Here is a 72,089-nt window from a genome sequence, read left to right as displayed (position 1 = left end):
CCCTTGATGCGTGCCCTTCGTAATCCCGCAACTTCCAAAGGTAGCCGGATCTCGAGACCGTCAAGCGAACGGTCCTCTAGCGGTATCCACACGAACAAGGAGTGGTCTCCTACCACTCAAAGATGGAGAGGAGAACCCATAAGTGTGCTAGCACTTTCTAGGGCTCTCGGATTGGATCTAAAAGGTGAGAAAAGAGAGAAGGGAAAAGGAACTCATACACTCCTCTAGGTACTCTCCTTTTGTGACCTTCACACCACCTAGTTGCTTGGAATCAACTCTCACTTCTTCTCCACCATGAAGCCACGACCAAAAGCAGCCAAGAGAGAGGGAGAAGCACCCAAGGAAAAAGAAGCATTGAACACCATTCAATTACCACCAAATGAAACATTCTCCTCACTTAGGGTGGCCGGCCACACTAGTGTAACTCCCACATTAATGTGGCCGGCCACATTAATGCATTTGGTGTGTAGCCTCCATGAGGTGGCACACCATTAAATGAGGAGATGATGTGGCTAATGATGTGGCTAGATTGGTCATACCAAGTAGGATGAGTCAACCTTCATGATGATGTGGCAAGACATCAAGTCAAACTTGATGTTTCAACTTCCATTTGGTCAAGTCAAACATGACCAATTTTCTTCCTTGTTGAGTTAAATCCAACCTTTGATTCAAGTCAATTTTAATTTAATGAATCTCAATTCATTAATATAAATTGACTCATGAATCAAATTTAAATTAGACTCATTCAACAATTGAATCTAATTGAGTCTAACTCAATAAGTCTAATTTGAATCCAATCTTTGATTCATCATATGAATCTAATCCTATTGTTTCATCATATGAACCTAATCTCCATGCACATGTTCTTTGTGTGTGACCCAATAGGTTCTTGTAACGTTGGCAATGTTATAAACTCCTTTAAAAACATAAGCAATGAGCGGCATCTAGCAATACATCATTGCTACCCAAGTTACAAGAAATGTTGAGATCCAACATCACCTTGTGACTCCTCACAATATGTGACAAGTGTCCTTCTATCCTAGACATCTAGATTGATCAATGTGAGGCATAGACCGTGTCATCCTCTGACCAATCTAAATCTTGAACTCCGAGTAGACTCACTCAATCAAATGAGCTCAATATCTCATATTGACTCATTTGGGTATGGCCATACACTTCGTGGTCTCACTCTATCAAGAATATCGATGTCTCTCCCGTCATATAGGAGGGATAGATCCCATCTACATCACTCACATCCCTCTGCATAATTTGTTATATACCCAGTAATCGCCTTTATAGTCCACCCGGGTGACGTTTGACGAAACTAAAGTACATAACTCCTTATGTAGGGATCCATGGTGACTTCAGGTCTAAGGACTAATAGTCATACTAATAGCCACATGAGAAAGTATATGACACTCATATAACGATCCATGATACTTTCTCATGGCGGGTCATTCAGTATACATTCTCTAATGCATACCCATGTGTCAGCTTGATATCTCTATATCCATGACTTGTGAGATCAAGTCATCGAGCTGACCTACATGCTAGTCTTATTGTATTAACATTGTCCCTGAATGTTAATACTCGACTAGGAATGATTTAGAGTAGTGTTCCCTATATCATCTCACTATCGATTCAACTAATCGATTGATATAGGTATGAACGTTCTACTCAAGGACGTTACTATACTTATTTTATCTGACACTAATACAAATAAGCATAATAACCAAAAACCAATGCCTCTATATATATACAAGAATATGATATACATGAGTCCATACAATCATCAAATGATTGGCTTTAGGGCTCTAACTAACAATCTCCCACTAGCACTAGTATCAATCAGTATAGGCTCTAAGGCCTAATGACCTAGTGTGACCATCATGCTTCCTCTGTGCCAAAGCCTTGGTCAAGGGATCTGCGATGTTAGCCTCTGTAGGTACTCTGCAAATCTTCACATCTCCTCTATCGATAATCTCTCGAATGAGATGGAAGCGCCGTAGTATGTGCTTGGTCCATTGGTGTGAGCGCTTCGCTTGTGTATAGCTCCATTGTTGTCACAATAGAGCTCAACTGGGTCAGATGTTAGGAACCACCCCAAGTTCGCGATGAACTTGCGGATCCAAATCGCCTCCTTTGCTGCCTAATATACTCGCCTCTGTTGTAGAATCAGCTTCGTGTCCTGCTTGAACTCTTCCACTCACGGCACCACCATTTAAGCAAAACACGAACCCCGATCTCTATAGTCATCCTGGTCGATGCGGAAGCTAGCATCACTGTAACCCTTTACAGCTAGCTCATCATTGCCTCCATATATCAAGAAATATTCTTTAGTCCTTCTTAAGTACTTAAGAATATTCTTGACCGCTATCCAGTGACTTTCACCTGGATCTGACTGGTATCTGCTCGTCATGCTCAAAGCATACGAGACATCAGGTCTAGTACATAGCATGGCGTACATGATCGATCCTATGGCTGAGGCATAAGGGATCTGATCCATGCGGTCTCTCTCCTCTCTAGAAGAGGGACTTTGAGTCTTCGAAAGACTCACGCCATGTGACATCGGAAGAAATCCCTTCTTGGAGTTCTGCATGGCAAACCGAAGGAGTACCTTGTCAATGTATGTACTCTGACTTAGGCCAAGCAATCTCTTAGATCTATCTCTATAGATCTGAATCCCTAAAATGCGGGATGCCTCACCTAAGTCCTTCATTGAGAAGCAACTCCCTAGCCAGGTCTTGACAGACTGAAGCATAGGAATGTCCTTCCCAATGAGTAGTATGTCATCCACATACAATATGAGGAAGACAACTATGTCCCCTACAACCTTCTTGTAGACACAAGGCTCGTCTTCGTTCTTGATGAAACCAAACTGTTTGATCGCATCATCGAATCGAAGATTCCAGCTCCGAGAAGCTTGCTTTAGTCCATAAATGGACCTATGCAGCTTGCATACTCTACTAGTATGCTGTGGATCTACAAAACCCTCAGGTTGTGTCATGTACACATCCTCGAGTAGGTTTCCATTCAGAAACGTGGTTTTGACATCCATCTACCATATCTCATAGTCATGGTAGGCTGCAATAGCAAGCATGATCCGAATGGACTTAAACATCGCTACTGGAGAAAAGGTTTCATCATAGTCAATACCATGAATCTGCTTGAAACCTTTAGCTACCAAGCGACCCTTATAGATAAGTCCATCCATGTCAGTCTTTCTCTTAAAGACCCACTTACACCCAATGGGTTTTACCCCTTCAGGTGGATCAACCAAAGTCCATACTTGGTTGGTGTACATGGATTCCATCACGGATCTCATGGCTTCTAGCCATTTCTCGGAATCTGGTCTCATCACAGCTTCCTGATAGGTGGTAGGCTCATCCTCTATGAGCATAACGTCATCATGGTCAGACAAGAGAAATGAGTATCTCTCAGGCTGACGACGTACCCTATCAGACCTGCGAAGAGGTATGTCTACTTGAACTGGTTGTTGTTCCTCAACTCTTTGTGGAACAACATCATCCACAACACTTTGTGGTTCCAGTTCAACTTCCATCGAGGCATCAGTGCTATTGTTCGCATCTTGAACTTCTTCAAGATTGAACGCGCTCCCACTAGTCTTTCTAGAAACAAAGTCCCTTTCTAGAAAGACCCCAGTCTTTGCCACAACTACCTTGTGCTGACTGGGAATGTAGAAGTAATATCCCTTATCCTTCGGATATCCGAAAAATTGCATAAAAATTTTCTAATATTCTAGACAAAACGTAGAATAATCCTAAAATCCTCATGAGAAACACCGGGCATCTCCACCATATCCTATATGGTGTCTTTATCACGGCCTTGGATGGAACTCGGTTGAGAATGAAAGGCTGTGTCTAGAGCATATCCCCATAGATATGTCGGAAGATCTGTGACTCATCATAGATCGTACCATATCTAATAAGGTACGATTCCTCCTTTCGGATACACCATTCCACTGTGGTGTTCCGGAGGAGTGAGTTGAGATAAAATCCCACACTCGCTATGTAGTCACGAAACTCATGGCTTAAGTATTCACCACCGCGATCCAAGTATCTTAATACTCTTGCCAAGTCGGTTTTCACTTCATTCTTGAATTCTTTGAACTTTTCAAAGGATTCAGATTTATGTGTCATCAAATACACATAACCATATCTACTGAAGTCATCAGTAAATGTGATGAAGTACCTATAACCGCCTCTAGCAGCGACATTGAAAGGGCCACATACATCACTATGTATGAGTCCTAACAAATCAGTCGCTCTTTCACTGTGCCCACTAAAAGGAGTCTTGGTCATCTTGCCTCGTAGGCATGACTCGCATATCTCATATGATTCAAAATCAAATGAGTCCAGCAAACCATCCTTATGGAGCTGGGATAAGCGCTTGTCATTTATATGACCTAAGCGACAGTGCCAGAGATAGGTGTAGTTCATATCGTTCGATTTGAACCTCTTGGTACTAACGTTATAGATAGGGCTCTCTAGATCTAGAATATAGAGTCCGTTTATCAGAGGTGCACTACAATAGAACATATCGTTTAAATAGATAGAACAACATTTGTTCTTTATTATAAACGAAAATCCTTTCTTGTCCAAACAAGAAACTGATATAATGTTCTTAGTCAATGCAGGCACATAACAACAATCGTCTAACTCTAGTATAAGCCCAGAGGCAGAGATAGAAAATAAGTCCCTCAAGGACTAGAAGAACCCGTGCTCCATTGCCTACTCGTAGGTCTATCTCGCCCTTTGTCAATGCTCTGCTATTTCTCAGTGCTTGTACACTAGTACAAATGTGCGAAGCACATCCGGTATCTAATACCCACGACGAAGAAATAGAGAGGTTGACTTCTATAACATTTATACCTGAAGTAGAAATCTTATTTCTCTTCTTGTTAAGATCTTCCAGGTATCCTGTGAAGTTCCTCTTCCAGTGCCCTGCTTGTCCTTGATATAGTTGACAAAGATGTGCAACCATATCGTAAGCACCCATTAACTCATGTTGCTTCTGAAGCTCAGAGTTCATGGTCGCGAGCATTAGACATGACACATCTAATGCGTCATCTTGATGCTTCTTGTAAGCATCTTTGTCAGCTCGCGGGGCATTGGCAGGAGGAGCCTCCGGAATGGGCTGCTCCAGAACGTACAGTTTACGTTCCTGAGTGAGAACTATTCTCAGATTCCTGTACCAGTCCAGGAAATTTGCTCCGTTGAGCTTGTCCTTCTTAAGGACAGATCGCAGGGAGAAAATGTTCGTATTCGACGTCATGGCAATTCTACAACAGAAATAAATGCAGAAATAAGTATCATATTCTTTAAAATCATTTAATTAGGTCTTTAATTAAATGATGCTCCCACTGAATTCTATAATTCTTGTGGGACAAGATCCACATCATACAAACACTTGAGTTAGCTTTGGCTAATACGCCCAAGGCTTAGTATGATCGGTAGGTAACGATTACCAATTACATCTCTATGCAACTCTTGTTTATAGAATCAATATCCGCATTTATATTAGAACTCGAGTTAGCTTTGGCTAATACGCCCAAGAGTTAATATAGATGTGATATTGACCTATCTTTCCAACTATTGGAAGAATGCCTATAGTTGACTCGACCCAACCGAGTAACTATGAATACTCAATCTAATTGAGTTTGTATTCACCCATGCGTTGATAGAAAGGACCAAGATTGTCCCTCCGTACCCTACCAAGATAATATGTATTGCTCTGCTTTGGCAGATTCAACAATACATGTGATCGAGGTAGTGATAGGTATCACGGCACGGTTAGGCATTTTGAGTTGGTTCGATCGAGATCTAATCTAATCGAAAAGGATGCATCTTGTGCACGACTTAGATCTAATCTAATCGCAAGGGTGCATCATGTGCACGACTTAGATCTAATCTAATCGTAAGGCACTAATTAATTAATTACTTATTAAACATGCATCATATACATAAGCAATTAACTAATTAAGCTATTTGTGATTTAGTCATGGCCCTACTACGATCTTCTCAAGCCAATGAGAAGATCGAATGGTCAACCTAGGGTCAACAGCTTCTCCAAGCTCCTCCCTTTGACCACCTTGTGTTGCTCGTGCCCGCCTCGGAACTCCGTCTCGTGTGGACCCTCCACCGCTCCAATTTGTACATTACAATTTAAAACTCGAGTTACATTCGAGTCTAAATCTAATTTACAACAAGAATATAAGAGAAGGCACGACGCGCAGGTCGCGAATACAATACAACACTCGCAAACACATAACGACACGCAGGCCGTATTATGAATTACAACACAACCAATCATATTGGGTTTTTGGGCCATGACTATCACAAAATTAATATATAATTCAAAATTATATATTTTCATAATTTTCTATAATTTTAAATTAATTTTTACAATTTTTACGAGTAAAATTTCCCGGCGGTCCCGTTTAGCGGTTTCGGGCGCAATCGCGGAACGGATCCCCTTGCGGGGCCAGGGGCAGCGCCCCTACCCGCGATCTAACCATCGCGAGGGTCCCATTGCGATCCAACAGTGCCTAAACCCGCTGTCCCAAAACGATTTGGGCCGAGACATTGCCGTTTCGGAAAAATCTTCCCGGCGGGTTCGTTTTAAGCGATTTCGGGTGCGATCGCGAAGCAAATCCCCTTGCGGGGTTAGGGGAAGCGCCCCCACCCACGATATAACCATCGTGAGTTGCTCCGTTGCAATCTAAAGGCACCCGAGTCCGCTGTCCCAAAAGATTTTGGGTCGAAACGAAGCCGTTTGGGAAAATTCTTCCCGATAGCCGAAGCCTACAAGTGCCGAGACACTTGTGCTTCGCCTATAAGGAAAAATTACCCATAAAAACATAAAAATTGAATTTTTACAGAAAATCACAGAAGCTTTTTGTTTTCCAAAAACCAAAAACTAACTCGTACAAGTCTTTGCACGTGGCTCTGATACCACTGTTGGGTTCTTCGGGCCGCGAAAACCGCTTTTTCGCGTCGCGGAAACCCCGAAGGACCCAAAGCCGTAGATCCGTGCAAAGATTCGTATACAAAATTCGAAAAACTATTTCTTGTACGAGTTCAAAAACCGATATACTACTTAGATCTACGAGGGAAAAACATTTACCCTTGATGCGTGCCCTTCGTAATCCCGCAACGTCCAAAGGTAGCCGGATCTCGAGACCGTCAAGCGAACGGTCCTCTAGCGGTATCCACACTAACAAGGAGTGGTCTCCTACCACTCGAAGATGGAGAGGAGAACCCACAAGTGTGCTAGCACTTTCTAGGGCTCTCGGATTGGATCTAAAAGGTGAGAAAAGAGAGAAGGGAAAAGGAACTCATACACTCCTCTAGGTACTCTCCTTTTGTGACCTTCACACCACCTAGTTGCTTGGAATCAACTCTCACTTCTTCTCCACCATGAAGCCACGACCAAAAGCAGCCAAGGGAGAGGGAGAAGCACCCAAAGAATAAGAAGCATTGAACACCATTCAATTACCACCAAATGAAACATTCTCCTCACTTAGGGTGGCCGGCCACACTAGTGTAACTCCCACATTAATGTGGCCGGCCACATTAATGCATTTGGTGTGTAGCCTCCATGAGGTGGCACACCATTAAATGAGGAGATGATGTGGCTAATGATGTGGCTAGATTGGTCATACCAAGTAGGATGAGTCAACCTTCATGATGATGTGGCAAGACATCAAGTCAAACTTGATGTTTCAACTTCCATTTGGTCAAGTCAAACATGACCAATTTTCTTCCTTGTTGAGTTAAATCCAACCTTTGATTCAAGTCAATTTTAATTTAATGAATCTCAATTCATTAATATAAATTGACTCATGAATCAAATTTAAATTAGACTCATTCAACAATTGAATCTAATTGAGTCTAACTCAATAAGTCTAATTTGAATCCAATCTTTGATTCATCATATGAATCTAATCCTATTGGTTCATCATATGAACCTAATCTCCATGCACATGTTCTTTGTGTGTGACCCAATAGGTTCTTGTAACGTTGGCAATGTTATAAACTCCTTTAAAAACATAAGCAATGAGCGGCATCTAGCAATACATCATTGCTACCCAAGTTACAAGAAATGTTGAGATCCAACATCACCTTGTGACTACTAATTGTGACTCCTCACAATATGTGACAAGTGTCCTTCTATCCTAGACATTTAGATTGATCAATGTGAGGCATAGACCGTGTCATCCTCTGACCAATCTAAATCTTGAACTCCGAGTAGACTCACTCAATCAAATGAGCTCAATATCTCATATTGACTCATTTGGGTATGGCCATACACTTCGTGGTCTCACTCTATCAAGAATATCGATGTATCTCCCGTCATATAGGAGGGATAGATCCCATCTACATCACTCACATCCCTCTGCATAATTTGTTATATACCCAGTAATCGCCTTTATAGTCCACCCAGTTACGGGTGACGTTTGACGAAACTAAAGTACATAACTCCTTATGTAGGGATCCATGGTGACTTCAGGTCTAAGGACTAATAGTCATACTAATAGCCACATGAGAAAGTATATGACACTCATATAACGATCCATGATACTTTCTCATGGCGGGTCATTCAGTATACATTCTCTAATGCATACCCATGTGTCAGCTTGATATCTCTATATCCATGACTTGTGAGATCAAGTCATCGAGCTGACCTACATGCTAGTCTTATTGTATTAACATTGTCCCTGAATGTTAATACTCGACTAGGAATGATTTAGAGTAGTGTTCCCTATATCATCTCACTATCGATTCAACTAATCGATTGATATAGGTATGAACGTTCTACTCAAGGACGTTACTATACTTATTTTATCTGACACTAATACAAATAAGCATAATAACCAAAAACCAATGCCTCTATATATATACAAGAATATGATATACATGAGTCCATACAATCATCAAATGATTGGCTCTAGGGCTCTAACTAACATTATTTACCTTCCTAACCTTAGGTGTGGCAAATCTAGCATGAGGAGGAATATATTTATCCTTAAGGTTATCCTTCCTCCTATTCTCATGATAAATAACATTAAGATGATAAGAGTTATTTCTAGCATGCTTTTTATCATGTGTCAACGGAATGGATTCATTAAATGATACCTTGGTTTTTACCTTGGAAGCTCCCTTCTTCTCCCACTTCTTCAAGTACGCCAATTTCATGAGCTCTCCTTTCCTTGGGCACTTTGTGTGGTAGTGACCCCACTCACCACATGTAAAGCACCTAATGTGCTTCTTCTCCTTCTTCTTCTTCCTACAACTCACATTAGTTTCTAAATTAACTTTAGTGAGTTTAGGGTTTACCTCCTTTACCTTCTTGAGTGAAGGACACCTACTCTTGTAGTGCCACATCTTACCACACTCAAAACATTTGATGCGATCCTTTGTGCTCTTCTTGGTAGTTGAGGTGGAGGTTTGAGCTTCCAAGATCTCCTCTTCCTCGGATTTCTCTTCTTCCTCTTCACTTGAAGATGTGGATGATTCCACTTCTTCCTCCCTTGAAGATGTGAATGATACCTCCTCTTCCACCTCTTCCTTCTCTTTCTCTTCCTCCTCTTCCTTTTCCTCCTCGAATGTTGACCTCTTGTCAACATCGGATTGGTCCTTCTCTTCTTGGACCAATGAGCCCTTCTCCTTGGGCTCTTCCACTCCTTGGATTTTTGTAGGGCCTTCATGATAGGCAATGATCTTTTTCCAAAGATCACTTGCATTTGTGGTTTCACCTACACTCAACAAAATATTAGAAGGTAGTAAATTATGCAAAATTGTCGTTACCTCCTTGTCCGCCTCCGATTGCTCTTCGGTCCAATGCACCCTTCTTGTCCGTAGGAGCTTAAAATGGGTCACTCAAGACAACCCATTGGTTCCAATCCATTTGGAACCATGTCTCCAACCGCTTCCTCCAATAATTAAAGTCTTCTTTGTCGTACGGAGGTGGAATTCGGATATCCCATCCGAGTGGTCCTTCGGACTCCATCTTCTTCTTCCTCTAGCTTCTTGCTCTCTTGGCGGTTAGTCCGTAGAAGAGCGACCTCGCTCTGATACCACTTGTTGGGACCTTGACGTTCGCTAGAGGGGGGGGGGTGAATAGCGTCTCACCCAAATCGTCACTTCCTATGCTTGTTAGTGCACAGCGGAAACAAAAATACTAACAAACAAAAGCAAAGCTAACCCTAGAAAACAATAAACAAGAAGCAAACCCAATGACACGTTGTTTAACGTAGTTCGGAGATGAAGCTCCTACTCCACGGCTGTCCGTAAGGTGGACGATCCTGATCCGTCGGTGGATGACTCCCCAGAAAACCTCCGGCTAGCTCGTGTAGCTCCTTGTGGGTGGAGAAATCTCACCACAAACTCTCACCAAGGACTCTTGAGAAGCTAGGGCACTTGTAGACTACTAATAGGGGTTAACCACCTCTATTTCGTCAACCTCAACTAAGCTCCCAAGGCTTGGTTATATAGGCCACGGGTTGGAAAACCCCGCCTACCAGTCGACTGCCCTCTGTGGAAATTCGATCGTTACATCCCAACGGCTCGATTCCACACTATCCGAGCACAGGAGTCTGATCGTTGCCAGTCGACTGCTAAAACATGCAGTCGACTGCTACAGTACTGCTACAGTACTGCTACAGTAAACCCTAATTCTAGGATTTTACCCCGAGTACATTCACTCAGCACTCATTCTCGCCCGGCCAACCTAGATCTAGCCTTCTAGCCTCCTTCATCAGCCTTGCGTCCCTCGGATGCCTCTCCATCCTTCACGTCTTGCCTTCTGGAGCTTCCATCGGCCTTGTCATTATTGTCGGGTCTTCCTTTGCCAAGAGGTCGCGCCTCCGGGACTTCATCCATTGCCAAGTCACACTTGGACTTACGTTGCTAAGACTACATGCTTGGACTTACACCGCCAAGACTCATCCTTGGACTTTCCTCCTTTGCCAAGATCACACTTGGACTCTCCTTGTTGTACCTGTATCCTGCACACTCACAATGCATATCAAATACAACAATAAACCTAACTTAAACCTTTGCCCAAACATCAAAACTTAGGGTACCTAGATTGCTCCAACACCTTTTTCATCCCATGCCAAAGCATAAATGAGGATTTTCTAAATTGAACCCTATATTTTTCTCCCCCTTTGACAGACATTAAAAATCTTCTCTTCAAGATTCATCCTTTTATCATTCAAACTTTAAAATGAAGGTCCCATACCCTTCCATTATCTCCAATGCTTAACCTTGAGCATATATCATCCATCAAAAATATCTCCTTTCTTAATTCAAACCATGTCTTTAAGGTGGTCCACCCCCAAAACATGCTACATCCTCTATCATTGCACCAACAATGATTTAGAGTTTCTAAACCATTAGGAAATCTCAAAATTCAAAGTCATGAGTTTAGAAATTCAAACTTGAATCTAAACCTCCTCCTTAACTCTAATTTAATCCCTTTTTAACCATTCCTTTCTTATTTTATTACGAAAATTACCTTTAAATGCTTACCTAAGCACTTTAGAGAGTTAGAGATAGTTAAATTGACTAAACGTGGCTTAATGGACTGAAATCATACCATTTCAACCAAAACACAATCATACTAATCGATTGATTTTAGCTATCAATCAATTATAGCTCGTGTGAATTGATTAGCACTCACTGCCAATCGACTATAGCACATCCCAATTGTTTGGAAATAGTACATAATCGATTGAGATTTTTTATTTTCGAAATAAATTTTAGACCAAATTTTAGAAACTCATAAATAATTTTATAATTTTTTAAAAATTATGAAACTTTATGTAGACATTACTTATGTTATATACTATTATAAAAAATAGTTTTTATGAAAATAAGTTCCATTTTCAAAGAATGATACAAAATTTAAAACTATTAAAAACTTTAATATTTCACTCTAACTTTGTATTTAACTAATCAATGATGATTTCTGTCAACAAGTAAATTTCATTAAAAATTTTTAAAATAATTTTTAAATGATTTTTAAAAATAATTTCTAACCATAATATTTGGGTTATATGCACATGACTTGCATCTCAGCTTTTTCCATGATTGGATGCACTAAATCAACATCTTGACTCTTATTCATTCTCTTAATATCTCACATGTATCTAATGTATCTCAATACACATACAAATTAACTCTATAGTCTCTGTGAGATGCAAAATATGATTTCCCTAAATTCAGGGATCATGTATGCCTATCTAGGCATTTTGAGTTTGATCATCCTACCTAGAATGTTAATTTATGTCATTGTCCTTAATTTTGAGAAATTAGAAATTTAAAATAATGTATGATAATGATTATGACATACATTAAATGAATATTTTTCAAAAGAAAAATTATCATAGATAAATAATATATGTATGACATGACATATAGCATTTTATAAAAATATGAATGTAATATATGATGTCATAGCATATGATAGGACACACAAAATATAGTAATTATAACACTAAGAATATACCTATATTTTCATCTAAGTTCTATCCTTTAACCTTTATGTCAAGAGAAGCATAAATCTCCCTACTTCAAAAAGTCAAAAATCTCAAACTCAAACACTAAGAATATACCTATATTTCCATCTTCCTACAAAAAATCAAAAGTCTCAACTTCGTATTCCTTTGAATTCTTTCCAATTTGTGTTAATTTAATTAAACTCAATACATCAAAAATTTTAATTGATATACTTTTACTTTTCAAGATGTTACAATATCTTGAAAATGTCTTAAAGTGTCAACTTCACTAAGGTTAGGTTAATTACCTTTTCAATTATATTTGACACTCTAAACTCATTTAGTGTGAAGATATCACACTCTTAGGAATCCAATACCTATTGGTGCTTCTTGGGTTTACTAGGTGCTCACTAAGATAACTTCCCTTGGTACCTTCCTAATGACTTTCTTAGACTTCTTAGAAGCTGTAACGACCCAATTTTCCTCATTAGGAGTTCTAAAAGTTTTTAAAAATATTTAGGAATACCTTTAAAATATTCTAGAGATTTTTAGGAATTTATAGAGTATTTTTATATAATTTTTGGAGTTCGTTTGGTATTTTTACCAAGAGGAAGAAGTTAAAAAAAAAAAAAAGGAGCCGAGGACGGCTCAAACCCAAGACCTTGGGGAACTTATCTTTCCAGCGGACCAAGCGGGCCAGCTGGTATTTCGTAAACAAATTCATAACGAATTGGTCTTAAGCTGTAGTTATAAAAGGACAAGTTAAAGAGAGGGTTAAGTTATATTCTTTTCTCTCCCGTGACCTAATTCCTGCGACCTTCCCTCTCTCGCGCGACAAGGGCAGCCCGGGCGGAAACAAGCCGCAGCTAGGGCATCCCTCCGGCAGCCGGCGAGGGGCGAACTCCGGGAGTTCTTCGTCGATCCGAGGTCGCTCGTCAAGAAGGAAGCCGTGAGCGAGGAAGAGGCCCCGATTTCAAGTTCACCCGAACCCTAGAAGCACTAGAAGGTTCCTCCTTCGGCTGTGAATCAAGGAAACGAAGGTAAGTTGCTTACTCACCTGTGGTAAGAGGGATTTTCGCATTCTCGAATTCATTCTTTGATTTCAATAGAAGTTGTGGCTTTAAAATATGCTACCGTGAATTGAGGTTTCGGGTTCTTGTTTTTCCGAGGCTTATTGAAAATCCTAGAGTGGATTCTGAGATTTGATTGCTCTTTTGCTTCCGAAATTCAGAATTTTCTAGAATGAAATTTGCTAGGTTTCTTTAGTATCTCTGTTCCAAGGTTTATTCAAAGGATTTTGAGGTGTTACATGGTGATTTTCTGGATCGTTGTGTGCTTTTGAGTTCTTTAAAGGTATTGATACGGATTCATGTAGGTTGCTTTGTTGCTAGAAGAATAGGCAAGTATGGACTATAGGTGTTATGAACTGATTATCTTCGACAGCAGATATATATTGTGTGCTCAATGCTAGGAACAGAACTAGAGTAACATGGAGGATAGTATGCATTGCCTGTGGAAAAAAAATGCTAAATGCTATGAACTGAGCTAGAGTTGATTATGATGCCTTAGTGGCTGTTCAAATCAATTCTGTAATTGTCCTGTTCGGGATTATCGAATTGGAGTTATTTAGTTATGTGGTAGTAGATGTTTTCATTATTTCCTTGGAGGAGTAGGTCTAGTTATGCATGCTTTAGTATACCATGTGTTATGAACAATTAGTCTCAGTCTTTAGGTTCTTAAAGTATGAAACAGTTTTAGTTTTTTTTGGTTGCTTGTGACCTTAACTAGCTTTTGTTTTTGTGATGAATTACTAAGTGTGAACAGTCCTTTGGAGCTACTATACACTTTAGCTCACTGTTTAATTGCCGAGGCAATCTTAGAGCTTGTAGAGCAGAATTTTATTAGCTTAGCGTGCAGAATTTTAAGTGCAGATTCCTTTCATTAAGTGCAGATTTTATTAAAATACAGATTGTATGTGCAGATTTCTTTTTGTATTCTATGCATGATTATGTGTTACATAGTTAGTTTCATTCATAGATGCATAAGAAAGATAAAGAAAAGTATAAGAAAGACAAAGAAAAGAAAGAAAAGGCCGAGGCCTTAAGTAGATCCCAAAGTCGAGACTTTAGGGATTTTTGGCACACGAGGTGTCTATTAAAATGCCAAGGCATTTAAAGAAGAAGTAATTAAGATTATAAGTATTTTACTTTTAAGAAGAGGCTAGTACCTGACTTCCGAGGTTGTCGTTAAACAAATCCAGGTGTCCAATTCCGAGGTCTTGGCCCTGGTAGACCGAGGTCTGCTCTTTTAGGATTGGTGGCTCGCTACCCCAACCTATTAGGGAACGCGCATAAGATGGTATTATGCCTGGGCCCAAGAAGAAGTTGATTATTATTTTGAAGTATTATAAGTATAAGTTTTGAGCAAGTAAAATGAGTTTTACATAAACATAAAGTATTAAAGATTAAGTTAGAACAAATGAAATAAGTTTCATATAGTTCTAAAAATCAGTAAGTTTAGTTCTTTATTCTACCATGTTTATCTAGTGGATGAGTAGTTTTCATGTTTACCTATTAGATGAGTAGCATGATTAGCTATTAGAATTACATAAGTAGATTTCTTAGCTTTTCGTTGCTATTAGTTTGACATGAGCAGTTATGTTTATGCTTTATTTCTTCTTAGAGCATATAGTTTCTAGTTCTTTTCGTATACATGCACATTCGTGATTTTGTGAGTTAGATAGCGCTTACTAAGCAAATTTTGCTTATAGATTGCACTTCCTCTTACTGCAGATATAGAAAAGGAAAAGATATAGCAAGGAAGGCGACAAGGTGGCGCGGATGGTGTGTGATGTTTGGACTATGGAGTAGACTAAGAGATTGAACTAGAATTTATTTAGAATGTTTCGGTTTAAGTGTTTAACGTATTTAGAACTTGTGCATGTTATTATTTGGTTTGTCTTGTCGTGTATTTGTTAGAGTTGATTTTTCCTTGGCATTGTGCTTCTTTTTGATATATAAACTGCGTGGTTGATTGATATGTGTTCCAGCCGCTTGTGGCTGTGTATATTATGTCATGTATTAATGATTATGGTCACCGGTACAGGGGAGACTCTGCCGAAATTTTTCGGTAGGGTTTCTTCGAGGATTTTAATTATACCGGTTAAGTAGAGTTAGTAGATAAGTAACGGTCATCCTTAGAGAGTAGTAGTAGTAGTAAGAAGGGTGGTCGTTACAGTTGGTATCAGAGCAGTTCCCATTCTCCAGCATCACACATCAGCACCAACCTTGCCGTCTTCAAGTAAGAAAGTATTTAAGTTTTCTTTTGTACTTTTCTTATTATTTGCAGTATAGAGTATTTGCTGAGAAATGTTTAAGTAAGATAGAAGTTCTTGATTTCTTTTGTTTACATATGTATATATGTCTAGAAAGCGTAGGGACGATTTTAAGTTTCTCTACATAACTAGATGTCAAAAAGAGGACGTCCCCGTACCGTTCATACTGAGGACCGAGCACAGGAGAACGAAGAGCCCAGAGTAGCTGAACCAAATCTCTCTGAAGTTGTTGCTCAACTCCAGAGACAAGTGGCGGAGCAGCAACAAGTAATCGTCAATCTGATGGCGAATCAGCAGCCAGTCCCTCCCACTCCTCCAACTATTAATGTGGAAACTCCAGGGGTAACTGAGGTTCCACCAGCCACCTTGGAAGTCCCCACAGCACCTAGAAGACAAGAAGCCTACCTGATACAGTGGTTGAAGCTGAAGCCAGAAAGTTTTTCAAGCACGACTGAGCCCTGGGATGCTCAGGCTTGGTTCAAGACACTGGAGAGCACCATGGAGCTTCTTGACTGGCCAGAAGTCGAGAAGGTCAAGTGTGCTTCTTTCTGCTTATCTGGAGATGCCCGTATGTGGTGGGAAAGAGTGAAGAACAAGAGAATAGTCAATCAGATGAACTGGGCTGACTTCGAGACGGAGTTTTACAAAGAATTCTTTCGTCAACGAATCACCAACAAGCATTATGAGGAGTTTATAGAATTCAGACAAGGTGATCTGTCAGTGGAAGAAGCAGTCAAGAGGTTCAACAGGTTGGCTCGCATCTGCCCAGAGTTAGTAAGTACGGAGAAGGAACGAGTCAGACTGATGCTTAGGATGCTGAGACCAGTGATACCACTTAATGTGAGTAGTGGAACACACCAGCCTCAGACTGGCGAAGAGCTGGTCAGCAGAGCATTAGTCGCTGAGCATTATTTGAACAACATCAAGGCACAATGAGAGCAACACAAGCCAGACAAGATAAAAAACAAGACAGTGGAGAATCAGGGACCCCAGTCAAGTGATCAGAATTGGAAGGGCAAGGGTAACAAAAGGAAACAATGGAATTTTGGAGGTAGCCAAGAGGAAGGCCCAGCAAACAAGCAGACCAAGTTTTCTCCCTGTCCTAAGTGTGGAAGAGTACATCCAGGAACCTGTCTTTTGGGTACAACTGGATGTTATTCATGTGGTCAAGAAGGACATCTAGCTAGAGCATGTCCTAACAAGTTTAAAGCACCTCAGCAACAGTTAGTGCAATATAGAGACGAGCCTGCACAGTTACACCACATGACGACATCGCTAGAAGGACCCTGTCTCAGTTAGGGACGGTTGGAAGCTCCACCCGATCCAACCAATGTCAGAGTATTTTCTCTTACTAGGGAAGAAGTTGTCGGTGCCTCATAATAGTCACAGAATTATTCTAAGTTCGAGGACGAACTTTTTATAAGGTATGAGGGATTGTAACGACCCAATTTTCGTCATTAGGAGTTCTAAAAGTTTTTAAAAATATTTAGGAATACCTTTAAAATATTCTAGAGATTTTTAGGAATTTATAGAGTATTTTTATGCAATTTTTGGAGTTCGTTTGGTATTTTTACCAAGAGGAAGAAGTTAAAAAAAAAAAAAGGAGCCGAGGAGGCTCGAACCCAAGACCTTGGGGAACTTATCTTTCCAGCGGACCAAGTGGGCCAGCTGGTATTTCGTAAACAAATTCATAACGAATTGGTCTTAAGCTGTAGTTATAAAAGGACAAGTTAAAGAGAGGGTTAAGTTATATTCTTTTCTCTCCCGTGACCTAATTCCTGCGACCTTCCCTCTCTCGCGCGACAAGGGCAGCCCGGGCGGAAACAAGCCGCAGCTAGGGCATCCCTCCGGCGGCCGGCGAGGGGCGAACTCCGGGAGTTCTTCGTCGATCCGAGGTTGCTCGTCAAGAAGGAAGCCGTGAGCGAGGAAGAGGCCCCGATTTCAAGTTCACCCGAACCCTAGAAGCACTAGAAGGTTCCTCCTTCGGCTGTGAATCAAGGAAACGAAGGTAAGTTGCTTACTCACCTATGGTAAGAGGGATTTTCGCATTCTCGAATTCATTCTTTGATTTCAATAGAAGTTGTGGCTTTAAAATATGCTGCCGTGAATTGAGGTTTCGGGTTCTTGTTTTTCCGGGGCTTATTGAAAACCCTAGAGTGGATTCCGAGATTTGATTGCTCTTTTGCTTCCGAAATTCAGAATTTTCTAGAATGAAATTTGCTAGGTTTCTTTAGTATCTCTGTTCCAAGGTTTATTCAAAGGATTTTGAGGTGTTACATGGTGATTTTCTGGATCGTTGTGTGCTTTTGAGTTCTTTAAAGGTATTGATACGGATTCATGTAGGTTGCTTGGTTGCTAGAAGAATAGGTAAGTATGGACTATAGGTGTTATGAACTGATTATCTTCGACAGCAGATATATATTGTGTCATTATTGAACCTCGCCTCTATTTATATCCATGCTAAGCTCTTCAAAACAACTTCAAGAGAACAAGGTTCATTTTCGGAAGGTACTAGCTACGAGTGAAGAAGAAGGATTAAGAAGAGGAAGAAGAAGTAAAAGGAATATCTTCTTCCTTTGGATGGCTCACGACAACAAGAGGAGAACCTCTTGTTGTGGTCAGCGGCAAGAGAGAGGGGGAGAGAGAGAGAGAGAGGTATTGGGTTTATGCTTCTAAAATCTAATCAAGCCAATAATGAATTGTGCATTAATTATCTCTTAACCATATCAATATATAGTCAATTTTAATAAGATGGATTAGAAAGTCCAAATCCAACCTATTATGCCTTAACCAAAAATTACCCCATCAACCCCTTTGTTTGGTTTAGAACTAAATCAAGTTGGTTCATGGCTAAACCAAATTGGTTCATGACTAAATCAAATAGGGTCTAACTCTTTCATATGAGATATGGCACATCTGTGCTTTCGTTTCGATAAATATTTCCATATTTATCTTATATAGTCTAACTAAATATTTATCTATTGATTTGAGAATCATATTCTCTAACTTGTTTTATGTCTTTTAAAGACTTATAATGCATGTAACCCAATAGATTCTCAGTTTATCTTGGTTGTCAATAATTAACTACTTAATTATGAAATGATTATGAGTGTCACTTAGTAGTACATCATGATCCCCAATTAATTGAAAAATCACAGTTAATCTCAGAACTAATTATGAACCCTTCAATAGCTACAGTGAGTCATACCTTGTTCCTTTCACTCTTCTTATATCCACTTGGTTCAGAACATGACCTATGTGCCTACCCCCACTAAGCTGACTATGTCACACCTACCCCAAGTAATACTTTCTCATTTTGCAAATTCAAATTACTCGTATATGTGTACAAGAGTCCCATATACTTAACATGTGATGCTTTATCCAAAGACTTTGAGTAATAATCTTAATGAGTGGTCATAGGATATACGTCTTCTCATAAGAAATGGTGAATCCTCTGTGGGCTATTCAAACACCTTCGAGCACTTCAACTTATACCCAATCATCTCAGGTCCACACATTCAAGAGATGTTTGCTTAAGATGTCAAAGTATAAGTCTCCATGACCAAGATGACTTATATACCTCAAGTCGAAGGAAACTTAGACTTGAGCTATAATAAGAACTTTACAGACATATCTATATATGTAGAGAATCATATAAAGTTTACAACAAGTCACTCCAATAAACTAGTTATTGGTGCAATTTTCCTACGTCAAGGTTGACCAGTTTGACTAAGTTTGAGTTGACTCAAGCTTGAGTCTTGATGTTTGAGTTTTGATGTTTAACAATATATCGAGATTGTAGGTGTAATTGTTTATTTGGGGAGATTGTTAGTGCAATTCCCCTCTGGTTAAGGTTTGACAAGTTTGATGAGAAGAATAGTCAAGTAGGTCAAGGTTGATCGGATACTTGACTGGAAAGTCCTAACTGGAGGTCAGGCAATTGGAAAGTCCTAGTAAGTGAAGCTAGGTAAAAGGAAAATCCTAGTGAGTGAAGCTAGGTGAAAATCCTAGTGAGTGAATCTAGGTGAAAGTCCTATTGAGTGAAGCCAGACAGTTGAAAGTCCTGGCGAGTGAAGCCAAACAGTTGGAAATCTTGGTGAGTGAAGATAGGTGAAATTCCTGGTGAGTAAAGCCAGGTAGTTGAAAATCCTAGTGAGTGAAGCTAGGTAAAAGTCCTGGTGAGTGAAGTCAGGCAGTTAAAAATTTTAGTGAGTGAAGCCAGGTAGTTGGAAATCTTGGTGAGTGAAACCAGGTAAAAATCCTAGTGAGTGAAGCTAGGTGAAAGTCCTGGTGAGTGAAGTCAGACAGTTGAAAATTCTAATGAGTGAAGCTAGGTGAAAGTCCTAGTGAGTGAAGCTAGGCAGTTAGAAATCCTGATAAGTGAAGTCAGGTGAAAGTCTTGGTGAGTGAACCCAATCATGTGGAAATCCAAGTGTGTCAAGGTTAACTGGACACCTAGTGATTCGAAGTCAAAGTAGGTCAAGGGATTGATCGGATACTTGGCACAAGGAGAAAAGTCCAAGTGAGTCAAAGGATTGACTAGACACTTGGTGAAGAAGTCCTAGCAAGTTGAGGTTGACTAGATGCTAGGGAAAGAGAAGTTCTAATAGGTCAAAGTTGACTGAATATTGGGTAAAGGAATCCTAGACTTTGGTTGGAAAGTTAGGGTTTGGTAATTGACTAGGTTAGTCAATTACCATAGCTTAATTGATTAAGGTAATCATTAAGCTTGGAATCACAAGAGAGACTCTCTAATTGATTGGTGCAATCGATTAGGACACTGTAAGCGATTAGGGTAATCGCTTATGGTGCCTTTTTTACATCGAACAGTCAGTTCTGTTTGAAGCTTAAGCGATCAAGGTGATCGCTTAAGCTGGATTTAGCAAAAGGCACAGAGAGTTCGGTAAGCGATTAAGCAGGAAGGCTTAATCACTTATGGGCTTTCTCGTGATTGAACAAAGGGTTACTGAATTGATCTGGCAAATCGATTCAGTAATACCTAATTGACTAAGGTATTTGATTAAAGTTAAAAATATAGCTATTTATGCAGGTTGTTGACGTGGTAATCGATTAAGGGGATTCTTAATTGATTAAGGCACCAACGATAACCCTAGCAAATATTTTTTCTGAGCACTGTTCTCAGTAGCACTTACACAATTCTTCTCCATACATTTTGCTAGATCTTGAGCTTTGGAAGACAAGTATTGTAGCACTTTTCAACTAGTCCAGAGGTATCCACATGCAACAAGAGATCAAGCAGGAAGAGGTTTTGAGTTGTATTTTTACATTTACTTATTGTTTAGAGTTGTATTCTTATTCTTGTGTTGTACGAGGTTTCTTCGCCTCCGGTTGTTTCGAGAAGGAGTTATTTTTATAGTGGAGAGTGCGTCGTGTGTGGATCCTTAGATTAGTTACCTCTTCTTGAGGTGGATATCAAGTAAATCTACTTGTTAGCATTAGAGAGCTTGACTTCGATTCTATCCGCTGCAAATCAACATCTATAAAGCAAGCGAACAAGCAAAATGAGCTATTCACCCCCCTCTAGCTCCGAAGTATCCCAACAAGTGGTATCAGAGCGAGGTTGCTCTTTACCAGACTCATCGTCAGAAGGGCAATGAGCTAGAGGAAGAAGAAGTTGAAGTCCCAAATTTCAACGAGTTAAAGATTTCAAAAGCTCAACTGCAAGATGGAATTCCAAGATGGACTCGAATTCGACACGAGGGTGCCTCCACCATTCACAATGACAAGCTTCGATTCTTAGAAATCAAGAATCAAAAACTTATTCATGATAGAAATAGAGCAATGGTTTGCTCTAATGGAGGGTTTTCAAGCTCCAAGAGATTCAAAAGGCAAACTCATCAAGAGGAGCAATTGGAGCGAGGAGCAAATTCAAAGAAGTGAGGCAAATGACAAAGTGACCAAATTATTAGTCAATTTACTGTCAAGCAATATTTTGAGGCAAATTGGAGACTATGAAGATGCCAAGAAGATTTGGAACAAATTGGCAAAGATTCATGAAGATCCCTCTATTGTACCAAATCAAGATGAATCCAAAGAGGAAGATTCATTGGATCAAAAGGAAGAAGAAGAGGACTCCGAGGTTGAGAGGTGCTCAACATCGGAAGAAAGTGAAGAAGAGCCATCCTCAAGAGAGAATGAAGACAAAGGTAAAGGAGTGTACTCCTTGTTTCATGTGCATGAGGATAAAGATGAAGAGGCCTCCACCTCTATGATTGAAGGGGAGCATCATTCATTGACATGGGAGCAAGAAGAGGCTTCCACCTCCGGATTAAATGAAGAAGAAGATGGTGCCACCTCCAAAAATAAAAAAAATTAAATGGAGGATCAAATTTCATCCCTACAAGCAAAGGTATAACAAGTTCATTTGTTAATAATAAAGGTCATATCATTTGTTTTGAGTGTAGAGAAAAAGGGTACTATAAGAGTAAGTGTCCTAAATTGGTCAAGAAGAAGGGCCAAGTGCACCAAAGGGTAAGGAGAAGCCCAAGGAGATTGATGTTAGGTTTTTCGGGCCACGAAAACCGCTTTTCGCGTCGCGGAAACCCCGAAACACCCTAACCAAGGATCTCGTGCAAAGAAAAATCCGATTCGAAAAATTCCACGTATTTATATCATGCTTAATACCCGAATATGTTAGATCTACTCCTAGATCTATAGTTTAAAGAAAAACTACCTTTGATGCGTGCCCTTCGCTTATCCCGCTCGACTAAGGTTGAAGTTGGATCTAGAGGGCACAAAGTAGAGCCCCTCTATATGTGTCCACACAAGCAATTAGGTGGAGAAGATGACCGAAACAAGGTGTGCTAGCACCTATGTGGTTTTCGGCCAAGAAGAGGAGGAAGAGAGGGAGAAGTTGCCGAGAGCACCAAGGAAGAAGAAGAATAAAAAATTTAATTCAAAAATTCAATCAATCCACCATATCATGTGGCCGGCCACATAAATGTCATTAAGTGGGCAATTAATGCTCTTAATTGCCCCCTTAATGTGGCCGGCCACTCATGGGTAACCTCCCATGAGGTGGCAAGCATGAGGTGGCATGGTGATGTGTAGCATCCCCATTGGTTCTCCCATGCCACCTCATCAAATGTGGTGGCATCCAAGTCAAGTCAATATTGACTTTCAACCTTCCTAATTTGGCCAAAGTCAAACATGACCAAATTAACTCCCTTAATTGATTTATCCAACATTTGGATCATACTTGAGTCTAACTCATAGTCAAGTCAAACTTGTGGATTTAGGTCAAGTCAAACTTGCCTTTTATAGACTTTCCATATTTAGCCAAGTCAAACTTGACTTCATCTTTCCTCTTGGTTCATCATATGAACTAGTCTCCATCTATTGCTCTATGTGTGTGACCCTATAGGTTCTTGTCAACGTTGGCAATGTTCCTAAATCCAATTAGGGACATAAGCAATGAGAGGTATCTAGCAACACATCATTGCTACCCAAGTTACAAGAATGTTGAGATCCAACATCACCAATATGACTAATAATTGTGACTCTCACAATATGTGACATTGTCCTTCTATCCTTGATATCTAGATTGATCTTATATGAGGCATAGACCGTGTCATCCTCCAATTAATCTAAGTGTCTTGAACTCCAAGTAGACTCACTATAATCAAATAAGCACAATATCACATATTGCCTTATTTGGGCATGGCCATGCACTTAGTGATCTCACTCTATCAAGACTATGATATCACTCCTGTAATATAGGAGGGATAGATCCCATCTACATCACTCACATCCCTCCGCATAATTTGTTACATACCCAGTAATCACCTTTATAGTCCACCCAGTTACGGGTGACGTTTGACGAAACCAAAGTACATAACTCCTTATGTAGGGAACCATGGTGACTTCAGGTCTAAGGACTAAAGTCATACTAATAGTCACTTGAGAAAGTATATGACACTCATATAACGATCCATGATACTTTCTCATGGCGGGTCATTCAAGTATACATTCTCCAATGTATACCCATGTGTCAACTTGATATCTCATATCCATGACTTGTGAGATCAAGTCATCATGTTGACCTACATGCTAGTCTCAATGCATTAACATTGTCCTTCTATGTTAATACTTGACTAGGAATAATTAAGTGTAGTGTTCTCTATATCATCTCACTATCGATTTAACTAATCGATTGATATAGATATGAACCTACTACCCTAGGACATTATTATACTTATTTATATAGCACAAATACACACAAGTATAATAATCACAATGCCTTTATTTATATATCAGAAATATATGTACAAGAATATGATACAAAGAGTCCAAAAAGTAACCATCACATGATTGGCTCTAGGGCTCTCACTAACAATCTCCCACTAGCACTAGTGCCAATCGCTGTAGTATCTAATACCCAATGACCTAGTGTGACCATCATGCTTAGTCTGTGCCAAAGCCTTGGTCAAGGGATCTGCGACGTTAGCCTCTGTGGGTACTCTGCAAATCTTCACATCTCCTCGATCGATAATCTCTCGAATGAGATGGAAGCGCCGTAGTATATGCTTTGTCCGCTGGTGTGAGCGAGGTTCCTTAGCCTGCGCAATAGCTCCATTGTTGTCGCAGTAGAGCTCTACGGGATCAGATATGCTAGGAACCACCCCAAGCTCAGAAATGAACTTGCGGATCCAAACTGCCTCCTTTGCTGCCTCTGATGCAGCAATATACTCAGCCTCCGTTGTAGAATCTGCAACTGTGTCCTGCTTCGAACTCTTCCAGCTCACAGCTCCACCATTCAAGCAGAACACGAACCCTGACTGCGATCTGTAATCATCCTGGTCAGTTTGGAAGCTAGCATCAGTGTAACCCTTTACAACTAGATGCTCATCACCTCCAAATATCAAGAAATAATCCTTAGTCCTTCTCAAGTACTTAAGGATATTCTTGACCGCAATCCAGTGATGCTCACCTGGATCTGACTGGTATCTGCTCGTCATGCTCAAAGCATACAAGACATCAGGACGAGTACATAACATGGCGTACATGATAGATCTTATGGCCGAGGCATAGGGGATCTTATCCATGCGGTCCCTCTCCTCTCTAGAAGAGGGACTTTGAGTCTTCGAAAGACTCACACCATGTGACATCGGCAGATTTCCCTTCTTGGAATTCTGCATGGCAAACCGAAGTAATACCGTGTCAATGTATGTATTCTGACTTAGGCCAAGCAATCTCTTAGATCTATCTCTATAGATCTTAATGCCTAGAATGCAGGCTGCTTCACCTAAGTCCTTCATTGAGAAACAATTCCCTAGCCAAGTGTTCACAGACTGTAGCGAGGAAATGTCGTTCCCAATGAGAAGTATGTCATACACATACAATACGAGGAAGACAACTGTGCTCCCACTAACCCTCTTGTAGACACAGGGTTCATCTTCGTTCTTGATGAAACCAAACTGTTTGATTGCATCATCGAATCAAGATTCCAGCTCCGAGAGGCTTGCTTGACCATAAATGGCCCTATGCACTTGCATACTCGCTAGTATCTGTGGATCTACAAAACCCTCGGTGTGTCATGTACACATCCTCGAGGAGGTTTCCATTCAGAAACGTCATCCATCTGCCGGATCTCATAATCATGGTAGGTCGCAATAGCAAGCATGATCCGAATGGACTTAAACATCGCTACTAGAGAGAAGGTTTCATCATAGTCAATACCATGAATTTGTTTAAAACCTTTAGCTACTAGACGACCCTTATATATCAATCCATCCATGTCAGTCTTTCTCTTAAAGACCCACTCACACCCAATAGGTTTGACCCCTTCAGGTGGATCAACCAAGGTCCAAACTTGTTTGGTGTACATGGAATTCATTTCAGATCTCATGGCGTCTATCCATGACTCAGAATCTGGGCGCATGACGGCTTCCTGATAGGTGGTAGGCTCATTCTTAATGAGCATAACGTCATCCTGGTCAGGCAAGAGAAATGAGTATCTCTCAGGCTGACGACGTACCCTATCAGACCTGCGAAGAGGTAGGTCTACATGAACAGGTTGTTGTTCCACAACTTCTTGTGCAACAATCTCATCATCCACAACTCTTTGTGGTTCCTGTTCAGTATCCATCAATGGCTCAGTGTTTTGGTCGTTGTCTTGAACTTCTTCAAGATCAAACGAACTTCCACTAGCCTTTCTAGAAACAAAGTCTCTTTCTAGAAAGACCCCAGTCTTAGCAACAAACACTTTGTGTCGACTAGGAATGTAGAAGTAATATCCCTTAGTTTCCTTGGGATATCCTATAAAATAACACTTATCAGATTTGGGTCCCAGTTTGTCTGAGACTTGACGTCTAACGTAAGCCTCACAACCCCAAACCCTCATGAAAGACATCTTGGGACTCCTCCCAGTCCATATCGTATATGGTGTCTTCATGACCGCCTTTGATGGAACACGGTTAAGTGTGAAGGCTGCGTGTCTAGAGCATATCCCCAAAAGGATATAGGAAGATCTGCGTGACTCATCATAGATCGTACCATATCTAATAAGGTACGATTCCTCCTTTCAGATACACCATTCCACTGTGGTGTTCCAGGAGGAGTGAGTTGGGATAGAATCCCACACTCTGCTAGATAGTCACTAAACTCATGGCTTAAGTATTCTCCACCTCGATCTGATCGAAGTATCTTAATACTTTTGCCGAGCTGGTTTTGTACTTCATTTCTGAATTCCTTGAACTTTTCAAAGGATTCAGACTTATGTGTTATCAAGTACACATAACCATATCTACTGAAGTCGTCAGTAAATGTGATAAAGTACCTATAACCACCCCGAGCAGCGATATTGAAAGGGCCACATACATCACTATGTATGAGTCCTAGCAAGTCTGTCGCTCTCTCGCTATGTCCACTAAAGGGAGTCTTGGTCATCTTGCCTAGAAGGCATGACTCACATGTCTCATATGATTCAAAATCAAATGAGTCCAGCAAACCATCCTTATGGAGCTGGGACAAGCGACTCTCGTTTATGTGGCCTAGGCGGCAATGCCAGAGATAGGTTGGGTTCAACTCATTTGATCTCAACCTCTTGGTACTCACGTTATAGATAGGGCTCTCTAAATCTAGAATATAGAGGCCATTCATCAGATGTGCACTACAATAGAACATATCTTTCAAATAAACAGAACAACATTTGTCCTTTATTATGAATGAAAAACCTTTATTATCTAAACAGGAAACTGAAATAATATTCTTTGTTAGTGCAGGGACATAACAACAATTATCTAGTTCCAATACAAGCCCAGCGGGCAGAGATAGAAAATATGTTCCTACAGCAACAGCAGCAACCCTTGCTCCATTGCCTACTCGTAGGTCCACCTCGCCCTTTGCCAATGCCCTGCTACTTCTCAGCGCCTGCACATTAGTACAAATGTGAGATGCACATCCAGTATCTAATACCCATGATGTAGAAATAGAAAGGTTGACTTCTATAACATTTATACCTGAAGTAGAAGCCTCGCTTCTTTTCTTCTTAAGATCCTCCAGGTAGATCTTGCAGTTCCTCTTCCAGTGCCCTGTCTGACCACAGTGGAAGCAGGTAGCATCCTTTTGCACCCCGCCCTTGGGTTTGAGTGCTGAAGAGCTGGCTTTGCCCTTGGTCTGGGTCTTACCCTTACCCTTGGGCTTCCACTTGCCCTTACCCTTGCCCTTTTGTACCATCAGGATGGTACTGGTCTTGGTAGTGGTGAGATTGGGCTCAGCAGTTCTCAACATGTTGAGCATCTCGGGCAGTGGTTTGTCTAATTCGTTCATGTTATAGTTCATGACGAATTGACGGTAACTTGCCGACAACGATTGCAGGATCAAGTCAGTGGCCAGCTCTTGGCCCAATGGGAACCCCAACCTCTCTAGGTTCTCGACGTACCCAATCATCTTGAGTACGTGAGTTCCTACAGGGGTTCCCTCTTTCATCTTACATGAAAAGAGGGCCTGAGTCACTTCAAACCTCTCATGCCTGGCTTGCCCTTGATATAATTGCTTAAGATGGCCAATCATATCAAAGGCATTCATGTTCTCGTGTTGCTTCTGAAGCTCAGAGGACATGCAGCATAGCATTAGGCACGACACGTCTAACGCATCGTCTTGATGCTTCTGATGAGCATCCTTAATGCTACGAGCGGCAGAGGCTGGTGGTGCTTCAGGAACTGCTTGCTCCAGAACGTACAGCTTACGTTCCTGCATGAGGACTATCCTCAGGTTCCTGTACCAGTCCAGGAAGTTAGCTCCTGTGAGCTTGTCCTTCTCAAGGACAGATCGTAGGGAGAGAGTGTTCGCGTTTGGTGACATGGCAATCTACAACATATTAAACATGCAGAGAATCAATATCATATTCTATCATCTAATTAGGCCTTTAATTAAATGATGCTCCCACTGAATTTTGTGGGACAAGATCCACATCATACTACATCTTGAGTCAGCTTTGGCTGAATCGCCCAAGACCTAGTATGATCGGTAGGTAGCTAATTACCAATTACATCTCCATGCAACTCTTGTTTATAGGATCAAGATTTAACTTTTACAAATAATCTTGAGTTAGCTTTGGCTAAATCGCCCAAGATTATTTATAAACGTGATCTTGTCCTACCTTTCCAACTATTGGAATACGCCTATAGCTTCACTCGATCCTATTGAGCTTTGCTAGCTACTCAATCTAATTGAGCTCAATCTAACCCGAGCGTGATAGGCGGGACCAAGGTTGTCCTCCGCATCCTACCAAGATTAAATGCGTTGCTCTGCTTTGGCAGATACGACAATCGCATATGATCGAGGTAGTGATGGGTATCATGGCCCGGTAGGCGTTTACGAGTTGATTTCGATTTAGATCTAATCTAATCGACGATGTGCATCATATTTAGGCGTAAATTAAATCTAATTTAAATCCTAAATGTGTATTGTGCACATCAAGATGTGGTTCCCACATCACATGTGCATCACATACACTCATGCATATTCTATTCTACACAAACATGCATCACATACACATAAGCAAAAATAAAATATATACATTTAAATTATGTGATTGGTCATGGCCCTACTAGGATCCTCTCTAGCCAAAGAGAAGATCCAATGGTCATCCTAGGGTCTAGGTGGCAGCTTCTCCAAGCTCCTCCTTCCGATCCCCATGTGTTGCCGGCATGCTCCCGCGAGTCCGTCTTCTCCGGAATTTCGTCATCTTCAAATTTTGTACATTACAAAATTTATACTCGAGTTACATTCGAGTCTTAAAACTAATTTTTACAGAAATAAAATAATGGAAAAAGGCAACACGCAGGTCGCATCCACAATACAGCACACACAACACATGACGGCACGCAGGCCGTATTATGAATTACACGCATAATTTTTCATAAAAATTCTGGGACTTGGGCCATGACCAACACATACTGTACATAATTCAGAATTGTGTATTTTTTTTTTTATTTAAAATTTTTCTACTGATTTTTCTGAATTTTTGAGTCCCTTCTCCACGGCGGTCCCGCTAAGCGGGTTTCGGGCGTAATCGTGGGACAAGGCCCCGTGCGGGGTTAGGGGCAGCGCCCCTATTCGCGAAATAACCTTCGCGAGTGTCCTCTTGCGATTATACAGCGCCCTTACCCGCTGTCCCAAAATCTATTTGGGTGAAACTTGCCGTTTCGGAGAAATTTTTCTCGGTGACAAAAGTGTACAAGTGCTTCGCACTCGTTCTTTCGCCTCTACGAGAAAAATACCCAAAAATTCCTAAAATTTAGAAAAATCACAGAAACTTAAAAGCATCTAAATTTTGTATCTAATACAGAAAAATAAATACGTGCTTCGCACGATGGCTCTGATACCACTGTTAGGTTTTTCGGGCCGCGAAAACCGCTTTTCGCGTCGCGGAAACCCCGAAACACCCTAGCCAAGGATCTCGTGCAAAGAAAAATCTGATTCGAAAAATTCCACGTATTTATATCATGCTTAATACCCGAATATGTTAGATCTACTCCTAGATCTATAGTTTAAAGAAAAACTACCTTTGATGCGTGCCCTTCGCTTATCCCGCTCAACCAAGGTTGAAGTTGGATCTAGAGGGCACAAAGTAGAGCCCCTCTATATGTGTCCACACAAGCAATTAGGTGGAGAAGATGACCGAAACAAGGTGTGCTAGCACCTATGTGGTTTTCGGCCAAGAAGAGGAGGAAGAGAGGGAGAAGTTGTCGAGAGCACCAAGGAAGAAGAAGAATCAAAAAAAAAATTGAATTCAAAAATTCAATCAATCCACCATATCATGTGGCCGGCCACATAAATGTCATTAAGTGGGCAATTAATGCTCTTAATTGCCCCCTTAATGTGGCCGGCCACTCATGGGTAACCTCCCATGAGGTGGCAAGCATGAGGTGGCATGGTGATGTGTAGCATCCCCATTGGTTCTCCCATGCCACCTCATCAAATGTGGTGGCATCCAAGTCAAGTCAATATTGACTTTCAACCTTCCTAATTTGGCCAAAGTCAAACATGACCAAATTAACTCCCTTAATTGATTTATCCAACATTTGGATCATACTTGAGTCTAACTCATAGTCAAGTCAAACTTGTGGATTTAGGTCAAGTCAAACTTGCCTTTTATAGACTTTCCATATTTAGCCAAGTCAAACTTGACTTCATCTTTCCTCTTGGTTCATCATATGAACTAGTCTCCATCTATTGCTCTATGTGTGTGACCCTATAGGTTCTTGTCAACGTTGGCAATGTCCCTAAATCCAATTAGGGACATAAGCAATGAGAGGTATCTAGCAACACATCATTGCTACCCAAGTTATAAGAATGTTGAGATCCAACATCACCAATATGACTAATAATTGTGACTCTCACAATATGTGACATTGTCCTTCTATCCTTGATATCTAGATTGATCTTATATGAGGCATAGACCGTGTCATCCTCCAATCAATCTAAGTGTCTTGAACTCAAGTAGACTCACTATAATCAAATAAGCACAATATCACATATTGCCTTATTTGGGCATGGCCATGCACTTAGTGATCTCACTCTATCAAGACTATGATATCACTCCTGTAATATAGGAGGATAGATCCCATCTACATCACTCACATCCCTCCGCATAATTTGTTACATACCCGATAATCGCCTTTATAGTCCACCCATTCACGGGTGACGTTTGACGAAACCAAAGTACATAACTCCTTATGTAGGGAACCATGGTGACTTCAGGTCTAAGGACTAAAGTCATACTAATAGTCACTTGAGAAAGTATATGACACTCATATAACGATCCATGATACTTTCTCATGGCGGGTCATTCAGTATACATTCTCCAATGTATACCCATGTGTCAACTTGATATCTCATATCCATGACTTGTGAGATCAAGTCATCATGTTGACCTACATGCTAGTCTCAATGCATTAACATTGTCCTTCTATGTTAATACTTGACTAGGAATAATTAAGTGTAGTGTTCTCTATATCATCTCACTATCGATTTAACTAATCGATTGATATAGATATAAACCTACTACCCTAGGACATTATTATACTTATTTATATAGCACAAATACACACAAGTATAATAATCACAATGCCTTTATTTATATATCAGAAATATATGTACAAGAATATGATACAAAGAGTCCAAAAAGTAACCATCACATGATTGGCTCTAGGGCTCTCACTGACAATTGACCCCATAGTATGCAAGGGAAAGGAGTATATTGTGTGCTTTCTTTCAATCAAAAAGGACTTTATCGGAGTCAATGTCCTAAGGGGAGGAATCTGGCCAAGAAGAACAAATGAGGAAGTTCAAATCAAGGGGGAACCTTCAAGAGCAAACCCAAGGTATCTTTTATTGAACCAATTCCTCTAAATCATGATAAAATGCATGCTAGATCTAGTTTATATCACTTTAATGCAATTTATCATGAAAATAGGAAGCATGATAAGGTTAAAGAAAAATATGTAGCATATCATGCAAACACTACCTCACCTAAGGTTAGGAAGGTAGATAACAAATTAGGCAAGAACTCTAAGAATTTTAGATATAAGCCTAAAAATAAAAATACTCATGGGAATCAAGAAAATTCCAAATCTATGGATTTATGGAAGGAAAATCAAGTCTTGAGGTTAAAGCTTGATAAATTAGAAAAGACCCTAAAAAAATGAAAAATATCTTTAAGGGGCAAAATGAGTATAACCTAGGTTTAGATAGGCAAGAGACATTCAATAACCATAGAGGTTTGGGTTACAAACCTAAAACCAAGAATAATGTAGCTTCGTATCATAGGGTTCCATATAATTATAGAACTACACCTAAGTCAAATGGTCAAGTTAAGGTTACAAGGGAGTCCATCCCTAGAGTCAACCTTGAGAAGACAAACCTGACTAAGCCTTTTAAGAAGCCTAAGAAAGTCACTACGAAGGTCATAAGGGAAGTTATCCCTGGATTTGACTGTGAGGAATCTAGCATGACCAAGGCTTCTAAGAAGTCTAGGAAGGTATTAAAGAAGGCATTCCTAGTGAATACCTAGAACATCCAAGGGGCCCCAATCGGTTTTGGATTCCTAAATGTGTGTTCTCTACATCCTAGATAGATTTAGAGAGTGTCAACTCTGATTAGAAGGGTAATTAACCTAATCTTAAAAAAGTTGACACTTGAAGTATATTTTTAAGGTAGTTGTACTCCTTGAAAATGAGAATGGTTTAAATTGTTTACTCATTTGAAGAGTAAAATGTGTCAAAATTTAAGAAGTTGGACTTAATTAAAATTGTCACAAATAGGAAAAGTAAAAGAAAATGCCAAGTTGAGATTTTAGCATTTTCTTAAGGAGATGAGGGCAATGTAGGATTAATTTTAATTTAACAAATACTTAGAGATACCTAAATAGATAATCTAGGAATATTTATTTATGCTAAATTTCTATGAGTGTTTGCCCATCATATTCCATGACATCATATTTCACATTCATTTTTGTTATAAAAAATATAAAAATATCATGTCATGTCATACATATATTATGTAGCTAAAAGAGTTTTTCTTTTGAAAAAATATTTATTTTGATGTATGTCATAAATCATCGTGCATTATTTTAAATTCATTGTAATTGAGGATAATAATATTTATCAACAAGTGACATCCTAGGTGGATGATCAAATTCTACAATGCCTAGATAGATATGCATGATCCCTTAGATTAGGATAAAATCAAAATCTACATCTCACAAAGACCATAAGGTGATTTGTATGTGCTTTAGTACACATTAGAGACAAGTGAGATGTTAGGAGGATGAATAAAACTCAAGATGTTGATTTAGTATATCTTTTTAAGTTTTATTTTCATTAAAACACATAGTTATGTGTCATCCAATCATTGGAAAAGCTAATGTACAAGTCATATGCATTTAGCCCAAAGAACATGGTTGGAAATTGATTTTGAAAATCATTTCAAAATGCTTTTAGAAAACCTTGGTGAAATCTATCTTTTGAGAGCAATCACCATTGAAGAGTTGAATACAAACTTGGAAGAAACATTGAAGTTTTCAAGGTTTCCAATTTTGTGTCAAATCTTTGAAAAAGAGGTGTATTTTCTTAGAAAACTATTTTTCCATAATAAGATATGCCTTAGATAATGTATACATAAATTTTCATGAATTTTAGAATTTTATAAAATTTTTAGGGTATTTCTAAAATTTGGTTGAAATCAATTTCAAAAATAAAAAATGGTAATCGACTAGGCTAGTCGATTTCCACATCCTAGTCAATCAGGTCAATCGATTAGGAGAATTCCCATGAGCACAGTGGCTCATGGAATCTATTACAACAATCAATTAAGATGTTTAATCGACTACGTCAATTGATTAACACTCAAGAATCGATTAAATCCCAACTTAAATCGATTACGGCTGGTCTTAAGCGACTAAGGGCTTAGCTTAAGTGCTTAAGATCCTATTTTAAGCTTAAATAGGTTTATTTAAGTTGAATAAGATGTGTTTAGTCCTGTTAACCATCCCTAACCCTAGGAAGTGCTTAGATAAGCATTTAAGGGTAGTTTCTTGTTGAAACAAGAAATGATTGGTTATAAGAAGACTAAGCTAGAGTTTAGGATGAGGTTTAGTTTCAAAGTTAAATTTTTGAATATCAAAACTTCAAATTTTGGATATCTTAAAGGTTTAGGAACTCCAAGTCATTGTTGCTGCAATGACAAAAGTTTAGAGCATGTTTTAAGGGAGAGCTACTCCTTAATTACATGATTTTTTTTATAACAAAACAATGGAAGATTTAAACCTTCATTACTATGTATGCTCAAGGATGAGCATTTGGGCACAGTGAAGGGTAAGTTAGTTGGTCCTAGGAAGATCGTACCGATTCCACTATACAAAAATTTTGTACAAGTCCTGAACCTTTCCTAACAACCTATTATGTTCTTTAGAAATTAAATTCGAAATTACAAATGGAACTTAACATTATTGATTCCAAATTTAACTTATCTGTTCTTAATGGTTTAGACTTGGATCACAAACGATGCTTAACATTATTGATCCAAATCCACCTATGTTATAAATTCAATTAAATATTAATTTCTAAAATTGGCTTCCAGGACTGCATGGCGAGGTACTAGGCCTTCTTGGGTATGAGATCATCCACCACCGCCTAGACAAAGTCTTTTAAAGAAATCTAATATTTAATTTCCTTATATAACTCTAGGTTTAACCAAAAGGAACAATTGAATCACAAATTCGATAAAACAAAACAAAAGAAACATAACTTCGAATATCTAATCCGAAAATCTAGAATCACTAGCCTATTGTGTTTGGAATTTATATAAAGAAAACTAGTATGATGCAGAAAATAATTACTAGTTATACCTTTCTTTGTAAGCAATAACCTCTTGATCTTCTACCATATTCCTCTTCTTATCTCGGACGTTGTATGGACAACGATCTACCGAGATGAGAACCACCAACACCTTCCTTCTTGCAAGATTCGACCACCAACCTTCAAGCTCCAAGGGATGCAAGAGCAAAGCCTCCTTTCTCTCCTTCTTCTCCTAGCTAGAACCGGCCACCAAGGACTCCTCTTGTGTTGATGCCACCGACCTCCAAGGAGGGAGAGAAAAGGAGAAGAGCAAGGAACTTATGGCCGACCACCACCAAGGAAGAGAGGAGAGGAAAATAAAATAGAGTTGTCTCTCATGAAGGCACCCCCTCCCTCTCTTTTATAATCCTTGGTCTTGGCAAATAAGGAAAATTTAAATAAAAAACTTCCTTCTTTTTCTTTGCCATGAAAAGAAAATTTTAATTGATTAAAACCAATTTCCTTTTCTTAAATCATCATGGCCGACCACCTCATAGCTCCAAGCAAGGAAAGTTTTAATAACACAAGAATTAAAACTTCCTAATTTGCTTCCGAAATTTTTAATAAAAATTTCTCTAATAATTTTTCCCTTCATGGTTGGTTATAAAAGGAAATTTTATAAATTAAAATCTCTCTATTAAAACATGTGGATGATTTTCAAAAAGGAAAGTTTTCTCTAAAATTAAAATCTTCCTTTCAATCTACAAATAAGGAAAGATATCAAATCTTTTCTTAATCTTTTGTAGAAAATTATAAAAGGAAATATTTAATTTTAAAACTCTCTTTTAAATCATGAACATGGTTACAAAGAAGTAAAGTTTTATCAAAAATTAAAATCTTCCTTTTAACTACAAATAAGGAAAGATATCAAATCTTTTACTTAATCTTTTTTAGAAAGCTATAAAAGGAAAAATTTAAATTTTAAACTCTCTCTTTTAATACCATGATATCCACATAAGAAAAGATTTTAAAATAAAATTCTTTTAATTTTATTAGGGCCGACCACAACAAGCTTGGGCTCCAAGCTATGGTCGACCCCTTAACTTGACTCAACCCTTGGCTTGGCCGGCCACCTAAGGGTGGGTAGGAAGTGGGTATGCGGTGAGTATAATTCTCTATATACAAGAGGCTACGATAGAGACCGAGAGGAGGAATTGGTTTTGGTCTCTCGATGAAATTAAGCTTCTCATGTTCGCCCCGAACACCCAACTTAATTTCATCAATAATAATTCATACTACTAAAGAATTATTATTGAACTACCGCAGCAATCCCAAATTACATTTTGGGCTCCTTCTTATTATGAGTGTGTTAGTCTCCCTATGTTTAAGATTTCGAATGTCCACTAATTAAATGAGTTATTGACAACTCTCTTTAATTAATATCTTAGTTCAAGAGTAGTACCACTCAACCTTAATTGTCATGTCGGACTAAGTCCACCTGTAGGGTTTAATATGATAATCCTTATGAGCTCCTCTTGGGGGTATTATCAACCTAGATTACTAGGACACAATTTTCTTCTATAATCAACAACACACACTATAAGTAATATCATTTCCCAACTTATCGGACCTTTTGATTTATCAAGCTAAATCTCACCCTTTGATAAGTTAAAGAAATGAATACTAAATATATGTGCTTATTATTATATTAGGATTAAGAGCACACACTTCCATAATAACTAAGGTCTCGTTCTTTTATTAAGTCAGCACAAAAAGAACTTACCTTAAATTGTCCTGCTCAATACACTTAGAGTGTACTAGTGTAATTTTATAGTTAAGATAAACTAATACCAAATTACACTATGACTATTCCAATGGTTTGTTCCTATCAATCTTAGTCGTGAGCTACTGTTTATAATTTATAAAGAACCGATAACATGATCTTCTGTGTGTGACACCACACACCATGTTATCTACAATATACATTAATTGAACAACTACACTTAGCATATAAATATAGACATTTTTGACCAATGTGATTCTTTATTTCAAAATAAATATTTATAAAAGCTAGGCTTTTAGTATACACTCTAACAGGGTATGGGACATTTATTGTGATGTTGTGAATAACAAGTGAGGTTGTGAACAATATGTAGGAAACTCTTTAGGGAGAGAGTTTTTTATGTGTGCTAAAGGGGGAGAATGTAGGATTTAAGTTAAGAAATCTTCATTACCCAAAGGGGGAGGCTACCCTCTTAGAAAGGGGGAGAATGAAGGATACCCTCATTCATATTTTGGCATGAGAAGAAGTTGAGGCTATGAGATTAGCGTTACTTAAATGTATTGTCAAAAATCAAAAAGGGGGAGATTATTGATGCAATTTTCCTAAGTTAAGGTTGACCAATTTGACTAAGCTTGAGTTGGTTCAAGCTTGAGTCTTGATATTTGAGTTTTGATATTTTATAATATATAGAGAGTACAGGTGCAATTGTTCGTTTGGAGAGGTTATTGGTGCAATTCTCCTCTAGTTAAGGGTTGACCAGTTTGATGAGAAGAAGAGCCAGGTAGGTCAAGGTTGACCAGATACTTGATTGAAAAGTCCTAACTGGAGGTCAGGTAATTGGAAAGTCTTAGTGAGTGAAACTAGGCAGAAGGAAAATCATAGTGAATGAAGCCAGGTGAAAATCCTAGTGAGTGAAGCTAGATGAAAGTCCTAGTGAGTGAAGCCAGGTAGTTGAAAGTCCTGGTGAGTAAAGTCAGGCAATTGGAAATCTTGGTGAGTGAAGCCAAGTGAAAATCCTAGTGAGTGAAGCTAGGTGAAAGTCCTGGTGAGTGAAGCCAGACAGTTAAAAATCCTAATGAGTGAAACTAGGTGAAAGTCCTGATAAGTGAAGCTAGACAGTTGAAAGTCCTAGTGAGTGAAGCTAGGCAGTTGGAAATCCTGGTGAGTGAAGCCAGGTGAAAATTCTAGTAAGTGAAGCTAGGTGAAGATTTGGTAAGTGAAGCCAAGCAGTTGAAAATCCTAGTGAGTGAAGCTAGGTGAAAGTCTTGGTGAGTGAAATTAGGTAGTTGAAAATCCTAGTGAGTGAAGCTAGGTGAATGTTTTGATGAGTGAACCCATGCACGTGGAAATCCAGGTGAGTCAAGGTTGATCAGATACCTAGTGATTATAAGTCTAAGTAGGTCAAGGGATTGGTCGGATACTTAGTATAAGGAGAAAAGTCCAAGTGAGTCAAAGGATTGACCAAACACTTGGTGTAGAAGTCCTAGTAAGTCAAGGTTGACCAGATGCTAGATAAAGAAGAGTTCCAACAGGTTAAAATTGACCAGATATTGGGTAAAGGCACCCTAGACTTTGGTTGGGAAGTTAAGGTTTGGTAATTGACTAGGTTAGTTGATTACAATAGCTTAATCGATTAAGGTAATCACTTAAGCTTGGAATCGTGAGAGAAGCTCTCTAATGAATTGGTGCAATTGATTAGGACACCGTAAGCGATTAGGGTAATCACTTACGGTGCCTTTTTGCATCAAGCAGTTGGTTCTGTTCGAAGCTTTAGCGATCAAAGTGATCACTTAAGCTGGATTTCACAAAAGGCACAGAGAGTTGGGTAAGCGATTAAGCAGGAAGGCTTAATCGCTTATGGGCTTTCTCGTGATTGAACAGAGGGTTGCTGAATTGATTTGGAAAATCAATTCATTAATGCCTAATCGACTAAGGTAGTTGATTAAAGTTAAAAATATAGTCATTTATGCAGGTTGCTGACGTGGTAATATATTAAGGGGATTCTTAATCAATTAAGGCGCCAACGGTAACCCTAGAAAAGAGTTTTTCGAGCATTGTTCTCAGTAGCGCTTACATGATTCTTCTCTACACATTTCGCCAGATCTTGAGCTTTGGAAGAAAAGTGTTGTAGATTTTTTAAATTGGTCTAGAGGCATCCACAAGCAACAAGAGATCAAGCAAAAAGAGGTTTTGAGTTATATTTTTACATTTACTTCTTGTTTAGAGTTGTATTCTTGTTCTTGTGTTGTACGAGCCTTCTCCACCTCCAGTTATTCCAAGAAGGAGTTGTTTTTATAGTGGAGAGTGCGTCACGTGTGGATCCTTTAATTAGTCACCTCTTCTTGAAATGAATACTAAGTAAATCTACTTGTTAGCATTGGAGAGCTTGGCTTCAATTATATCCACTATAAATCAACATCTACGAAGCAAACGAACAAGCGAAACGAGCTATTCACCCCCACCTCCTCCTCCTAGCTCCGAAGTGTCCCAACACTAGTTACCATAACTAACATCCACGTTTAACTCTCGACATCCCAATATCTCCAACTAGTAAGAAACAACTGCTTGACCGACCCAAGGAGTATAATTCGTGCTAGTTTTACATAATTGATGATGTTCGAATGCACTAATTCGACGACTAGAAAAATTCTAATACGTTCATAATTACACATGTAGAGATAATTATAAATTCTCTCATGCTATGAATTGTATTATAGGAATTTAATAAATGAATTTAAAACTATTCAAACAAATAATATACACTTAAATTATGAATCTATATTTATCAAATAAATAGTAAAATTATAAGACGAATTGTCTTAGGACAATCCTCAAAATCTAATACTTAGCACATTGATTGTTATAATTGTCTCAAAAACACAATAATTTACCTGGAACATAACCCTTATAGGTGTCTAGAGGTGAGTAACATATACTTGGCATGTAGGCCGTTATAGATTTCGGAGGCTATTACAACATATTATATTGTATAGGCTGTTGTATATTAGCCTTGATGTGAATAAAAAATATCTGGTATTGAAATTGTTATGGGCATTCAAAAACTATTAAAATATATCTATCTCAACAATAAGAAGAACCCATAAAGTTTAATGAGTACCATATACAGCATGAAAGAATAAAATTATGAGTTTCTTAATGATCTTTAATGATTTTTTCTCCTTCAGGTAACAATTAATTTTATTCACCAAGAAATCCTTAACCCATGGAGTTGGCCAAACTAAATAACCTCCTGGGCATATCTTTTTTGACCATAAATTATCATTTTTATAGATCGTTGTGTCAGTACAGTACTAATATTCATCAATACCCTAGTTTGATTGTCTTTAAACCTCACATCCGATTAATGATGAATCTCAACAACCGTAAATCTCACATTCGATTAATGATGATTCTCAACAACCCTATTAAAGCAGATGCATAATAGTTTAAGAAGTATTGAGGAAAATTTTTATCTTTTGTCCCGTCTTCCCTCTTCCTTTGATCTGCATAACATCCTATACTAATGACAAACTCGGCATCTCCTCTTCTTCAAATTTAGTAAGAATATCTTCACCTCTTATTTTATTTGTGATCAGAAACTTCATTGTCAACTGGTTTCCATCTAAATCTTGTTATTCTAAACAAGAACATCGATAAATTTTGAAACCCCTCCCTTAGCTGTTGATAAATGACTCAAAACTAACAATTGAGTTAGTTGTGGCAATGAGTGGTAGTAGTGGTAGTAGTGGGATAGAGTAGTTGAGTTAGTGAGGTGAATTATGGAGTTAGTGGGTTGTAATGAATTATGTAGGTAGTTTATAGATAGGCTACATGTTTTATGATTTAATTAAAGTGTGAGAGATTATTGTGTTTCACTTGTCCATCTTTGTCCTCTTATCCTCCTAATTTTCTCTAACATTAGCAGCCTATCAATAGGCTTTTGCGGACCTAAAAATTATTAACTAAGAACTGGAGATGCTTTCTGAACAAGCAACCGCTTGCTTGAACGAACTAGTGGAGATACAAGTGGAATGTAATGCTAACTTGAAATAGTCTATGACCCTGTTGATGGCTCAAGTAAGTAGGGAGATAAGTCCATTAAGTTCGACTAATGCTGAGGCCGATCGGGTATAGATTGGGAGCCTTGTCCACAAACAGTGGGGAGCCAAGTCTCATTGAAAGTGATTCGTTCAAACACGTACACCCTGATTTTAACTTCCACATCGTCTTGACTATCGACCTTACCATTACCTTTGGTGTCACTTACCACACACCGTATCAGATATCATTGGAAACTCCTAGTAAGGTATATTGTTTATTCATTAAGAATGTTTTTGAATAGTATGATAAATGGGGAAATCCAACCCCTATAAGGGGTTAGTAATAATAAGGATGTCTCATCATCTCTAGGGATTTTCGTGTGAAAACCAAAGGAGTGATCCTTACCTCGGGATAATACTAATAATCTGAGGAGACTCATTCCTATCTGGGGATATAATCATGGAGATATGAAAAGACCTAAGAAAAATAATTTTTGCTTGTAGATATTATTAATAAGATACACCCAGACCAAAAAAGGAGCCTATTATTCAAGTGTATTGCTATGAGATTTCAGCACAGTAAGAATACAAAGTGGCATACAGGGATAATTAATTTGAAAAACTTAGACCATTGACCCTAATTGGGAGTAGCTTAGGGTTGTGTTATAATGTTATAATTGAGAAATTAATTAATATGAGGAAGGGATTGTTATAGTTTCTAAGAGAGAGAAAGTCCAATACTTAGTATATTAATTATTATAATTGGTCCGGAGAGAGTAATAGTTTATTTAGCACATAGGCTGTTATAATTGATTAGGAGGTGAAAAGACCTATACTTAACACATTGAGTGTTATAATTTTTTTTGGAGGCGAGCAGCATATACCTAACACATTGGTTGTTATTGTTGGTATCCTAAGATAGTTTTGATGTGGTCAACTGAGTTAAGTTAGGTCCTGTGGTTGTTTGATGCTTTGTGTCTAAGTGTGTAGGAACTTAGGAGCATAGGAAGTCGAACGAAAGACGTAGCTAGGAAGAATGACGACACGAGAGAAAGTCGACGGGCTCGATGCGTCTGAGGGACGAGGTGCTGCGGAAGAATACGTTGGTGGATGAGAAGGAAACGCGCAACATTTCTAAGGGATGAGAAACCAGAGCAGAAGCTTGCTCGAGGAGAAGGCCAAAAAATGGGTTCGGTTAAGCCCTATTCTGGATGACCGAAATCATCCAAGCAAACCAAGCCGGATCGAAGGAGAACTGAACAGTCAACAAGTTGTTGACTGTCTGGGCGCTGGACCAAGTCCAGGAGACCGCCCTGGGCAGCCTAGGGTGCCTCCTTGACGTGCCCTTGTTCAGGGCCACATCAGCACGGTCCGAGCGCTCGGAGCTAGTCCAGGTGTCCGGACTAAAAAATTCTATCTTCGACGAGCCGTTGTGAACTGTTGCAATATGGATAAAACTTTATCCATGCCCAAGAACCCGGAGATGCCATGTCAACAAACGGATATATTCGACCAGAAGACTATAAATAGAGCCCTAGTCTTAGTAGTTGACATCATCACCTGTACACGAATTTCTTTACTGTTCTAGTACTCTAATTGTGAGCTGTCAACATTGTAAGAGACTACTCTGCCTGAAGGAGATCTTCATAAGTAAGCTTTTCATAGTCTTAGATTAGTAATCTTCTAATTGTAAACCAAGTAAATTTCCGAGCCTCTTTTCTTAATTAATTAAATTATTGGTTTCTTTTATACAAGTATTTGTCTTAATCAAGCTATAAGATCGAGAAAGGTTTGGTCTTATTTTTTTAGGGCAATTCACCCCCTCTTGCTAGCAGCACGGGTCTTAACAAATGGTATTAGAGTCAAACTCACTTCAGAAGGACTAACCACCATCCAAAGCAAAAGAAATGGCCGGATCCAACATCTACCCGCCGAAATTTAAGGGAGATTTCATGACGTGGAAAAAACGCATGGAGATATTCTTCAAGATTGATTTTAAAATATTACTAATTATAAAATATAGTTTTGTAGCACCCCACAGATTAGCATAGAGATGAGAAAGAAGAGTACACATAAACGAAGAAGGAGTAGGCTGACTTCATGGCTAATGAAAAAGTAGAGTTTCATCTGTTTAGTGTTCTTCCACCCCATGATGTCAGTCAGATTGGAAGCTACGACTCCGCCAAAGATCTGTGGGAGAAATTTCTAGAGCTTCATGAAGGTACTTCAGAAGCTAAACTAGCAAAGTGGGGCATCTTCCGAAGTCAACTAATGAACCTTCAGATGAACAAGGGAGAGAATGTAGCCCAACTCCATGCAAGAATCAAAGATTTGATCACCTAACTCAACAACCTTGGAGAAAAGGTAACAATGGTAACTCCTTAAGGTACACACTTATTACTTTTCTGAGAACTCAAGAGTGGTCATCCTTAGTAGATGCTTACTACATCTCTAAGGACCTCGAGACAAGTACTCTTGAAAACTTATTTTCAACTTTTGAATTTCATGAGTCTCAATGTGTAGATTCTCAGGAATTAGAAAAGTCAAATAATATTGCTCTAAAAGCCAAGAAGGATGAATCAGACGTCGACACTTCCCTCGAAGATGATGAAACAATGTATATGGTAAGGAAATTTAAGAAATTTTTTAGAACTAATAAGTTTAATCAAGTACAGGCAAAGAAAAGAAGAGCAAGGAAGATAAGATGATATAACTGTAATGAAGAGAGACACATCAAGGAGGACTGCCCAATGATGAAGAAGAAGGACAACAAAAAAGGACCAAGTACAATAACAAGGCACAAACCCCTGAAGGTGACTTGGGACGAGTCATTATTAGAATCTGACTTGGAGGAGTACGTTGGACTTGCACTGATGGCAAGTCACTAGTGTTGGTTGCTACTCGGAAAACCTATAGGTTCCATTGTACAAAAAATTTTGTACAAAGGTCTGAACCTTTTTCCTAGCTACCATGTGTTCTTTTAAATTAAATTTTGGATCGCCTGCGGAACTTAACACGTTTGATCCAAAACCTAATCTATTTGTTCTTTTAGGTTTTGACTTGGATCTCCTGCGGAACTTAACACATTCGACCCAAGTCACCTTAAGTTATTAATTCCATTAAATATTAATTTCCATAATCGGTTCCCAGTACTGACGTGGCGAGGCACATGACCTTCTTGGATATGGGAGCAACCACCACCGACTAGACAAAACCTTTTATAGAAAGCTAATATTTAATTTCCTAAAATAACTTTAGGTTAACCAAAGAGAACAATCAAATCACAAGGAAAAGAAAAAACAAAAGAACACAATATCGAAAAATATATTCGAAATTCTAGAACGTAAGCCTCTTGTATTTGGTATTATTTCCATAAATAACTAGCATGATGCGGAAAGAAAAATTACTAGTTATACCTTGTAGAAAAACCTCTTGATCTTCTACCGTATTTCTCTTCTAACCTCGAACGTTGTGTGGGCAACGATCTTCCGAGATGAGAAACCACCAACCACCTTCTTCTCCTCAAAGCAAGGTTCGGCCACAAAGGAAAAACTTCACCAAGGAGGAAAACCAAAATACTAACCAAGCTCCAAGAGATGCTAGCTTTCTCTCCTTCTTCTTCTTCTTCTCCGAGTAGTATCCGGCCACCACAAGAGCTCCAATGGAAGAGAAGGGTTCGGCCACCACAAGAGGAAGAGAGGGAGAGGATGGCCGGCCACACCAAGGAACAAAAGAGGGAGAGGAATAATAGATGTTGTCTCTCATGAAGGCACCCTCACCCCTTCTTTTATATTCCTTGGCCTAGGCAAATTAGGAAATTTAATTACAATAAAATTTCCTCAATTTCCTTGACATGATTTTATTGAGAAAAATAAAATAAAATTTCCCAAATTAAAACCAATGGCCGACCACATCAATGAAGGAAAAAATTAGACAAGTTTTAATCAACAATTAAAACTTCCTAATTTGTTTCCGGAAATTTTAAAAAATAAAATTTCTCTTTAAAATCTCTTCATGGTTGATAAAAGGAAATTTCTATAATTTTAATTTTATCAACATGTGAATAATTTTTAAAGAAAAAATAAAACATCTCTCCAATCTACAAATAAGGAAAGAGATCTAATCTCTTTCTTTAATCTTTTGTAGATCTTTTACAAGAGAGATATTTTAATTTTAATTCTCTTTAAATTATATCTTCCACATAATAATAAAAACTAAAATTAAATTTCTTTTTTTATTTTAATTTGGCCGGCCCTACTAGCTTGGGTTCAAGCTAGGGCCGGCCTTAGGCCGGCCCTAGCTTGTTCCCAAGCTAGCTTGGCCGGCCCCTATTGGGTGGGTATATAAGGTGGGTATAGGTGGGTATAGAACTCTATAAATAAGAGGCTACGATAGGGACTGAGAGGAGGAATTGGTTTTGGTCTCCTGATAAAATTAAGCATCCCGTGTTCGCCCCGAACACACAACTTAATTTTATCAATAATAATTCATTCCACTAGAGAACTATTATTGAACTACCGCACCAATCCCAAATTACATTTTTGGGCTCCTTCTTATTATGAGTGTGTTAGTCTCTCTGTGTTTAAGATATCGAATGTCCACTAATTAAGTGAGTTACTGACAACTCATTTAATTAATATCTTAGTCCAAGAGTAGTACCACTCAACCTTATCGTCATGTCGGACTAAGTCCACCTGCAGGGTTTAACATGACAATCCTTATGAGCTCCTCTTGGGGACATTCTCAACCTAGTATCTCTAGAACACAGTTTCCTTCTATAATCAACAACACACACTATAAGTGATACCATTTCCCAACTTATCGGGCTTATTGATTCATCGAACTAAATCTCACCCATTGATAAATTAAAGAAATAAATATCAAATATATGTGCTTGTTATTATATTAGGATTAAGAGCACACACTTCCATAATAACCGAGGTCTTTGTTTCTTTATAAAATCAGTATAAAAGAAACGACCTCAAATGGTCCTACTCAATACACTCTAAGTGTACTAGTGTAATTATACAGTCAAGATAAACTGATACCTAATTACACTACGACCTTCTAATGGTTTGTTCCTTTCCATTTTGGTCGTGAGCTACTGTTTATAATTTATAAGGTACTGATAACATTATCTTCTGCATATGACACCACATGCTATGTTATCTACAATATAAATTAATTGAACAACTACAAACAAATGTAGACAATTTGACCAAATGTGATTCTTTATTCATAATGAATGTTTACAAAGCTTAGGCTTTCAGTATACACTCCAACAATCTCCCACTTATACTAATGACTAAGCTGCCATATCTTCTACCATACATCTGATTCCCATTCCCTCCACATGCCGATCGAAAGCTTGAGCCGGAAGGGCCAGGTTATCTGCTGATGCAATCTTGGCGATGACAACTTCTCCTCGCTTCACGATATCTCGTATCAGGTGGTACTTGCGCTCTATATGTTTACTTGCCTTATGAGCTCGTGGTTCCTTCGAGTTTGCAACTGCACCACTATTATCACAATAAATTGTGATGATTTTGGGCAAACCAGGAATCACATCTAAGTCCATTAGAAAGTTCCTGAGCCATACTGCTTCTTTAGCTGCCTCAGAGGCTGCTACATACTCAGCTTCCATGGTTGAGTCCGAAACGCATTTCTGCTTAACACTCCTCCATGAAATGGCTCCACCTCCTAAAGTAAACACATAGCCTGATGTAGACTTACTGTTATCCCTATCTGATTGGAAATCTGAATCCGTGTAACCCACAGGGAGCAGATCGTCTGCTTGGTAAACTAACATATAATCTCTAGTCCTTCCCAATGGTCCTACACAATGTCCTTGTCCAGGGTTACTCTGATATCTGCTGACCATGCCCACGGCAAATCAGATATCAGGTCTCGTACATAGCATTGCATACATTAGGCTTCCTACAGCCGAAACATAAGGAACTGCTTTCATGTCCTCTATCTCTTTCGACGTCTTTGGAGACATCTCTTTAGATAGAGCTACTCCATGTCTAAAAGGTAAGAAACCTTTCTTGGAATCCTGCATGCTAAAATGAGCAGGGATTGTATCTATATATGAAACTTGGGACAGACACAACATTCTTTTCTTACGATCCCTTATAACTTTGATCCCAAGAATGTGTGCACAATCTCCTAAGTCCTTCATATCAAATTGTTTGGACAACCATACCCTTACGTCTGATAATACCTTGACATTGTTGCCAATTAACAAAATATCATCTACGTATAGTACAAGAAATACCACCACGTTTCCATTACACTTCTTGTATACACAAGACTCATCCGGACACTGAATAAATCCATACGACTGGATTACTTCATTAAACCGGATGTTCAAAGACCTTGAAGCTTGCTTCAGTCCATAAATGGACCGATTGAGCTTGCACACTAGATGCTCTTTGCCTTTTTCAATGAACCCTTCTGGTTGCTTCATATGAATGTTCTCTTCAAGACTTCCATTAAGGAAAGCTGTCTTGACATCCATTTGCCAAATCTCATAATCCATATGAGCAGCAATGGATAAGAGTATCCGGATAGACTTAAGCATGACTACCGGTGAAAAAGTCTCCTCATAATCGATTCCCTCTTTCTGAGTGTACCCTTTCGCAACAAGCCTAGCTTTGAAGGTCTCTACCTTCCCGTCTGTCCCTCTTTTCCTTTTGTAGATCCACTTGCATCCAACGGCTTTTACACCATCAGGTGGTTCTACAAGCTCCCAGACTTTATTAGAGTACATAGACTCTATTTCAGAATTCATTGCCTTTTGCCAAGATGTTGCATCTATATCTTGGAGTGCTTCGTCGTATGTTCGTGGATCAGGTTCATGTTTACCCGGGATCAAGTCCGAAGACTCTCCTAAAAACATGAATCTTTCAGGCTGCCTTACAACCCTCCCACTACGACGAGGCACTGTCTGTGGTTGTGTATCATGTGTGACACGTGTTGCAGTCTCTTGTGGTACTTCATCTTGTACTGTTGGTACTGAAGTAGACGTGTCCTCTCTTAGTTCTTCTAAAACAACTTTGCTACTGGGCTTGTGATCCATTATATAGTCTTCTTCTAAAAACTGGGCATTGGTGCTAACAATGACCTTCTGGTCTTTAGGACTATAAAATAAACCACCTTTCGTTCCTTTGGGATATCCTACAAACACGCGAACTTCTGTACGGGATTCTAACTTATCAGCATCTGGTTTCAGCACATGTTCTGGACTACCCCAAATCCGAATATGTCTTAGACTGGGCTTTCGCCCATTCCACAATTCTATGGGAGTAGAAGAAACTGATTTAGAAGGTACTAAGTTCAGAACGTATACTGCTGTTTCCAGAGCATATCCCCAAAATGAATTTGGTAATTCTGAATAACTCATCATTGATCTAACCATCTCCATAAGAGTCCTATTCCTTCGTTCTGCTACACCATTCTATTGTGGTGTTCCAGGTGCAGACAATTGGGATTGAATCCCGGCCTCTGATAAGTAATTCCTAAACTCTCCTAAGAGGTATTCGCCACCACGATCTGACCGTAGTGTCTTGATACTTTTACCTAGTCGTTTCTCCACATCAACCTTATATTATTTGAACTTATCAAAGCACTCGGACTTGCGGCGCATTAGGTAAATGTATCCATATCTTGAATAATCGTCTATGAAAGAGACAAAATATTCAAAACCTCCTATTGCCTGGATAGACATAGGACCACACAAATCAGAGTGAACCAATTCTAACACTTCTTTAGCTCTATAGCCCTTGGCCTTGAACGGCCTCTTGGTCATTTTACCTTCCAAGCAAGATTCACAAGTTGGAAAATTTTCCAACTCAAATGAACTCAAAAGTCCATCGGCTATAAGCCTCTGAATCCTACTTAAGTTAATATGACCAAGCCTTAGATGCCAAAGATATGCTTGGTTCATTTCCGAAGGTTCTTTTCTCTTATTAGAGTTAGAAGATGAGTTATAAATTTCCATGTTTTGCTTTGTGGAAGAAATTGGATTTAAAGTATACAAATTGCCAACTAATGCACCAGAACAGATAATCACTTTATTTCTTTTAATAACTACATCGTTACTGAAAGAAACTGAATATCCATCTAAAAACAGTTTAGAAACTGAAATTAAATTCTTTCTAAAACTGGGTACATAAAGAAAATTTCTTAAAATCAAATTTCTATTTCTACTAAAATATAAGTAGACGTCTCCCACTGCAACAGCTGCCACCTTAGTAGCATTGCCCATGTAGACGGTAATTTCTCCTTCAGTTAGTCGTCGGGTTTCCTGGAACCCCTGCAAGGAATTGCAGACATGATCAGTGGCTCCCGTATCTACACACCAGGTGCTGGTAGATAACACCGCTAAACATGTTTCAACAACTAGAGTATGAGATATACCTTTGTTTTGGTTCCTACGAGGATAGTCCGCCTTCCAATGTCCCAACTGCTTAGATGAAGCACTTGCCCTTTCTTCATTCCAACTTTAAATCCTGTACTAGATTTATTCACTTTCTTTGTTGAACCGCTTATTTCTTCTTCTTCTTTCCTTTCGGTTTAGAAGTAGAGTCATTTTAGATAGTGAATTTGAGCATTGTGACGAAATAATCCTTCTGCTTCTTGATAAGTAGTTCCGCTAATGAATAAACCCTCTTATTCATATTATAGTTCGGAAACTGCTCAAAACTTCTAGGTAGCGTTTGGAGGATCATATCGATCTGGGTTTCCCCATCAATTTCTCCTCCAAGGATCTGTATCTCGTTCAGATAAGCCATCATCTTTAGGATATGATCCCTTATAGGAGTACCCTCTTGCATGGTGGCTGTCATTATCTTTCTCATGGCTTCTTGCCTAGAATCCCTATCCTGATGACCAAAGAGTTCCTTGAGATTGTTCATAATATCATAGGCTGTTGGTAAATCTTGATTCTGATGTTGCAATACATTTGACATTGAAGCCAAAATGTAACACCGCGCCATCTCATCTGCTTTTACCCATTTCCTATGATATTCAATCTCCTCTTGGGTAGATTCACCAGTAGGTGCATCAGTACAAATTTATAGCTTTCAGCAGTAAGAACAATGTCCAGGTTTCTTTTCCAATCTATGTAGTTTGGTCTAGTAAGTCTATTCTGTTGAAGTATGATGGACAGTGGGTTGAAAGACATCCTAAGAATCACAAATAACTTTTGGTCAGAACTCTAAATTTAGAATAATATTGATTCCTCAAACAATACTATTTTAAATTAACCAACACCTTAAAACACCGTGAATTTTGTATGCCACGTTAGTGTGGACATATACAAATTCAACATTTGTAAAATGAGGGTTTTATTCCATTAATTTTATTATCTTGTCAACCTAACTTTTTGACAAATAAAATTAATAGTTGGTATCTTTTGGTCACACAAATAATAGCAGTGACTCCGATGGGGAGGATACTATTAGATGTGTCTAAGTGTATACCATTACTTGACACTAAGTCCATTAATAAGATTATGCCTCTTCCGTTGGGGAAGATCACACGCTCTTAATTAACTTCCTATAGTCATCCAAAAATGGAAGTCTGTTCTAGTGATCCGCAAACAAGCTCATCCGTTATGGAGGAAGGCACTCAGAGCCAACGCGCAAGCTTGTTTGCATCACTTACAAACCAGTAATGGAGACCATGGGATTTATTTAAAAATCCCTCTCCCACTTAGTTATTTATAAATGAGGAATTTTAACTATGCTAGCCTACTAAAACTTGTAAACTAACATGCACACACAACATTATATAAAAGCAATAAATAGAAAATTTAATTTTCAACTATTATGGTTTTTATCTCTTATTGTTCTCCGTGTGTTGTCATCCCAAGCTGCTGCCATATTTGGCCACCGCCACCGGGTCTAGCTGTCGCATCCATCTTGCTCCTAGTTCCGCTGCGCCTCTGGTCCTTAGAAGGTTCCACGCTTTGCAAGATTCGATCCGCGACATAAATAGAATTTTACATTTTGATCCTATATTCCATAAAAGGAATGTACATGTATCTAGATCAAAAATAAAATCCTAATAAAACTAAATACAGCTCCTGCTGTATTTTAATACAATCATGCACACACAGATAAATGCCCTTGACATGTCCAAGGGTCCAATCACACACATAATAACTAAAAGCCATAATAGTTGGATCCTGCATCCACAAAGTTAGCACATCCTACTATTAACCTGCCTAAATTATGTATGACATGTGCATAATTAAACTAAATACCAAATACACAGAGGCAAAACCCTAGCTCTGATACCAATTGTTGGTTGCTACTCGGAAAACCTATAGGTTCCATTGTACAAAAAATTTTGTACAAAGGTCTGAACCTTTTTCCTAGCTACCATGTGTTCTTTTAAATTAAATTTTGGATCGCCTGCGGAACTTAACACGTTTAATCCAAAACTTAATCTATTTGTTCTTTTAGGTTTTGACTTGGATCTCCTGCGGAACTTAACACGTTCGACCCAAGTCACCTTAAGTTATTAATTCCATTAAATATTAATTTCCATAATCGGTTCCCAGTACTGACGTGGCGAGGCACATGGCCTTCTTGGATATGGGAGCAACCACCACCGACTAGACAAAACCTTTTATAGAAAGCTAATATTTAATTTCCTAAAATAACTTTAGGTTAACCAAAGAGAACAATCAAATCACAAGGAAAAGAAAAAACAAAAGAACACAATATCGAAAAACATATTCGAAATTCTAGAACGTAAGCCTCTTGTATTTGGTATTATTTCTATAAATAACTAGCATGATGCAGAAAGAAAAATTACTAGTTATACCTTGTAGAAAAACCTCTTGATCTTCTACCGTATTCCTCTTCTAACCTCGAACATTGTGTGGGCAACGATCTTCCGAGATGAGAAACCACCAACCACCTTCTTCTCCTCCAAGCAAGGTTCGGCCACAAAGGAAAAACTTCACCAAGGAGGAAAACCAAAATACTAACCAAGCTCCAAGAGATGCTAGCTTTCTCTCCTTCTTCTTCTTCTTCTCCGAGTAGTATCCGGCCACCACAAGAGCTCCAATGGAAGAGAAGGGTTCGGCCACCACAAGAGGAAGAGAGGGAGAGGATGGCCGGCCACACCAAGGAACAAAAGAGGGAGAGGAATAATAGATGTTGTCTCTCATGAAGGCACCCTCACCCCTTCTTTTATATTCCTTGGCCTAGGCAAATTAGGAAATTTAATTACAATAAAATTTCCTCAATTTCCTTGACATGATTTTATTGAGAAAAATAAAATAAAATTTCCCAAATTAAAACCAATGGCCGGCCACATCAATGAAGGAAAAAATTAGACAAGTTTTAATCAACAATTAAAACTTCCTAATTTGTTTCCGGAAATTTTAAAAAATAAAATTTCTCTTTAAAATCTCTTCATGGTTGATAAAAGGAAATTTCTATAATTTTAATTTTATCAACATGTGAATAATTTTTAAAGAGAAAATAAAACATCTCTCCAATCTACAAATAAGGAAAGAGATCTAATCTCTTTCTTTAATCTTTTGTAGATCTTTTACAAGAGAGATATTTTAATTTTAATTCTCTTTAAATTATATCTTCCACATAATAATAAAAATTAAAATTAAATTTCTTTTAATTTAATTTGGCCGGCCCTACTAGCTTGGGTTCAAGTTAGGGTCGGCCACCTTTAGGCCGGCCCTAGCTTGATTCCAAGATAGCTTGGCCGGCCCCCTTTAGGTGGGTATAGAAGGTGGGTATAGGTGGGTATAGGACTCTATAAATAAGAGGCTACGATAGGGACCGAGAGGAGGAATTTGTTTTGGTCTCTCGATAAAATTAAGCATCCCGTGTTCGCCCCAAACACACAAGTTAATTTTATCAATAATAATTCATTCCACTAGAGAACTATTATTGAACTACCGCACCAATCCCAAATTACATTTTTGGGCTCCTTCTTATTATGAGTGTGTTAGTCTCCCTGTGTTTAAGATATCGAATGTCCACTAATTAAGTGAGTTACTGACAACTCATTTAATTAATATCTTAGTCCAAGAGTAGTACCACTCAACCTTATCGTTATGTCGGACTAAGTCCACCTGCAGGGTTTAACATGACAATCCTTATGAGCTCCTCTTGGGGACATTCTCAACCTAGTATCTCTAGGACACAGTTTCCTTCTATAATCAACAACACACACTATAAGTGATACCATTTCCCAACTTATCGGGCTTATTGATTCATCGAACTAAATCTCACCCATTGATAAATTAAAGAAATAAATATCAAATATATGTACTTGTTATTATATTAGGATTAAGAGCACACACTTCCATAATAACCGAGGTCTTTGTTTCTTTATAAAATCAGTATAAAAGAAACGACCTCAAATGGTCCTACTCAATACACTCTAAGTGTACTAGTGTAATTATACAGTCAAGATAAATTGATACCTAATTACACTACGACCTTCTAATGGTTTTTTCCTTTCCATTTTGGTCGTGAGCTACTGTTTATAATTTATAAGGTACTGATTACATTATCTTCTGCATATGACACCACATGCTATGTTATCTACAATATAAATTAATTGAACAACTACAAACAAATGTAAACAATTGACCAAATGTGATTCTTTATTCATAATGAATGTTTACAAAGCTTAGGCTTTCAGTATACACTCCAACAACTAGGAGGAGAGCATAGATGAAGGGGGAAGCTCCTCAGAAGAAAGCTACAGCGAGGAGGAAGAAACAAGCTTCAGAGCAGATATGATAAATGAGGTATGTTTACTATCTCCTGATCAATTATATTCAGCTATTAAGTCAATGAGTAGATTCTTATATAAACTTAAATATAAAAATAATATTTTGAAAAAGGAAATATTAGAGTTGAAAATAATTTTATCAAATACATGTCCCTGAAAAATGTATGATAAATTAAAAGATGAAAATGAAAAACTGAAGGATCAAATTAAAAAATTAAGAAACTCTGCATGTGTTAATCAAAATACCTAAAAAAATTTTAGAAACTTAAATTGGTATCTTAAATACCATAAGAGTCAAATTAAAAAAGTATCATAAAAATATGTACCCAAGAAATTTCTTTATAATCCAGTAGGTAAAAATTTATTTTGGGTCCCAAAATCTTACATAGTCTAAATAAGATTATACATGTTTTTATGTTTAGCAATATTAATTTCATTTCCATGCTTACTCTTAATATTTATTGTAGAATTTTTTCTTCGATTATTAAAATGAAAAATCTCTTAGTATTAAAATTTTCAATTTTTTTTTCATTTAAAAATTATTTTATAAACTTTTTGTTTAAAAGTCATAATCTAAAATTTAAAATATTTTGGATATATATTTAGACAAACCTGATTTTTTGGAGAATTACTGTTAAATTTTGAATAACGAGAAAAATTAGCATTATTTTTAGATTAATAAAACTATTTTAAAAATATTTGTTTTTAAAAAGAATCATGTCTATTTTAAATATTTTTCTTACAATCCATATTTTCAAAATTCTTATCCAAATTTTTTATAGTGATAGATCCCTTAAAACTCTATTTGAATTTTTTTTTGTAAATTTTTAATAAACAATGAATTTTCTATAGATTAATTACCGAAAACCTTATTTTTAAAATTAAAAAATCTTGAAAACTTATTTTTGAAAAATTTAATTTTTCATTTGTTGAGAATTCTCTCAATACCTAGAAATATTTTGAAAGTTTATTTGTATACAAATCTAATTTTAAAATTTAACTTGCAAAAACTATGGTCCTACACAAAATAATTTATCTATGCTAAAATACTTAGAAATTTTTTATGAAAATTTTTCTACATATTTAAATACTTCTATTGCACTCTAAGAATTTGTTTTATCAAAATGTTAAATTATTTTTAACATTAAATTTGCAAATATGATTCTTAAATCTTGAAAAATTTAGACTTTTTAGAAAAATATTTTGTAAAAAGTTTTTACCTTGACTTTTGTTTCCTTAAGCCTTAGAAAAAGTTTTAAATTCTTTTTAACTTTATTTGTCCCTAATTTTATTTTTACTGTGACGAAAGGGGGAGAATGAGAACTTAATTTTGTAGTTTGCAAAATTCCAGTTTTAGTTGTTATTTTATTCTATATTTTTATCATGTTTTCCCCCTAACTCAAACTCGAGTTGATACACACCAAAAATGGGGAGATTATTAGTACCCTAAGGTAATTTTGATGTGGTCAACTGAGTTAAGTTAGGTCCAATGGTTATTTGATACCTTGTGTCTAAGTGTGTAGGAACTTAGGAGCACAGGAAGTCAAGTGAAAGACGCAACTAGCGAGAAGGACAGCATGAGAGAAAGTCAACAGGCTCGATGCATTTGAGGGACAAGGTGCAGTGAAAGAGTACGTTGACAATCGAAAAGAAAGTACATGGTGTTTTTGAGGGACGAGAAGCAGAGCTGAAGCTTGCTTGAGAAGAAGACCCGAAATGGGTTCGGGTGAGTCATATTCCGGATAGCTGAAATCACCCAAGCGAATGGAGCAAGATCAGAGAAGAACTGAATAGTCAACAAGTTGTTGACTGTCCAGGTGCTTAGACCAAGTCCAAGCTCCTGAATTCTTCGGGCACTGGATTGGGTCCGGGTGCCTGGATCGTGTTGGGCAGCCCAGGGCGCCTCCTTTACAGGCCCCTATTCAGGGTGACGTCAGCATGGTCTAGGCACCCGGAGCTGGTCCATGTGCCCGGACCACAAAATTCTTCTTTGATGAACCGTTGTGAACTGTTACGACGTGGATAAAACTTTATCCACGCCAGGTGCTTAGACCCATTCTAGGTGCTCGGAGCTACCATGTCAGTAAATGGATATATTTGACTAAAGACTATAAATAGAATCTTAGTCTTAGTAGTTGACATCATCACTTGTACATGAATTTCTTTAGTGTTCTATTACTCTAATTATGAGTTGTTAACATTGTAAGAGGCTACTCCGCCCGAAGGAGATCTTCATAAGTGAGCTTTTCATAGTTTTGGATTAACAATCTTCTAATTACAAACCAAATAAATTGCTATGCCTCTTTTCTTAATTAATTAGCTTATTGATTTTTTTTATACAAGTATTTGTCTTAATCAAGCTATAAGATTGAGAAAGGTTTGATCTTATTTTTTTTAGACAATTCACCCCCTCATGTCAACTACATGGGTCCTAATAGTTATAATTATCTCGAAGGCAACAATAGCTTTCCTGGATCATAGGACTTTATAGGTATACTTGACTTGTATGCCATTAATAGATTCTGGAGGTGATTAGAAGATATTATATCGTATAAATTGATATTTCTTTCTCTTGTTATATATTAGCCTTGATGTGAATAAAAAATATCTACTATTGAAATTATTATGGGCGTTCAAAGACTATTAAAATATATCTAGCTCAACCATAAGAAGAACCCATAAAGTTTAACAAGCACCACTTGCACCATGAAAGAATAAAATCATGAGTTTCATAATGACTTTTAATGATTTTTTCTCTTTCAGGTAACAATTAATTTTATTCACCAAGAAATCCTTAACCCATGGAGTTGGTCTAACTGAATAACCTCCCGGGCATATCTTTTTTGACCATAAATTATCATTTTTATGGATCGTTGTGTCAGTACAATATCAATATTCATCAATACCCTAGTTTGACTGTCTTTAAACCTCACATCTAATTAATGATGAATCTCAACAACCCTAAACCTCACATCCGATTCATGATGAATCTCAACAACCCTATTAAAGTAGATGCATAATAGTGTAAGAAGTACCGACAAAACTTTTTGTCTTTTGCCCCATCTTCCTTCTTCCTTTGATCCGCATAACTTCCCATACTAATGGCAAACTTGGTGTCTCCTTGGATTTAGTAAGAATATCTTCACCTCTTATCTTATTTGTGATTAGAAACTTCATTTGATTGGTGCAAGTTGCACCAGGATTAAACCTAAGTTTTGATGTTATCAAAAATTCAAGTTAAGTCTTGTTGTGATTTAACAAATTGATTAAGTGTGCAGGCTGTTTACTCAACCGAGAAATACCTAGTTGAAGGTTAGGCAGGAAAAGTCTTAGCAGATCGTGGAACCCAGGTGGAAAGACCAAGTGGGTCGAGAGGATCCGACACTTGGTAGTGAGAGTGAGAGGTCTGGAGGATCGAAGATCGAGAGAAAAGTCGTGGCGAGCCTATCAAGGCTAAGTGAAAAGTCCAAATAGATCTGGAGGATCAAAGTTTGGTAGGTAGGTTGAGGTAAACAAATAGAGGAGCGACAGTGAGATCGTGTTCCTGAAGAGAACAACCTAAGGTCATTGATCCAACTGAAGAAACCGGAAAGATTTTCAAGTTGAGATCAAGATAGTAGAACTATCAATTATCATTACTCATGCATTTTATATATTATTGTCCTAATCTCCGTTTTGCAGGAAAATACTGTTTAACGTTGTTTTGCAGGTTCGGCCTGACCGGTCGACCGAACAGGCAGATCTGTCTACCAAAGCAGACTAACTCAGAACAGACATAAGTTCAGACCAAACCAGAGCGAATTTGATCAGAGCTTGATCGGTCGACCGAACCAAAGGATCGGTCGACCGAACCCTGATGATGTGGCATAGATCAGCTCGGTCAAAAGCAGAGAAGGAAGCTAAGCTAATCGGTCGACCGAACTAATAGATTGGTCGGCTGAACGATACCTCATCAATGTCGCATTAAGTGCAAATCTCGGTGAACATGGAAATTATATGTTCAGTCGGCCAAAAAAGATGATCAGTCGACCGAACACTTTAATGACAGTAAATGCTGAAGATCGAATCAACATTTACTGCTGAACAGGGAAATTATATGTTTGTCTATACTATGTTTTCGGATATCTCTCTAGCATTCATGGAGTAGATCCCTTGTTCTGGAATTAGGGAGTAGTCGTGGTATGGATTGATGTAAAACTCGTATTGTGTTTATACTTGTTGGATGAACTTTCATGCTTTGTTTCAATTGCTAATTGCTTACTTTTGATTGTGAAGAACTTATCAACCTCGTAGAGGATTACCTCTAGATCGTATACCCGAGGGGCCCTAGTGACAGGGGTAACCCATTCACGGACATCTATGATAGCTCCTTGAGAGGAGGAAGGCAGATTCTCCCCAAAGGAGCGAGAGACCAGGCTTAGTTCTACTCATTATTTTTAATTTACCAGTTAGAGTTATGTCCTCAAAATTTGCCAGGTGCCCTAGTGACAGGGGTAAACCGTGACAGGAGTTCTTAGGGCATTCCTATTCTGGCGCTTGAGAATACTCGCTTAGCTTTCGGCAATAGCAGGAATAAGGACAACGAGAGTAAGACAAACCGAGACATATCAATACTACCACGACGAAACCGACCCCCTAGAACTCCTCATCACCAAGTGAATATTTCGACCTTGCGACTCTCGACTCTCTCCCTCGACCTTTCTTTTCCCTTAGCCTGATCAAGACCATTGGTAGTCTAGCTAACCATAAGTGAGCGATTGCTAGTGCTTATAGCCAGTTCCTGTGGGATCGATATTTTTATTACTAACGACGAATCCGTGCACTTACGGAAGCATAATACTAATCCAAGGATCCACACACGACGCTATCTCCACTAATGAAACACTCCTTCTCGGTCGCAGCCGGAGGCGGAGAAGCCTCGTACAAACTCACACAACAACACAAACAAAAATACAAGAAGAGAGTACAAGATACAAATAAAAATATTACTTCTTCTTGCTTACTTGTTGCTTGTTGTTGCCTCTTGAACCTTGAGAGAACACTCTCAAGATCCTTCAAGAACTGGTGGTGAAGATCGGAGAAAGTCACTGAAAATCGTAGGAGAAGTTCGCAAAGAACTCGTGAAGAAAACGCTTCGCCCAGGCTTTAAACAGTGCTCCCAATCGATCGAATTCATCCCCAATTGATTGCCACGTCAGCACCACTCCATCACAGCCGTCCATCACCTGTATCCTGCGCAACGATCACTTCCCAATCGATCGACCAATCGATTGGGACTTCTTGAATCGATCGCCCGATCAATTCAGAACCTTTCTATGCTCTCGCATCCGTGTGAGAGCTTCTGCTGCCCAATTGATCGACCGATCGATTGACAACTCCCAATCAATCGCCCGATCGATTGGGAAAACCTCTGTGCTCATGATTCCATATCCCAATCGATTGCCCGATAGATTGGGCCTTCCCACAATCACAGCACAGTCCAAATCGATCGATCGATCGATTTGGACCCTGTTTAATCGATCGCCCGATCGATTGAACACTCTGAACTTGACTCAAACTCAAGTCCAAAGTCCCAAATCCAACTTTCGGTCAACCGTAACCTATTGGGTCTCCATGCCTAGCATTTGACCACACCCGACCAACCTCGAACTAGCCTTCTAGCCTCCTCCATTAGCCTTGCGTCCCTTGGATATCTCCCCATCCTTCACGCCTTGCCTTCAGGAGCTTCCTTCGGCCTCATCCTAGTTGTTGGGTCTTCCTTGCCAAGTCATACCAAGACTTACCTTGCCAAGACCACATGCTTGGACTTACACCCTTTGCGAAGATCACACTTGGACTTTCCAATTGCCTGGCTCCTCACCAGGACTTTCTCCTTTGCCAAGATCACACTTGGACTTTTCAATTGCTTGACTCCTCACCAGGACTTTTCCTTTGCCAAGATCACACTTGAACTTTCTCCTGTCTAGCTCCACACTAGGACTTTCCCATTGCCTGGCTCCTCACCAAGATTTTCTCCTGCCTAGCTCCACACTAGGACTTTTCCTTTGCCTGGCTCCTCACTAGGACTTTCTCCTGCCTAGCTCCTCACTAGGACTTTCCCGTTGCTTGGCTCCTCACCAGGACTTTCCAAATGCCTAACCTCCAGTTAGGACTTTTCCAGTCAAGTCTCCTGTCAATCTTGACCTACTTGACTTGTATTCTCATCAACTTAGTCAATCCTTTGACCGTCTCCACAACCGGACGATTGCTCCAGTAATCTCCTTATATTGTCAAACATCAAAACTCAAATCCTGACTCAAGCTTGACTCAACTCAAGCTTAATCAAACTGGTCAACCTTGATCTAGGGAAATTGTCCCAACAATTAAGTGTCTAGTCAACTTTTGACCCATTTGTAATTTTCCCTTATCTAGACCTATTAGGACTTCCACTGCCTAGTTCCCAACTAGGCCCTTATTGCCTAGTCACACTAGGGCTTCCATTACCTAGTTTCTAACTAGGTTTTTACAGCCTAGTCCCGCTGGACTTCAATTGCCTAGTTTCTAACTAGGTCTTCACTATCTAGCTCTGCTAGGACTTCTCATTGTCTATCCTCCAGTTAAGATTTCCCATTGCCTAGCCTCTTGTTAGGACTTTCTGTTGCCTAATCTCCAGTTATGACTTTCCATTGCCTAACTTTCTATTAAAATTTTTTCAAACAAGTATCCTATCATCTCTTGACCTATTTGGCTTCTCTTTTACATATTGTCAAACATTAAAATTCAAGTTCGAGTAAAATCGAGCTTAATCAAACTGGCCAACTTTGACTTGAGGATGATTGCACTAATATTCTTATCTTCGTGTCTACTCGATGGATTTTGTTTGATCCCAATCTAATTTTAATTCAGCACCTTTACTTCATATCTGATTTATTTATTTATTTTATTAAAAAATTTAATACTTAACTAAATTTATATAGATTAATTAAAATAAAGGGTTGGGCTACAATCTAGTAATGCCCTAACTTACATCCATCTCTGGCTATGGCCACGAGTGAAGGCTTGCATGTGAGACGGTGGGAGCGAGGCAACGTATATGGAAGAAAATAATAATAATAATCAAAGATAGAATAGTTTTTTTTCAAAAATTACTAACTCATTTTAAATCTATTTAATCTAATTAAATTTAGTTTGACCATAACTTAGTCAAATTAATTGTTCAAATTAATTCTAATTTGATTTTAATTCAGCACCTACACTTCTGTTTGGTTCATATCTAATAAAATTTATATAAATAATAATAAAAAAAGGCTAGGCTAGTACATATGTGCATCCATCCCTGATTATAGTTTTTAGTTATTACAACTTAAATATTATTACATAAGATAAAATTATATATTATAATAATTATGAAATTATAACGACTATAATTATAATAACAACTATAAAATTATACTATCTATAATATTATAATAATTATAATTTTATAATTGTTCAATAGGAATTTGTCGTATTCATATAATTAATAGAGTGATTTATAATTTAGTGTGCGATAAGAAATAACAATATCGAATAATATATTTAGGTGGGACACTTTTTGATTTAAAAAAAAAAGAAAAATGGGATTCCATTTAAAAATAAGGTTGGAAAAAATCCCGAAAACCCCGATCCTTCCCGAATCTTATCCCATTTCTGACCCGAAAATATCCCGACCCGACATTTTCCCGACCCGAAGGTTCGAGATTTTCCCGTCCCGATCACTATCGGGAAAGGGATCGGGAGTTTTTTTTCTCCCGACGGAAATCTCGTCCCGACCCGATTATATTATAATATTATTTTTTATATTAAAAATATTATTTTTTATATTAAAAATATTATTTTTTATATTAAAAATATTATTTTTTATATATATTTTAAGCATCTAACTATTATGTTTATTTTTTTCTAATACTTCATCATAATTTTATTTCTAAATAATTTATTGACAATGTGTGAAGAAGATAATCAATTAGTTTATTTTAGCATATGAAAATTGATAAAATGATATAAAGAATAATTTTTATGATTTTTTTTCTGTAAGTTGAATCCAAGCATTTCTAAGGACTAAGGTCACCATATCATCAATTCATTATTGATATAATGGTTGACATGACAACTTTTTTTTTTAGATTTTCTTGTATTAGGTATAAAGTATAAACTAAGTAGTAGTTTTAGTTTTTTTAATATATTTATGATGTCCTAGGAAGATATTTTAGCTTTTAATTGTTATGTACCACGAAATCGTTTTAATTTATTTGTATTGTACTAAAAAATTATTTGAGTCTCTATAGATTTTTTTTTTAAAAAAAATAATTTTCGGGATATTTTTACGTGTCCCTACCCGATCTCGAATATTCGGGATCCCGAATATTCGGGTCCCGACACTTTTTGGGTACGGGATCGGGAGAAAAAAAAATTCCCGATTCTTATCAGGATGGGTATTGGGTAAGGGGGTTACGGGACGGGTCCTAACCCTATCCCACCCTATTTAAAAACGTGCTTATCTGATTTTTATTTTTTATTTTTTAATTTTTTTATGTCAGTGAGGGTATTGTTACAGTTTTAAAACTACGAAGTATATTTTTAAAAGAAAGAGAACAACTAGGGGAGGGGGTGCAAAGTAAATTTGTTCAATAATGGTGCGTGCCATGCTTTCACATTTTAAGCTAAAAACACGAAACAAGATCTCTCTCAATCAGTGTGTTGAAAGTGTGCACCATGAAACCCAAACCATCGTTCTTTCTCTTTCCCCAAACATCAAGTTCCCCTCTTCCTCCTCGCCGCTAAATTCGACCTCAAGCTACGGCGATGGATTCCAGGGCGGAGGCGGAGCGCTCCATGTAAGTTTCTACAGCTCAATCCCATCGCCTCTTCCCTTCTCGCTCTGTCTTGATTTGGGGCTTCTCTTAAAGGTTCGAGACAAGCCACGTCCTCGGCGCTCTCCTCGCCTCCTCCCCTTTGCTGACTCAAGCGTGGAACCGCTCCATGCGTGTCAATGCTGGCAACGCGAGATTCGTTCTCGACAGGAGCGACGACGCGGTCTTCGTCGCCTTCTCCGGGGCGCATACAGACGCTTCGCCGTCCGCGGCCTCGTCTGGCCTCGGCGGTGGGTTCTTCGAGCTTGTTCCCCTTTACAGTGGCGCGCATGAGCTCTTTGAGCCGCTGGGCGGAGGCGAAGGGGACGACGGCGGGCAGCCGCCGCCGGTCCTCCTCCAGGCCGGTGCCCTCCGCCTGTTTATGAGCTTGTACCATAGCTCCGAGTTCCAGGTCTGTCCTCGATTTTTTTTCCCCCTTGGATTAGGGTTTCCTATGCTCCTAATTTAATCAAATTAGGGTAGTTTTTTTATTTCACCAAATCTCCTAAATTGCATCATTACTTGAATATGATGATCCTTTTTTCCTTTTTTTTGAGTGGAAGAAAAAATTGATCTTTGGACTTTGAGATGCATGCGCCGTCTTCCTTGGTGTCAATTGCTGGAAAGTTTTGAAAATTAAATATCAGCACAACCTTTAGGTGTAGCACTGCACCTTCTTATGGTAAAGTATGCCAATCTGGGCATGGGATTTGTGAAAAATGACGGGTCCAGAGAGAATTCAAGATGCATTCTATGTTTTTAAGCCTTGTAGACTGCAAATTCATCAATATTTTCGTTTCTTTTTTCCTGATACAAAAGAAGGTTTTTGCCATGACATCCTTGTTTAATGTTATTTCTGTGTATGTCTATAAGATCTACAGTAGAGGCTGAGATATATAGTGCTGCATTATATGCATAGAAAGACGGTCCATTCCTAACAACGAGAGTCAGCAAGTTTCGAGAGAAGATCTTCTGGTCCACAAAAAAGTTACTTCCAATTATGGCTAGATTGTAATTGCGATCCGGCCGTAATTGATTGTGATTCCTTCATGGGTTCACCGTTCCCACCAAGTTATAATTTGGGTCAAAGCGGGTGAGGCAAGTGTCCAAGTTGCCGGGCGTTGAGCGGGGGCGGCCTTTGGCGGCCCGCTCCGACCCAAACTATAATTTGGTGGGGACGATGAACCCATAAAGGGATCGCAACCAATTACAGTCGGATCGCAATTACGATCCGGCCGCAATTGAGAGTGGACCATCCCCTGGTCCACTTTTTTGTGGACCAGGACATCTGGTCTTGCAAGTTTCAGTCAAAATAGGCTGATTGTCCATTCTTGGAGATGCTTCCATCAAGTATACCAACAAAGTCTTCCCAGCGAAGTCCAGTCTTACATTAGGAAGATTATGATGGCAGTTTATTGCAAGTTTGACCCGCTCTCCACCATCAAATTATCTTGTGATCTGTTATATACTCCTTTTGTTTTTCATTTTCGTCACTATTAAAAGTTGTTACTGCAATTCATTCCACATGTCATGTATACCATTTACCATCCTTCCTGAGTTTTAATAACTAAAATTGATCCGGTAAGATGCAATACTATGCTAATCGGATTTTATTTTTCAAGGATATACCATGATGCTTTGTTGACATAACTTGATATTTGTCTTATCAAAATTACATGTTATTTTGTGTATGTAGAGTTGTGGTTATTTCTTTGCTTCAAATGTTTAGGTGCTGATATCAGAGACCAAAAACAAGTCCGTGGTATTGACTGGTCACTCTGTGGGAGGTTGCATGGCCTCCCTTTTGGGCCTCTATTTCCTATGCGCATCATCTGCTCGGGCAAATGCTCCAACGCCTGCTTCACTCCTCTGTATCACATTTGGGAGCCCAATGATAGGGAATGAGACACTCTCTCGAGCAATTCTTAGAGAACGATGGGGTGGAAGGTTCTGTCATGTTGTCTCACAGCATGACATCATGCCGAGGCTGCTCTTTTGCCCTCTCAACTCCATGCCTAACCAGTTTGCTACCTTAATTCACAATCTCATGCAATCATGGCAAGTTTCAATGTGTAATCCTCAGTCCTCAAGATCCACATTGGGCATGTCTGACAACCAGAAAGCAGAGCTGCATCATTATATATCTATGCATATCAGTGAAGCGGCAGCAGAGCAGAAGCATCAAATGGATATTTATCGACCATTCGGAAACTATGCTTTATGCTCCACAGAAGGAGCAGTGTGCATCAGTGATCCACTGACTGTTTTGAAGATGCTCCAACTAACGTTCATGACAGGTGATGCAAGTAGCAGCATTGAGGAGCAGCACATTTCCTATGGGGATCTCGTGTCAAAGTTATCAGAAAACCTACAATTCAAAAAGAGACTCCACTCTGAAGAATATGAAACCAAGTCTAACTATAGCGTGGGGGTCTCACTGGCACTGGAGGCATCAGGCCTTGGAGTGCAGGTAGATTGGTATTTTTTATACTATTAATCTTTTATTCTCTTTAAAAAAAGTTAAGCACTTAAGCCAATAGTAGTTGGCCTTCAATTGTCTTCCTTTCACAGTATTAGGAGAAAAAAAAAATCAAGGTATGCTTTTTGAAATATACTATTTATATGTTTAAAAGCAGTCTACTTAACTGAGATGAATGTAAAGGTTGAGTCTAAGTTTGCTCTGACATTGTTGCATTTGAGATTCTGAAACCTTAAACCAATGACTTACCAGTCGTTCAATATAACAGGACATGGGGGCCATGGAGGCACGAGAATGGCTTGAATTGAGCATGTGTCGGCGCCCAAATCTAAACAGTGCCAGTCTAGCTATAAAGCTAGCCAAGGTGACACCATGCCGTGCTCAGATTGAGTGGTACAAGGACTTGTGTGATGATGACATGGGCTACTATGATTGTTTCAAGCTCCGGAAGGCGCCCAAGCGTGATAGCAAGGTTAATATAAACCGCATCAAGCTTGGGCATTTCTGGGACAGTTTGCTCTCTATGCTGCAGGACAACAAGCTGCCACACAACTTCTTGAAGCGCGACAAGTGGGTCAATGCTGCTCAATTCTACAAGCTCCTAGTTGAGCCCCTGGACATTGCCGAATACTACCGGTGCCAGCTCTACAAGACCAGGGGCCACTACCTGAACCATGGCAGGGAGAGGAGGTATGAGGTGTTTGACAAATGGTGGAATGAGGAGAAGGCTGCCAACCGGAAGAGGAGCAAGTTTGCTGGGCTGACGCAGGACTCATGTTTCTGGGCCAAGGTGGAAGAAGCAAGAGAATGGATCGAGAATGCTCAGGGCGAGAAAAACCCCACCAAGTTGGTGAAGCTTTGGGAGAACATCAATGGCTTCGAAAGCTATGCAAATGGATTGATCGAGAGAAAGGAGGTGTCGATCGACGTGTTGGCTCCAAGATCGAGCTTTAGCTTTTGGGTGAATGCGGTGAAGGAGATGAAGCTGAAGCAGGCATGCAGTGTACCTTCTTCGACTGTTCTAGTTGGAGTAACTGGAGGCATGTAAGGTATGTAATTATATTTTGAAATTAACACTAGTAATACAGTTTATACTTAGAAAAATTAGCATTAGTGTTCTTAATCAGTAGTGATAAATCATCATTATATAAAATGGAGGTTTTATATCAGTGCTCTGATCTGATTACATTGTACAGTTGAATAATTGTTTAAGTTATGGTATGCTAGTCATGAATGTCAATTTCTTATAACTCGCATTTTCGTTATGAAAATTTCTGAAACATTTGGTTAGTCACAAGTTTTAAAAATCCCTGAAATCAGACTAAAGGACTGGGTTGCTAACTTAAGCTATAACTGAAACCACTGAAATCAGACAAAGGCAACAAGAGCTTTAAATGTTGGATTGATAGCAGCCCCAACAAAATTGAACTTACCGCAACAACTGCACGTACAATTATAATTGTTTTAAAAAAAAACCAATTTTGCATCATAAATATATCAATTATAATTCATCTTCCATGTAAGCCTTGAAAAATATTATGTATTGACTTAGATGTGCTATATGAAACGGTTTAGCAATTCACTATACCACCATAGATACATTCTAATTATATTATAAGTTACTTTGATTTAATAAATAATTTATCAAACTGCTGAAAAATAACCTTCATATAGATTGATTACATAAATGTAATCAACATATTAATTTGAGCAATTATAATATTAATTTATAATGCCAAGAAATTACTTTGCCAATTATGTTTTAATAAAAGGCCTTATAATTATTTTAGCAAATCAACTGCACCTCACACGAAAGCGATTACCTTAAATTTAATCGCAATCAGGGCCTGTTGTAAACTAACCTCTTCAGTAGTTCCGCCATTGCCGTAGCCCGAGGCGGATCCGCCACCCCTCTCTGGTTCCAGCTGCCACCCGACGGCCGCCGGAGAGGCTTGGCAAGGACCGAGGACGAAGGAAAAGTAGGCGTCGTTGTCGTCACCATTGCCGGTGGCTACGCAGAGACAGTGCCGCACCTGAGATTTTGACGAGCTGAGTCGAACTTCAGCCCCTTACGCCATTTTACTATTATATTAATTTAAAAAATCATCTACACTTCCACATATAATCCTCCTTTAAATATATAATCAAAATTTTTTAGCCAGACTACAAAATATACAATAAAATAAAGAATTGAATAACATAAATATTTCAAAATAGAATAAAAAATAAATATTACTAGTAATCATTTAATATAATACGTCTTGCTTCCGTTTTATCTATAAAAGTAAAATGTATATTGCTATCGTGTTTTAGTGAGCCTGCAACATGTAAAGTAATATATGAAGTTAAAAAATATTTAATATTACAAATATATAATGAAATAAAAATATAAATATTACCAATAATTATTTGAATACAATACGTCTTGTTATTTTAGCTGCAAAAATAACAAATAAGCTTGTATAATCAAGATGTTCAATTAATTTTTTTTCAATAGACAACATTGCTAATCCATTTAATCTTTCTTGTGACATGGTTGATCGAAGATATGTTTTAATTAACTTCAACTTGGAAAATTTCTTTTTGCAGATGTCACTGTAAATTGGTGTAGTCAATAAAATTCTGTATGCAACATGAGTATTTGGATAACAATAATCCATATTTTTCAAATAATTCAAAACATCTATTGCTCTTTTTGCTTCCACCGGTAAAGACTGTTTCAAGATTGATAACTCTATATGCATATCATCTTCATTAATATCTGACTTGCCATTATATCTCAATGTTTCTTCAAGATTTTTTCAAAATTTTATTAGATTATCATCATTAGCAAACTTTAATCTCTCTGGATTGAACAAAACCTCAAATATTTCTTCGTACTTTTGAAATTGTTTGAATCGAGTTTTTAGTGAAGAAATAGTTTGATCGATTAAGAAAATAAAATAATTAACTCTAAAAGATTCTTCAGCTGAATTGCATCACATCTTCACTACAACTTTCATCAAATTGTTTGTTTCTTCGGATAATACATTTTTCTTTGAATGTAGCTTCAATCTCCATTTCTTCTGCCATTTGCTTCGCTTCTATCATGGCCTTATCAAATCCAAACTCTCGATACTCCTTAAAAATAAGAATAAGCCCTTTTAATTGTTTAATTGCAATATCAATATCCATATTTTCACCTTGAAAAAATTTATTCACAATATTAATCGTATGCAACAACTTGTACCAAATTACCAAGCCAAGCAAGAATTCAAAATTTTTAAGGTCATATGTTGCCAATGATTCAACTTCACTTTTTGTTTTTAGATCTTTACTCGTTTGTGCTAAATCAAGTAAAGCATCTCTAATTTTTGATGTTTGTTCTTTTATAGCTTTCACATTTTCAACATGACTTTCCCAATGAGTTTGTGATAATGACTTAATTGTCAGACCTTCTACGTGATGTTTAAAAACTTTCCAACGCTTTGTAGAAGAGGAAAATAATGTATAAATACGTTGTATCACTCCAAACATAGACATAGCTTTAGAACAACAATTAGTCATATCACATAATGCCAAATTCAGACTATGACATATCCACAAGGTGTATAAAAAGCTCTATGATTTATTTCAAGTAATCTTTGTTGGAGCAATTTCCCTAGGTCAAGGTTGACCAGTTTGACTAAGCTTGAGTTGAGTCAAGCTTGAGTCAGGATTTGAGTTTTGATGTTTGACAATATAAGGAGATTGCTGGAGCAATCGTCCGATTATGGAGATGGTCAAAGGGTTGACCAGGTTGATGAGAAGACAAGTCAAGTAGGTCAAGATTGACAGGAGACTTGATTGTGAAAGTCCTAATTGGATGTTAGGTATTTGGAAAGTCCTGGTGAGGAGCCAGGCAACGGGAAAGTCTTAGTGAGGAGCTAGGCAGGAGAAAGTTCTGGTGAGGAGCCAGACAGTTGAAAAGTCCAAGTGTGATCTTGGCAAAGGAGAAAGTCCTGGTGAGGAGCCAGACAATTGGAAAGTCCAAGCATGTGGTCTTGGCAAGGTAAGTCCTGGTATGACTTGGCAAGGAAGACCCGACAACTAGGATGAGGCTGAAGGAAGCTCCTGAATACAAGGCGTGAAGGATGGGGAGATATCTGAGGGACGCAAGGCTGATGGAGGAGGCTAAAAGACTAGTTCGAGGTTGGTCGGGTGTGGCCAAATGCTAGGCATGGAGACCCAACAGGTCACGGTTGACCAAGAGTTGGGTTGGAGACTTTGGACTTGAGATTGAGTCAAGTCTAGGATGGTCAATCGATTGGGCAATCGATTGAACCAGGGTCTAATCGATCAGCCGATCGATTGGAGTGTGTTGCGAAAGAATAAATGGCCCAATCGATTGAGAGCATGAGTCACGAGCACAGAGGCCTTCCCAATCGATTGGTCGATTGATTGGAGCTGGGAGTTCTCGCGCGATCCCGAGAACACAGAAAGAATCTGAATCGATCGGTGGATCGATTCAAATTGTCCCAATCGATTGACCGATCGATTGGGATTCGACCGTCGCGCAGGATGCAGGTGATGGACGACTGCGATGGAGCGGTGCTGACGTGACAATTGATTGGGGTTGATTTCAATCGATTGGAGGCACTGTATATAGCCTGGGCGGAGCGTTTTCTTCGCTAGATTTTTGCAATCTTCTTCCTGCGATTTTTTGGCGATCTTCAGTGACTTTCTCCGATCTTCACTACCAGTTCTTGAAAGGCTCTTGGGAGTGTTCTCTCAAGATTCAAGAGGCAACAACAAGCAACAAGTAATTAAGAAGAAGTAGTATTTTCATTTGTATCTTGTACTCTCTTCTTGTATTCTTGTTTGTGTTGTTGTGTGAGTGTGTACGAGGCTTCTCCGCCTCCGGCTGCGATCGAGAAGGATTGTTTCATTAGTGGAGATAGCGTTGTGTGTGGATCCTTGGATTAGTCACCTCATCTTGAGGTGGATACCAAGTAAATCCGTGTGTTAGCGTTGTAGTGTGTTTGTATTTTATTTTCCGCTGCATATCAAGACGAAGCAAGCACAAGTGCGCGATGAAACGCTATTCACCCCCCTCTAGCGGGCACATCGGTCTCAACAATTGGTATCAGAGCAAGGTCGCTCTTCTATGAACTAACCGCCAAGAGAGCAAGAAGCTAGAGGAAGAAGAAGATGGAGTCTGAATGACCGCTCGGATGGGATATCCGAATTCCACCTCCGTATGACAAAGAAGATTTTAACTATTGGAGGACGAGGTTGAAAACTTAGTTTCAAATGGATTGGAACCAATGGGTTGCATTGGAAGACCCATTTGAAGCTCCTAAGGATAAAAAGGGGAAGCGCCTCCGACCTCGATATTGGACCGAGGAACAACGGGAGCAAGCAGAGGCGGATAAGGAGGTAACAAAAATCTTGTTAAATTTATTACCTTCTAATATCATTGTGAGTGTAGGTGAATGCACAAGTGCATGCGATCTTTGGAAAAAGATCATTGCCTATCATGAAAACTCACCACAATTCCAAGGAGTAGAGGAGCCTAAGGAGAAGGGCTCATTGGTCCAAGAAGAGAAGGACCAATCTGATGTTGACATAAGGTCAACATTCGAGGAGAAGAAGGAAGAGGAGGAGAAGGAAGAAGATAAGAGATCTTCTACATCTTCTGTTGGAACCCCAAGGTGTTTTGATGTGATCAAACAAGTTAACTTAGGTCCTGTTTTGTCTAACCCTTGTGTCTAAGTGTGCAGGAGCTTAGGAACACAGGAAGTCGAGCGGAAGATGCAGCTAGCGAGAAGGACGACACGGGGAGAGAACCGGCGGGCTCGGTGTGTCCGAGGGACAAGGTGATCGTGGAAGAGTACACCGGTGGATGAGAAGAACATGCGCGACGTTCGAGGGACGAGAAACCGGGAAGGAAGGCTGCTCGAGGAGAAGGCCGGAACTTGGGTTCGGGTGAGCCCTATTCCGTATGGCCGAGATCATCCAAGCTAGCGGAGCCGGAACAGAAGACCCGGACCAAGACGAGCTAAACCGGAGCAGTGGAATCGGACCATAAAAAGTCAACAAGGTTGACTTAAGTGGTCCGGGCGCCCTGGGCAGCTTTTGAGGGTCCGGGCGCCCGGAACCCAAAATTCATCCACGATGATGTGTACATTGACTGAACGTTGGGGGATAAAGTTTTATCCCCCTAGGGCGTCCGGAACCCTTCGGGCCACCCTCGAATAGTACTATAAATATAGCACTGATCTGCACAGATTATTCAACTAACTTGTAATCCATTTTCTCTGTGCTTTTTATTCTTTTGTACTGTCAACGCTGTAAGAGGCTACTCCGCCCAGAGGAGAATCAGATAGTGCGTCATCTTTGCCTTGGATTAGCAATCCTCTGATTACAAACCAAGTAAACTCTCTGTGTCTGAATTTGTTTCTAATTAGTCTCGTTTATTTATTATTACAAGTTCTTTTAAATTAGTTGAATATCCGAGAAAGGTTTGTGGTTTATTTTTTGAAGGGCAATTCACCCTTCCCCTCTTGTCGGCCTCCAAAGGGACCAACAAGTGGTATCAGAGCAAGGCGCTTTAGGAGGACTAACCATTGATCGAAGCAACGAGATGGCCGGACCAAGCATCGTTCCACCAAAATTCGAGGGAGACTTCGCAGACTGGAAGCGTCGTATGGAGGTATTTCTAAAAATTGATTTCAAAATTCGGTTTATTATGAAGTATAATTTTGTAGCTCCGATGAATCAAGATGGAGAAGAAAAAGAAGAGAGTCATTGGACAAAGAAGGAGTAGAATGAGTCTGTAGCAAACAGCCGTGCAGAATATCACTTGCTGAGCGTGTTGCCGCCTCAAGAGGTCGACCGCATCGGAAGCTATTCATCTGCTAAAGAACTCTGGGAGAAGTTCCTAGAACTCCACGAAGGCACGTCCGAAGCGAAGCTCACTAGAAGAGACATCCTCCGGAACAAGCTGATGAACATCCATCTGAAAAAAGGTGAGAAGGTAGCCAATCTACACGTGAAGGTTAAAGAACTGATTACTGGTCTCGAGAACCTCAGAGAAACGGTAACAAATCGGGACACTATACGCTACGCACTCAACGCATTTCCCAGAACTTCAGAATGGACATCAATTGTCGACGCCTACTACATTTCGAAAGACTTGGAGGTAAGTACTTTAGAAGAACTGTTCTCCACTCTTGAATTGCATGAAACCAGGTGTGCAGGAACAAAGGAATCAAGCCAGATGATCGCACTAAACACAACCAAAAGAGATAAACCCGAGTCAGACTCAGAAGATGATCAGGAAGCATACATGGTAAGAAACTTTAAAAAGTTTTTTAGATCTAATAAATTTAAAGAAATGCAGAATAAAAAGAATCCAAGGAATAGAAGAAGGATGCGTTGCTACCAGTGTCAAAAGAAAGGACACCTAAAAGAAGATTGCCTAGAACTAAAGAAGGACAAAGGCAAGATTCCC

At 38.8% G+C, this 72,089-nt stretch overlaps 1 protein-coding gene across 1 annotated transcript; it reads left to right on the top strand.

Moving 5' to 3' along the window:
- The first annotated feature begins 61,960 nt into the window (after window positions 1-61,960).
- LOC121980288 (lipase-like PAD4) lies at window positions 61,961-65,865 on the top strand. The gene is made up of 4 exons (XM_042532269.1): window positions 61,961-62,121; window positions 62,194-62,548; window positions 63,866-64,606; window positions 64,884-65,865. Exons 1-4 carry the CDS (start codon window positions 62,090-62,092, stop codon window positions 65,661-65,663), a joined length of 1,908 nt encoding a protein of 635 aa, XP_042388203.1. The 5' UTR covers window positions 61,961-62,089; the 3' UTR covers window positions 65,664-65,865.
- The last annotated feature ends 6,224 nt before the right edge of the window (window positions 65,866-72,089 follow it).

This window comes from Zingiber officinale, chromosome 5A, assembly GCF_018446385.1.
Source record: "Zingiber officinale cultivar Zhangliang chromosome 5A, Zo_v1.1, whole genome shotgun sequence".
Classification (NCBI taxonomy): domain Eukaryota; kingdom Viridiplantae; phylum Streptophyta; class Magnoliopsida; order Zingiberales; family Zingiberaceae; genus Zingiber; species Zingiber officinale.
This window is presented reverse-complemented; position numbering and strand designations above follow the sequence as displayed.

Bases quoted from the DNA above. Each gene is read 5' to 3' on its own strand.
- LOC121980288 (XM_042532269.1), top strand. From the start codon at position 62,090: ATGGATTCCAGGGCGGAGGCGGAGCGCTCCAT. The intron at 62,549-63,865 runs GTCTGTCCTCGA...TCAAATGTTTAG, and splicing joins ACCATAGCTCCGAGTTCCAG to GTGCTGATATCAGAGACCAA. The intron at 64,607-64,883 runs GTAGATTGGTAT...TCAATATAACAG, and splicing joins CATCAGGCCTTGGAGTGCAG to GACATGGGGGCCATGGAGGC.